Source organism: Sarcophilus harrisii, chromosome X, assembly GCF_902635505.1.
Source record: "Sarcophilus harrisii chromosome X, mSarHar1.11, whole genome shotgun sequence".
NCBI classification, from domain to species: domain Eukaryota; kingdom Metazoa; phylum Chordata; class Mammalia; order Dasyuromorphia; family Dasyuridae; genus Sarcophilus; species Sarcophilus harrisii.
This window is the reverse complement of record NC_045432.1, coordinates 3,320,205-3,392,293: the sequence shown is the minus strand read 5'-3', so window position 1 is coordinate 3,392,293 and position 72,089 is coordinate 3,320,205.

Sequence of the window (72,089 nt, the reverse complement as noted above, 5' to 3'; positions counted from 1 at the left end):
GGCTGCCCTGCTTCCCGCACTGCTCTCCCTCCTCATCTCTGCCTCCTGGTTTCCCCAACTTCCTTCAGATCCCAGTTAGAATCACACCTTCTACAAGAAGCTTGTCCAGAGCTTGACTAAGGCCCTTGTTCTCTTGTTTACTTCCAATTTATTCTGTATATGGTTTGTTTGTACTTCAGCTGTTTGTATATAGTCTCCCCTAGTAGAATGTGAGATCCTTGGGAAAAGGGACTGTCTTTGGCGGGTTTTTTTTTTCTTAAGTGCCTGGCACATAATAGGTCCTTTGTAAGTGTTTATTGAAAGAATAACTGAGACACCATAGTTTTCTTCCTCCTCAGATGGCATGAATTTTAGCCTCTTGACCAGGTAACCTGTTCATCCTATCTTGCTTTTCTCCAGCTCATTAATGTCTCCCCAGGAGACTGAAGGCTCCTGTCTTTTGCCTCTTTCTGCATCTCCAGCAATAAGCATAGTGCCTAGCATATAGATACTGCTTAGCATTTGCTTTTTGATTGACAATATTAAGTGTTTATATAGTTGTGATTTCCGCCCTCCCAGACACTATTTCTATAATCTGCAAAACAGTCACAGAGAGGTTGCCATGGAAACTCCGGCTTCTCAAATTCTCATCCCACTTGCATTTTTATGATGTTTTTGAGATTGTCTTTTGATATTTTCCAGAGAACAACTGGTGGGAGATATTGATTACTTAATAGCCCCCAAACCATCTTCCATTCACATATTTGTGAATATACACACTAATTGATAAAAACCAATAGGATAAGGAGAAAGCACTTAGGCAAAAATTTGATAGGACCTCAACATCTCACCACAAATATCAAAATAAATTACAAATGGATACATGAATTAGATGTAAAAGAGGAATCAATAACAAATTAAAGGAGCAAGGAGAAAATCTCTTTTCATATCTGTATGTAAGGGAAGAGGTTATGGCAGAATAAGCATCAGAGAAAATCACAGAAAATAAAGTGGATTAATTGTACTTCTATAAAGTTGAAGTGTTTTGGGGCAAACAGATCAAATACAATTAAAACCAGAAGTCAAACACTTAACTGAGGAAAAACATCATTGTAGCAAAGTTCTCTGAGGACTAGCACATATGCAACACATGGAAGGAACGGATTCCACTTTCCAAGATTAAGAAACATTCTCCAATACGTCGAAGGATATGAACAGGAATTTTTTAAAAAAGAAATCCAAGCTTTCAATATGACACAATGCAGCAAATCTTTCATAAGGAAAGAAGCGCACATTAAAACAATTCTCTCCTTTCAGCCACTGAATCATAGAAATGTGAAGGGTTAGGAACAATTCTCCACTTTGGTTATGAAACAAAGTACTTGGAAAGTTCCCTTCTTCAGGTGCTAGTTTTAACCACAAGACAATATCATTATATTATTATCATTATATATCATCAAATATGATTTATAAATATCAGTCAATAAATATGACACTAAACAACAAAGACAATAGAGACAATATGGAGAATGGGAGAAGAGTTCCTAACTTCAAATCTTACAAGAAAAGAATATTGAAAGCTGTCTTTACACTTCATTGAAAAAATAATTCTATTATTTTTCTACATAAGTTTATATTTTTGTAACTGGGATTTTGTTGCAATAAAATATGCTGGTATTCCTATAATTTCCATTCCTTTTGATCTTGAAAGCAAGGCATTACAATAAATATTGGGTAAACTACCTTTTTAAAAGAATTTTTTCTAAGCTGTCTCCTCTCTCCACAGCTCCAAGGCTGTCAAGGATGGGAGGGAGGGAGGGAGGCGGAAAGAAAGAATGGAAACCTGCATATGAGGAGGGGATCGAAGGTGCTTACACAAAGGCTTCTCCGTGCTGGTCTCCACCGTACCCTAGCCCACTCTACCACACCCCACTCTACTACGCTCCCTAGCCTCCCTGGCAGAGGCTTGGCCAGGCAGGGGAAGGGGGGGGGGCAGACACACCCAGGGGCATAGACCCCCCTCCCACACCCACGCACACTCACACACAGAGACTCACCCAGGGGCATAGACCCCCTCCCACACCCACGCACTCTCACACATAGATTTTCCTACCGATTTACACAAGGCGCTCCAAAGCAAAGGTGCAGATACAGCCAGCACCTTCCACCCCCCTTCCACACATCCTCCTGGGCAAGAAAGTAGCCAGTTGGGGGGGGGGGGCTTCACCAAAAGGCGGCCGTGTCCAGGGAAGAGCAGAAGAAAGGGAGGGGCCGAGGCAGGAATGGAGAATGGGGGCACTTACCTCGCTCATAGCCGCTTCGGCACCAGCAGGATCCTCAGTCTGGAAGATGGGGATAACGGAGAGGAGGGTCTCAAGGGGGGAGGGAAGGGAACTGACCGAGAGACCCGCAGACCTTCAACCGCTCCTGTCCCCGAACCTCCTCACACGGAGACAAAGGAGACAACCTTTAATAGAGGGTGGGAGGGGCAGCCGCTGTGACGTCACCGGAGGGCGGGGCTAGTCCGCTCCCAGAACCGAGGGAGAAGCGAGGAGGTAGAGGAGGGGGCTTTGGGACGTCAGGCCCAGAGCGGTGGGAGTGCCCCTCCCCCGATCGTTTCCCTTGGCCCCCGGTCCCCGGTCTGGCTGGGGGAGGGGCTCGCAGTGCATCTTCCACCTGGCAATGGGCCCTAGGTTCCCCGGGCCGGGCTGCCGGGGCTGGGGGTGAGGGGCGGCCGCTGAGCTCGGGCCGCTGCCGCTGGGGGGCGGCCCGCTTGCCGAACCTGCGCCGGGGGGACACGGACGGGAAGGGGGAGGTCGACGAGGGGCGGCCCGGGCTCCACAAAAGGGAAGAACCGAGAGCCGCTGCGGCGTCGGAGAACCGCCCGCCCTGGGATGGCTTCGGGGGAGCTCAGAGCAGAGGAGGGCGGGCGGGGCACCGGGGCGAGGGCGCCTCCGGCGTCCCCGTTCTCCCGGAAGAACGAGACAAAGAGCAGGACGAGCGGGAGGGCCTGCGGGCGTCCTGGCCGGAAAGGTGTCCGTTCCCCCGTTTCTGGGGGGACGCGATCGTCCGCGAGGCAGACTTGCAGAGCCTCGCCAAGAGGGAGCCACAACCCGCGTGGGGACTCGGGCTCCCGAGGGAACCCAAGTCCTTGGAAAACCGACTTCCCATCGGGCCCTTTCCCCCTGCCCTCAGCACCGGCTGCTCCGCCACCGGGGAACTGACAGAGTGGAGAGACAAGTGGCGTTGGGGTCGCGAGGCCCGCCCCGAGCCTCTGCCTTACCCATCGTGTGGCCGGAGGCAAGCCACTCAAACTCTCTTAACCTTAGTTATCTGCAAAACGGGGGTGATCATATGCTGGGTCTTTTAGGGAGCCTGCTTGTCTCCCCATTGATTCTTTTCTGTTGGTCGCAGAACCAAGATAGGAGAATGAAATCGGGGAGCCCGAGTTCTCCTCTAGACCCTCCAAGGACTTTTCAACAATGACTCTAAAAAGAAGATTCTGGGAAGGTGGAGGAATAGGTCGGAAAATTCTAAGCTCTCCAGAATTCCCAAGGAAAAATGGCATCTCAGGTGAAGGGACAGTGATAAAAAGAAGCAGAAGTTGGGGCAGAACACTGGCCCTCCTAGGAAAGAAAAATCCCCAAAGGCAGGTTCAGCCATTTGATGTGTAAACACCTGCAGACCAGCTCTCCCTAAACAGGGAGGGGGATACAGGGACAAAGGGGAAGGGAGAGGTGGCTCGTGCATATGGTTTCTCATATAAGATGCAAAAATACCTTTTGGGTTGAAGGGGAAGAGGGAGAGAGAAAGAGGGGTGAACCTTGCTCTCATTGACATTGGTTCAAAGAGGGAATAACATACACCCTCAATTGCCTATAGTAATCTACCTTATCATACGGGAAAATAGGAGGGGTAGGGGATAAGAGAAGGGTGGGAACATAGGGGGATGAGATAGAAGCAAAACCCTTTGGAGGATGAACAGGCTGAAAGGAAAGAGAGAATAGAATAAAGAGAATAGAATATAGAATAGAAAGAAGGAGTTAGCAATTATAAGTTTAAAATTTTGAAGCCAGATTTCTCTAATAAAAGTCCTTATTTCTGAAACTTATAGAGAACTCAGTCAAATTTATAAAAATAGGAGCTTTTTCCCAATTGATAAATAACCAAGAGATCTGAACAGTTTTCAGATGAAGTAATCAAAGCTATTTGTAGCCATAAGAAACAAAAATGTTCTAAGTCACTATTGATTGCAGACATGCAAATTGATGCAACTCTGAGGTTCTATCTCATACCTATCAGATTGGCTGATGGGACAGAAAAAGAAAATGTTGGATGAAAAGATGGTGGAGAAGGCACACACTACTTTCTAAGCTTCTGTCATTCTCCTCATAACCAACTATTTTATCCAGCCTCAGAAATAGCTCTTCACTGCTTAAATTCATGAAGATCAGAAGCATACAATTTACCAGCCGAAGTCAATCTAGAAGATCGCCAGGAAAAGGTTTGTCCTGAGGGGCCAGGAACAGACTAGTGCAGGCAGTGAGAGGCTAGCCTCCTGAGCAGACCAGGGGCAGGGGTGATCTCTGTGGCTAGAGAAGTTATAGAGACTACTCTGCTATAGACTAACTGCTCTGCCTTGATTACAAAGCAGTAAACTGGCAGAGAAATTAAAGCCTAAAACAGAGGGTACTCTAAAAAACGCCAGAACCTCACAAGATCTGGCTGTAGCTACTCCAACCGGGAAGTGACTCAGGCAGACTGAAACGAAGCCCTGCAGCTACATCCTGCAGTTCGGGGCTTTTGCGGGGGCAGTTACAAACCCACACGGCAGTGGGGCACAGCCTGGGCAGCCTCTAATCAGCACAGTGCCGGGCTCAGCCTGGGGCAATAGAACTTCCCCAACAGGTCTGTGCTTCCCAGGGCAGAGACATTTCTGGTCCCTGCAAATCCATTCATTGCTCAACCGCTAATACCCAAAGCCCCAGGGCTGGATTTGGCTTGGGATAGTGAAACCCTCACTGCTCAGCCTCTAGCCCCAGGGCAGTCATTATCCCACACAGCTGGGGTTCTTTGCAGGGGGTAGGGGGGGGGTTGTTACTTTCCCAGCTCTGCCCTCAGACCTGAGTTACTTCTGGGTAGAGAACTCTTTCCCAGACACTCCAGTACCTCCCTGCTTTTTGCAGCCGGCTGGCAGGACAGCTACCCATCCATACACCTTTCACTGCTCTGCAGAGGAAGCTGGTAACCTCCTGGCTCTGAAGGCAGACCCTACAGGCTTTAACAAAATGAATAAGAAAATCAAAAGGACAATTGATAGTTTCTACTCAGAAAGAGAACAGCTTTTCAACCCTGAAGAGACTAATAGCAGACAATCTCCAGACAATTGTTGGTCCCCAATACAAAAGGCTCTCCTAGAAGAGACTACTAAAAACCTTTAAAGAGAACTAGAAGAAAAATGAGGAAAGGAAAGAGAAGCTATGCAAGAGAGAACAGAAAAGACATTTATCTCACTAAAAGAAAAATTTGATAAAGTGGAAAAAGAAAACAACTTCCTGAAATGTGAATTGGAAAAGGTAAAAAACTCCCAAGAAGTGCAGGGAAACAGAATTTGTGAATTGGAGAAAGAAAATAACTCACTAAAAAAAAAAAAAATAGTGAAATGGAAAAAAAATTCCATAGAGCAAAACGATTGATTTAAAAATTCAATTGGACATATACAAAAAGTAAAAAAAGCTAATGAAGAAAATAACTCACTAAAAATCAGAATTGAACAAACAGAAATGACTCATTCATTGAGACATCAAGAATCAGTCAAGCAAAACCAAAAAAAATGAAAGATTGGAAAAAAATGTCAAATATTTACTTGGAAAAACAACAGACCTGGAAAACAGATCTAGGAGAGAAAACCTGAGGACCATCGCACTACCCGAAAATTATGATGAAAAAAAGAGCCTACATAGTATTTTACAGGAAATCATCAAAGAGAACTGCCCAGAAGTAATAGAACCAGAAGGTAAAATAGGCGTTGAAAGAATCCATTGAACACCTTCTGAAAAAGACCCTAAAATAAAGACTCCGAGCAATATTGTGGCCAAACTTTAGAATTTTCAGACTAAACAAAAAATTCTACAAGCAGCCAGGAAAAAACAGTTCAAATACCAAGGTGCCACAATAAGGGTCACACAAGATCTGGCTGCCTCAACATTAAAGGATCGAAGGGCCTGGAATTTGATATTCCAAAAGGCAAAAGAATGTGAAATGCAGCCAAGAATAAACTACCCAGCTAAGCTGAGCATTTTTTTCCATGGAAGAAGATGGACATTTAATGAAACAGAGGAATTCCATCTCTTTCTAAAGAAAAAACCAGACTTAAACAAAAAATTTGATCTCCAACAACAGGACTCAAGACAAGTAGAAAAAGGTAAAAGGAACACTTGAGAACTGTATTTCTGTTGTGGATATACATAAAAACCACATGTATAATTTGATTTTACTGACATAGCTTAAAAAAGGGAAGTAGAAATGGAAAGGGGATAATGTCAGAAAAAGGGAAAAGGGGAGATAAAAAGAGGGAAAGTACATGCGACGATGAAGCAAAGGAAACCTATCATATCTGAGGGAACTTAGAGAGGGGGAGGAACATTGTGCGAATCTTACTCTCATCAGAGTTGGCTCAATGAGGAAGTAATTGACACATTTGTTTTACAGGGAATCTTCTCTCACCTCATTAAAAAGTGGGAGAAGAAAAGGGAAAAGGAAAAAGAGTAATAAGGGAAGTGTACAAGAAAGGGGAAGGGATTCTGTAATGGGCTGAAGTTTGAGTTGATGCACTGAGGTTTCAAGTACATGAGGCTAAATAGTAATTGAGCTATACTCTATTAATATACATGATTGGATAAAGAATGGTCCCTGCCCACTCTCCATGCAAGTCCTGATGTGTTGTAGAGGAAATGACGATTTTGGTGGGTGGAGGCAAAGAGAGGAACAGGAAGAGAAGCTGGGAGATATTGGGCCTGGGTCCATTCTCCTAGCTGCTGGTCGTGTGGCTGCTGCTCCAGCTACCTTCTTGACTCAGCTGCACACATGCTATCGCCGATTCTCTTCCACCTCCGATCTTTCTTCACTGAGAATAAAGACTGACGATTTTCCCCTAACCTGAATTCTTGACTCCTGCTGATTTAAAAATACACGGTCTTCACAGGATTCAAAGGGAAGAGGGAAGGATACTAAAGAGGGAGAGTTAGGTGATGCAAGTGGAATCAATAAGTTTAATACTAAGGAAGGGGGGGAAGGAGGGCAAGAAAAAGGAAAGCATAATCTGGGGATATTAGGATGGCAGGAAATACAGAATTAGTAATTTTAACCATAAATGTGACTGGCATGAACTCCCCCATAAAGAGGAGGCAGATAGCAGACTGGATCAAAAGTCAGAACCCTACAATATGTTGTTTACAGGAAACACATTTAAAACAGGGAGATACATACAGAGTAAAGGTAAAAGGTTGGAGCAGCCTTTATTATGCTTCAGGTGAAGTCAAAAAAGCAGGGGTAGCCATCCTTATCTCAGATGAAATAAAAGCAAAAATTGATCTAATTAAAAGAGATAAGGAAGGAAACTTTATCTTGCTAAAAGGTACTATAGACAATGAAGCAATATCAGTATTAAACATATATGCACCAAGTGGTATGGCACTCAACTTCCTAAAGGAGAAGTTAAGAGATTTGCAAGAAGAAATAGACAACAAAACTGTAATAGTGGGAGATCTCAATCTTGCACTCTCAGATCTAGATAAATCAAAGCACAAAACAAATAAGAAAGAAAGTAAAGAAGTAAATAGAATATTAGAAAAATTAGGTATGTTGGATCTTTGGAGAAAATTGAATGGAGATAGAAAGGAATATACTTTCTTCTCAGCAGTTCATAGAACCTACACAAAAATTGACCATATATTAGGACATAAAGACCTCAAAATTAAATGCAGGAAGGCAGAACTAGTAAATGCTATCTTTTCAGATCACAATGTAATAAAAACTACATTCAACAAAAAGTTAGATGTAAATACATCAAAAAGTAATTGGAAACTAAATAATCACATCTTAAAGAATGATTGGGTGAAACAGCAAATTATAGACACAATTAATAATTTCACTCGGTGACAAGTGATGATATGACAACGGTGAGACATCATACCAAAATTTGTGGGATGCAGCCAAAGTGGTAATAAGGGGAAATTTTATATCCTTAGAGGTTTACTTGAACAAAATAGAGAAAGAAAAGATTAATGAATTGGGCTTGCAACTAAAAAAACTAAAAAAAGACCAAATTAAAAACCCCCAATCAAATACTAAATTGGAAATTCTAAAATTAAAAGGAGAAATTAATAATATTGAAAGTAAAAAAACTATTGAACTAATCAATAAAACTAAGAGTTGGTTTTATGAAAAAACCAATAAAATTGATAAACCTTTGGTAAATCTGATTAGAAAAAGGAGAGAAGAAAATCAAATTAGTAGTCTTAAAAAGGAAAAGGGAGAACTTTCCACCAATGAAGAGAAAATTAAAGAAATAATAAGGGGTTATTTTGGCCAACTTTACGCCAATAAATTTGATAACCTAAGTGAAATGGGTGACTACCTCCAAAAATATAAGCTTCCCAGAATATCAGAGGAGGAAGTAAATTTCAGAAAAAGAAATAGAACAAGCTATTAATCAACTCCCTAAGAAAAAATCCCTAGGACCAGATGGATTTACATGTGAATTCTACCAAACATTTAAAGAACAATTGGCCCCAATGTCATATAAATTATTTGATAAAATAGGGAATGAAGGAGTCCTACCAAATTCCTTCTATGAACAGACATGGTATTGGATACCTAAACCAGGTAGGTTGAAACAGCAAAAGAAAATTATAGACCAATCTCCTAATGAATATTGATGCTAAAAATCTTAAATAAAATATTAGCAAAAAGACTAGAAAATCATCCCCAGGATAATACACCTATGACCAAGTGGGATTTATACCAGGACTGCAGGCTGGTTCAATATTAGAAAAACTATTAGCAAATTGACTATATCAATAACCAAATTAACAAAACCATATGATCATCCTCAATAGATGCAGAAAAGCATTTGATAAAATCCAACAACCATTCCTATTAAAAACCCTTGAGAATATAGGAATAAATGGACTTTTCCTTAAAATAATCAGCAGCATCTATTTAAAACCATCAGTAACATCATGTAATGGGACAAACTGCAGCCATTCCCAAAAGATCAGGAGGAAGCAAGGTAGCCCACTATCACGTTACTATTTATATTGTATTAGAAATGCTAGCTTTGGCAATAAGAGCTGAGAAAGAGATTAAAGGAATAAGAATAGGCAATGAGGAAACCAAATTATCACTCTTTGCTGATGATATGATGGTATACTTAGGGAACCCCAGAGATTCTACTAAAAACTTATTAGAAATAATCTACAACTTTAGAAATGTTGCTGGTTATAACATAAACCCACATAAGTCATCAGCATTCTTATATATCACTAACAAAACCCAACAGTCAGAGTTACAAAGAGAAATTCCATTTAAAGTAACTACTGATAGTATAAAATGTTTAGGAATCTATCTGCCAAGGGAAAATCAGAACCTTTATGAGCAAAACTACAAAACACTTTCCACACAAATTAAGTCTGATCTAACCAATTGGAAAAATATTAAATGCTCTTGGATTGGGCAAGCAAATATAATAAAGATGACAATATTACCTAAACTAATCTATTTATTTAGTGCTATACCAATCAAACTTCCCAAAAACTATTTTGATGACCTAGAAAAAATAACAACAAAATTCGTATGGAAAAACAAAAGGTCAAGAATTTCAAGGGAATTAATGAAAAAAAAATCAAATGAAGGTGTCCTAGCTGTACTGGATCTAAAATTATATTATAAAGCAGCTGTTACTAAAACCATCTGGTATTGGCTAAGAAATAGACTAGTTTGATCAATGGAATAGGTTAGATTCAAAGGACAAAACAGCCAATAACTTTAATTATCTAGTGTTTGTCAAACCGAAAGACCCCAGTTTTTGGGATAAGAATGCATTATTTGACAAAAATTGCTGGGAAAATTGGAAATTAGTATGGCAGAAACTAGGCATTGACCCACACTTAACACCGTACACCAAATAAGGTCAAAATGGGTTCATGATCTAGGCATAAAGAATGAGATTATAAATAAATTGGAAAAGCATAGGATAGTTTACCTCTTAGAGCTGTGGAAGAGGAAGGAATTTATGACCAAAGAAGAACTAGAGATCATTATTGATCACAAAATAGAAAATTTTGATTATATCAAATTGAAAAGCTTTTGTACAAACAAAACTAATGCAGACGAGATTAGAAGGGAAACAATAAACTGGGAAAACATTTTTACAGTCAAAGGTTCTGATAAAGGACTCATTTCAAAATATATAGAAAATTGACTCTAATTTATAAGAAATCAAGTCATTTTGCAATTGATAAATGGTGAAAGGATATGAACAGAAAATTTTCAGATGATGAAATTGAAACAATTGCCACTCATATGAAAGAGTGTTCCAAATCACTATTGATCAGAGAAATGCAAATGAAGACAACTCTGAGATATCACTATACACCTGTTAGATTGGCTAGAATGACAGGGAAAGATAATGCGGAATGTTGGAGGGGATGTGGGAAAACAGGGACACTGATACATTTAGGGTTAGAGTCGGGGTTGGGTTAGGGTGTCTTTGTGAACACATCTAGCCATTCTAGAGAGCAATTTGGAACTATGTTCAAAAAGTTATCAAACTGTGCATACCCTTTGATCCAGCAGCGTTTTTACTGGGCTTATACTCCAAAGAGATACTAAAGAAGGGAAAGGCACTTGTATGTGCCAAAATGTTTTTGGCAGCCCTGTTTGTAGTAGCTAGAAGCTGGAAACTGAATGGATGCCCATCAATTGGAGAATGTTCTGTAAGAAATGACCAGCAGGATGAATACAGAGAGGCTTAGAGAGACTTACATGAACTGATGCTGAGTGAAATGAGCAGAGCCAGGAGATCATTATACACTTCAACAACGATACTGTATGAGGATGTATTCTGATGGAAGTGGATTTCTTTGATAAAGAGACCTAACTCAGTTTCAATTGATCAATGATGGACAGAAGCAGCTACACCCAAAGACAGAACACTAGGAAATGCATGTAAACTGCTTGCATTTTTGTTCTTCTTCCTGGGTTATTCATACCTTCTAAATCCAATTCTCCCTAAGCAACAAGAGAACTGTTTGGTTCTGCACACATATATTGTATCTAAGATCTACTGTAACCTATTTAACATGTATAGGACTGCTTTCCATCTGGGGGAGGGGGTAGAGGGAGGGAGGGGAAAAATTGGAACAGAAGGGAGTGCAAGGGATAATGTTGTAAAAAATTACCCTGGCATGGGTTCTGCCAATAAAAAGTTATTTAAAAAAATAAAATAAAATAAAAAATTTAAAATTGGAAAAAAAAGAAAGAAAATATTGGATGAAATGTGGAGAAAATGAGACATTAATGCACTTTTGTTACAAGTGTAAACTCATTCTACCATTCTTTAGAGCAATTTGTATTTTTTTCAAAATGCTGTAAAACCATTTATATTCCTTGACCTAAAATGTCATTACTGGATCTGCATCCAAAAAGATCTACAATAGGAAAAGGACCTATTTGTACAGAAATGTCTCTATCTGCTTTTTTCTCATGACAAAGAATTAGAAATTGAAGGGATGTCCAACAGTCGGGAAACTGACGAAGAAATTGTAGTATGTGATTATGATAGAATACTATTGTGCTATTAGAACTAATGAGCAGGATGCTGTCAGGAAAAACCTGGAAATACTTTCATGATCTAATACAAAGTGAAATGCATTAATTACAAAATAACAGCAATATTGTGAGATGATCAGCTGTAAATGACACGGTCATTCTCTGAAGTGCAATGATCCAAGACAACTCTGAAGGACTTATGATGGCAAAAGGTGTCCATGCAGAAAGAGGGAATTGATAGTGTATGAATCCACATTGAAGAATACTTTTTCATTGTATTCATCTTGAATTATTTTTGGAGGTTTCTGTGTTTTCTTTTACACCATAACTTATATGGAAATGTTTTATATGACTTCACATGTGCCTTCTCAAGGGGGTAAGGAGTGAGAAAGGTAGAAAATCTGGAATTCAAAGTTATAAAAACAAATGTTAAAAATTGTTTTACATGTAACTGGAGAAAAATAAAATATTAAATAATAATAAAGGAAAACCCTAGAGCTGCAAAGAATTTTGGAAGTGGTAACAGCATTCAAAAGAAGGCACCTCAAGTTCTTAAGTGGAACCTTGTCTAAATCCACTTCAGGGGCTAGAATCCTATCAGTGACACATTCCCAAGCATCATGAAGCCAACATAGAGTCCTAAAGACAGCGATCAGGTGGATGATAGACCCCAACAGAGGAAGAGGGGCTCATTTTGCTGACCTGGGTCCTTTCTCCTTTCTCAATGGAAGACATCAACCTGAAGAATATACTCTGGGGAGATAACACGGCTGTAGAGGGAAGAAGAATTGTGTTGACTTTTATGGGCCCACTCTATCAAAGAAGCATTTCTTAAGCACCAGGTGTTCATATGCCAGGAACTGTGATCAAGTACAACTACCTTGTACTTTACATTTTTAACCAGATAAATATAAAAGCTGTCCTGTATTTGTTGTGTTTAGCCTGATTGCTCACATGTAAGCTTAAAGACCCTTATCCTTTCTTTGTGAAGAATTAATTACCAGCCAATTTCTGATTTCTCCTGAGGAAACCTTGGTTTAGTGGCAAAAGCTGCACTGGGAGGCAGAACTGTATTCTGGAAAGGGCTTTGGCTTTTGTGGGGTCAGAGGACCTGGATTCTAACACTGCCTCTGATAATTAGCACTTTGTGTGACTCTGGGCAACAGCATAACTTTGTTTGGGCTCAGTTATTTCTCTCCTGGTTAGGAGATTAGTGAGATCACCAGAGTGCCTGGTGTTCCCTTCCCTGATGAATGTTTCATAGAAACAGCTCCCTGCTCTATGTCTCCTTTTGTGCATACTCTTCTACAGCTGGCACCTCTGTTTCTCTTCCTCTGGCTCTACCCTTCTCTATCTTTGTATTTCTAAATCTGTTCTCTGTCGATATATACAGTACACACAGTGCTTGTTTGTACATATGTAGGTATCTCTGGATATTGTGTAGTCAGTGCTCCAGTAAATTAGGTCTGTTCCCGGCTGGCAGTCCAGGACAAAGCTGGGAAGAAGTTCTTCCCTCCTCATAATGAATCTCTAATAAAGAGGTAGTTTGAATGCCTGCAATTCAGGATTCCAGGTATCCTTGGCAACGACCAGTCACCATGGCAACCAGTGACTGGAACTAGCTTCTGATTTCTAGCTAGACATTACAATTTGCCTTTTGAAGGAGTATATTGGACCAAAAGTGAAATGGCTGATTTGATTTGCATTTCCCTTGTAAGAGGTGTGAGACCTCATCTTATTCCCTGCTCTTTGAACCAGCCAAGGGCAAGCATTTTGGGGCTCAGTGGTTGGTCTATTCAATGCCCATTCATCTTTTTACATTTTATATTCCAGCTGTGACCTTACATATTTTTTTCTCTCTCAGTCCACCCAAATTTCACATTATATGATCTAAGGATATTCCTAGCCCTGACAGTCTATGATTTGTTACCTAAGTATAAGACTCCCTTGCAATCATGAGTTCATTTTTAAAGTGAACTTAGGGGCAATATAATGCCTTGTGTCAGTCTACATGGTTCCCCCTTTTATAGCTTTAAGGAATTTCTTTTAGATGAAACTTTATGGTTTAGTAAAATTCTTAACATTTAGTCAGAAGTTGGGCTCTCTACTTAAATTGACATTTTTTTTCTGTTTCTATTTCACCCTGGCCTATGTGGTTGAGGAAAAGTTCAAGTTAGTAGAAATATTAATGTACCTAAAAAGCAGGTTATTATAGTGTCTGTGACTAGACAGTTATTAAGAAGGGAAGTTGAAAAAGGAGAAGACTTCTTGGAACTTCCCTTCAGACTTGAGTTGATACACTGGTGGCAACAGTCTGGTTTTCTACTCTGAGATGTTCATGGAGCCAGTGTCCATTTGGGTATTATTTTCTGCCAGACCTCAGTCCTCCCTTCTCTTTCTCGTGGTGCTGGTTGACCCAGCTCTGCCAGTTTTTGACTCAGCTTGCTTTGATTCTGCCCATTGCTTTCTCCTTCCATATCCTTGGAATCTCTATTATTTTCTGGGATCAGTACCTACTTTCAAACAAGATTCTAAAGAGAGACCAAATCTCCTAAGGCAGTTCTTTTGATTGTTACAAGAAGAGATATACAGACCCTCTTCTCACTTGATGCTGATTGATTGATTCTGTTAATAACTTTTCTTGTCTAAGAAACATATTTTTCTTTGATTTTGAAGGGGTAGGATAATCAATGAAGCTCCATACATTAACATAAGGATTCTCTCAACTCTAACAGTCTATGATCTATAGACCCTCTCCCCAACCCAGCAGTCCTCAGACCAGCACTACAGAACAAAGGAATAAATGAAGCCTTCAATGAAATGAAAAATAGTTTCTACTTAAAAGCATCAGCCAGCACTATCTGTAATGGGATAATCTATAAGCTTTCCTGGTAAGCCAGGCAAGAAACAAAGATGCCAATTATCACCACTATTATTGTACTAGATATGTCAGTTCTAGCAATAAGAATAGAAAAAGAAATTGAAGGAAGTACAACAGGCAAGGAAGAAACAAAACTTCCACTCTGTAGAAAATTCATGTAGAGAATCCTAGAGCATAAATTAAAAACCAGTTGAAAAAATGAATAACTTTAGCAAAATTGCAGAATATATAAAAACCCACATAAGTCATTAAGATTTCTCTATATAACCAACAAAATCTTGCAGCAACAGCCAGAAAGAAAGGTTCCCTTTAATATAACTAGATAATACAAAACATGTGGCAGAATATCTGATGAAACAAGCTCAGGAAATTATTTTACAAAATAATTTGGACACAACTAAAGTCAGATTTTAGCAATTGGGAAAATATCAATTGCTCATGGATAAGCTGAGCTAATATGTCAAAAAGACATATATGTGTAATATAATTGAATTATTCAGTGCCATATCAATCTAACAACCAAAAGTTATTTTATTGAATTACGAAAAATTCACGATAAAATTCATCTGGAAAAAAAAAAAAAAAACAAAAGTTCAACAATGTCAAGGGAATTAATGAAAAAAAAATGAAAAAGAAAGTGGACAAACCATACCAGATATGAAACTATATTAAAAAAACAGTAAGCATCAAAACTATCTGGTACTATTTAAGAAATAGAGTAGTTGATGGGAGGAAAAATTAGATACAAAAAACAGAGTAATGCATTACTATTGCAATCTACTATTTGATCAATCTAAAAGTCCCAGCTTTAAGCACAAGAAGTAAATGTTGAACAAAAAACTCCAGGGAAATCTGGAAAACAATATGACAGAAACTAGGTATAAGCCAACATCTCACACTGTATACTGTAGTGTTCTGGTTGGTTTTCTGGAGGTCCTTTGAGGAGCCTTTGTTTCAGCAGAGTAATGACCCCGAGATTAGCCAGGGGTTAAAGTCCAAAAGTCTCTATTGTCTCTTTCACAGTCTGTTTCCTTGCTTGGGGCCCAGGCTAGCTTTCTGGAGGTTCTCCAGAATGTGTTTTGATTTCTGTGGGGGAGGCAGGAGGACCATCACGATGGTCTCTGTCTTGAAGTCTCCCTGAGTCTGGGAGTTTGTGCTCCAGCCTCCAGTCCTCTGTCTTCCCTGAGTCTGTCCCCAGAGTCTGATTCTGACCTTCTTAAATACTCTATTACAATTAAATCCTACATCATACTGAGTATAAACCAATCACTATATCACTAGGGAACCATTATTTGTTGTAAGATTAAATCAATTATACTGAACTAGAGAACTATTAGTCACCATGCTAAACTAGATAACTATTGTCTTATCAATTCCACTGAATTAACACCTTGTTGTAGAACTAAATCAATCATACAGAGTTTCAGACCTTTACAGTATACCAAGAGAAGGTCAAAATGGGCACATGATGTAGACATAAAGGTTGATACCATAAGCAAATTAGAAGAGCATGGAAGTTTACCTGTCAGATCTATGGAGAAGGGATGGAGTTAGGACTAGGACCAAAATGAGTGATTTTGATTACATTAAGTGAAAAACATTTTTGAACATATCCATGTTTGTACAATTTGTGCAGATCTGTAGCTCTGGAATAAATGCTTTCTAACCAGTGTTCTTGCTGCATCATTATTTGCCTTTGCAAGGAAAAGAAGGCTACTGACTGATAGGTGAAAACAAATAAGGGAGGGTTCCTCAATTAGTGTAATACCCTGGGTATAATAGCAGCTATACCTGCAAAGTAACATTATGGTATGGGGGTAGTTGTGCAATAAAGAGACATTAATGAGCTGGAGAGTACCTATATAGGATGAACAGAATGGTCAAGAGGTTAAAATTCATGCCTTCTGAAGATAAAGTAAACTATGTGCCTCAGTTATTCATTCATAAACATTTACAAGGGCTAAGTGTGAGGTATTTGAGATGAAATACAAAAGCCAAAGACAATCCCTTATTTCAAGGACCTCCCCTCACAGAGTGGAGACAGTATAGAAGCAGGTGAAGTACAAAAAAGTCATATACAAGAAAAACTGGGAATAACCAAGAGAACAAAGCCCTAGAACTAAAGATGCCATGAAAGGCTTCTTGTAGAAAGTGGGGTTTTAATCATAATCTGAAAGAAGCCAGGGAAACCAGGAAGCAGAAATAAGGAGGGAGAGCACTGTAGGGAGGAGGGTCAGCCTGTGAAAATGGCCAGAATTGGGAAATGGAGTGTCCTGTGAAAAGAGCAGCCAGGAGGAGGGTGTCACTGGATCACAGACCATGTGGAGGGGGAGTGGAGGGATAGGAAGAATGCACAGATAGAGCAGCATGTGATGGCCTTTGAATGCCAAACAGGGAATTTTATATTAGATCCTTGAGGTGATAGGGAGCAATAGGAATATGGTTAGGGGTGTGTATTGAGGGAGTAGTGATATGGTCAGACCTGTTGTTAGGAAGATCCCTTTGGCAGCAGCGTGGAGGATAGGTGGCCGTGGGCAGAGACCTGTGGCAGGAAGACCACCCAGCAGCTATTGGAATAGTCCAGGACTGAGGAGTCCTCAGTCCATATGAGGAGATGAGGGGTGTCTGCCCTGGAGTTTCTCCAGCATAATCCTCTGCAGTTTCTTCAAGGAGGGGCTCTCATCAAATGGATTAGACAGAGGTCAAGGTTTTGAGCTTTAATGTAAGAAACACCCAGCTTGGTGAGAGAAGGTGGCCACAGTGCAGCTTCTACTTGCAGGAGGGCCAGGACTGAGCATGGTCCCAGGTTCCTGAAGCCAAGTTGGTGGGCTGCCGAGCTCAGCTAGGGATCATTGGGAGTTAGTTTCTTTATGGAAAACCAGGGGGTGAAGGACAGGGAGGCAGAGGGGCCATCTTGGCTTCCCCATAAGAGAATAGTCTGGGCTGAAGAAAACTGGAAGCAACTGATGCTGGCAACCTTCCACCTCCAATGAAGAGGGAGAGTTGAGGCAGAAGCTTGGGCATCTTCCAACCTCCAGGATGCTGCTCTGTGTACAACGAGTATCAGCCAGTGGACTTAAAGCCCCTGAGGTTGTCCGCATCTAGACAGGAGCCCCTGGAGCCTGAAAAGAAGATAAATTGATCAGGTACCTTCAGGGATAGGTATGAATACCTGAGGGCTGTGGGAGATTCCCAGAGAGGGGAAATTTCTCCATTGATACCTTCACTATCTGCAGTCTGTGCTCTCAGAAACTTGCCTGGATTATGGGGACCTTAGCCCAAGCATGGTGTGAAAGAAAACTTAACCCTGGAGTACACAAAAATCAGACATTGAGGGAGACTCTCGATGAATCTTTGCAGCAGGAGTAGAGCTGGGACTCCCGTGTGGCTCCTCAAACTCCATATCCCAATATTGTTGCCATGGCTTCCACCTCGAACAAAGCCTCTCCTTCAAGTCTGGTATGTGCGTTCCCACCTGCTGCCTTCCTCTAGCTAAGCAGGTGTGTTTATATGAGGAAGCCTGTGTCTGGAGAAGCTCTGTTGACATATTGATATTTCATTTCTGTGCTGTGCTAGCTGAAAATAAATCTGCCTGATGTTATTAACTGTCCAATGACTACCTAGTACCGCATTTTATCCCAACATTCACCCTGAAAAAAAGAGATTGCTGGAGGTCAAGCCTCCTCTAACAGCTGGTCTGAGAGAGATACCCAGAGACTTCTATACAGACTGACACTGTCCAGAGGAAGCCTTCTCCTGAGTGTAGGGAGGCAGGGACAAGCCTTTTCTTGTAAGTCACAGGGAAGGAAAATCATAGGTATACATATGAAAGAGTTGAGAGAATTGGGAACACCATTCCTAGGCTCAAAACACTGAGGAAGAGTCAAGGTGACAAAACAAAATGTGAAATAGGTATTTCCTTGTTTATTCGATTTTGAGTTAAATTGCTTTGCAATATAAACTATTTGTTGATCATCTACTCAACGGTCACCATAATGTTAGGTTGTTCAAAGGAGGGGGGTAAGAATGAGAAAGAGTTAGAGGGTACAGCAGTCCCGGACAAAGTTCCAGAACTAGATGGGCAGGCTCTGTTCTTCTTCCTATTTCACTTCATTCCCTTTGAATCACACAGAGGAGTGTGCCAAATTAGGCAGTCTTTGGGCACAATAAGAGGCAATTGAGGGAGAAATGGGGGCAGCATGTTCTAGATAAGTAAATTCATGACGCCCACCTTGTCCATCATCTCCCCAAAGACCCAGATGGAGACAGTTTCATGCTCTGAATCCCAGAGCCTTTGAAAGAACCAGAATAAATTTATAAGAAATCAACCCATTCTCCAATTGATAAATGGTCAAAGGATATGAACAGACAATTTTCAGACGATGAAATTGAAACTATTTCCACTCATATGAAAGAGTGTTCCAAATCACTATTGATCAGAGACATGCAAATTAAGAAACCTGGGATACCACTAACACCTGCGATTTAGAAACAGGAAAGAAAATGGGAATTGGGAAAACAGGGACACTGATACATTGTTGGAATTTGGAAACATCCAGCCATTCTGGAGAGCAATTTGAACATGTCAAAAAGTTATCAAACTTGATACCCTTTGACCCAGCAGTGTTTCTACTGGGCTTATATCCAAAAGATACAAAGAAGGAAAGGGACCTTATGTGCCAAATGTTTGGGTTAGCCCTGTTTTAGGGTAGAAGTGAAACTGAATGGATGCCCATCAATTGAGAATGGTTATAAATTGTGGTATATGAACGTTATGGAATATTATTATTCTGTAAGAAAGACCAGCAATGAATACAGAGAGGATTTGAGACTTACGAACTGATGCTGAGGAAATGAGAGAACCAGGAGATCATTATATACGTCAACAACAATATTGTATGAGGATGTATTCTGATGGAAGGAATTTCTTTTGACAAAGAGAAGATCTAACTACCAAATCAATGATGGAAGAAGCAGTAACACCCAGGGAGAAGGAAATTGGAAATGAGTGAAACTGTTTGCATTTTTGTTTTTCTTCCTAGGTTATTTATACCTTCTGAATCCAATTTCCCGGCAAAAGAGAACTGTTCAGTTCTGCACATATATATTGTATCTAGGATATATTTGGGACCATTTAAATGTATAGGACGTTTGCTATCTGGGGGGGGTGGAGGAGGGAGGGGAAAAATCGGAACAGGTGAGTTAAGGGATGTTGTAAAAAAAATTACCCCTGGCTGGTTCTTTTGATAAAAGTTATTTAAAAAAAAAAAAAAAAGAAAGAAAGAACCAGAAGAACATGTTTCCAGCCCAGCCCCCACAGACATCACAAAGGAGAGAAACCATTGAAAAGACAGAGCCCACCTTCCTCATCACTACCAGCAGCAACAGCTGACCAACTGTCCCAATACACACAAAACACACAAGAGTACTTACAGGGACAGCATTCTCCAGATCATCAAGCCTGCTTCTAGTCCATCTCTCACAGCCATCACTTGGGGAAGCATCTCCTGCAGAGAAGGGGCCAGCCAGCTCCATTCACCTGCCAATCAAGTTAACATTCACAGGGTAGGCAGGCCAGACTAGCTAAAGAAGCAAAACATCCTGACGGAGGGACAGAAGGCAGCCTGGAATCAGAACTCACTGTTTGACAAAAACTGCTGAGAAAACTGGAAAATAGAGCAGCAGAAACTCAGCACTGACCAACTATTTACCAAGATACAGTCAAAAGAGGCATATAATTTTAACATAAAAGGTAATAACATAAGCAAAATAAGAACACAACTAATAGTTTAGCTGTCATATCTATGGGTAAGAGAAGAATTTATGACCAAACAGGAGATAGAGAACATTACAAAATAAAAAACTGGATAATTTTAATTATGCTGAATTTAAAAGGCTTTGCACAAATCAAGCCATTTCAACCAAGATTAGAACAAAGGCAGAAAGCTGGGAAACTCTTTTTACATCTGATAAGGGTCTCATTTCTAAAATACAGAGAGAACTGAATCACATTGATGTGAATACAGTTCATTTGCCAACTGGTAATACAGTTTCTGATACAAATAAGAAATTTTCAGATGAAGAAATTAAAACAATCTACAATCTAGTGAAAAAATGCTGTAAATCACAGTTGATTAGAAAAATGAAAACTAAACCAACTCTGAGGTATCATATCACCTATCAGATTGACAGTAGACAAGGAAAAGTGTTGTTGAGAATGTGGGAAAATTGGAACACTAATGCATTATTGGTGGAATTGTGAACTGACTTATCCTTTCTGGAAAGCAATTTGTAAGTAGGCCCAAAAGGCTATAAAACTGGCCATTCCTTTTGATCCAGCAATCCAAGAAATCATAAAAAATAGAAAATGAGAGGTACAAAACAATTTTTTTGTTTCCATAGAAAGATATGTGATTATGTTCTCCAACAGGAGAAATTAAACAAAACAGGATGTCAGAGACCTTATCCAGCCTTTGTGATTGAGGGTTACTCAAATAGAGCAAGGGTTAATGGTCAGCAGAGGAGCTAAGTAAAATAGGATACACCTAGTTCTATCTTACTTTGGGGTTAGGAGTCAGCTAAGCAGGGAAAAGGTTAAGCTTTGCCTGAAATGTTCATACTTAGTAAGCTCATGAATATTGACTTCTCCTCTGGGAAGAGTGAGGACTCCTTTTAATTGTCATGTGATGCTTCTGGTAGAAGGTGGACATAATAAAAGGCAAATATGTGATAGGTGAAGTGGGAAGTTGTGCACTCTATAGTACTCTGTCAATGGGAAAACAGAGGAGGGACTTGACAGCTGGAACAGGTATAAGAGGACTTGACTTTGTTTCTGTGTGTGTTTCTACTACAGTGACCCACTTCTGCAGCTTTGTAAAGACTTTTTACTTCACCCTTTCCAGGTCCAGTGGAGCTATTTCTCACCAAAAGGACCCATATAAACAAAAATATTTATAGCAACCCTCTTTGTGGTGGCAGAGAATTGGAATTTGTGGAGATGCCCACATGGGCAATAAAGAATTTGTGGTAATAAAGAATTGGAAATCTGGGAGCTGATCATCAAATGTAGAATGACTAAACAAGTGAGTATATGAATATGATGGAATACTAAATAGCATGCTATATGAAATGAGGAACAGGATGATTTCAGAAAAACTTGGGAAGACATACACAAACTGATGCAAGGTGAAATGAGCAAAGCCAGGAGAAACATGTACAAAACAGCAGTAATATTGAAATGATGATCACTTGTGAAAGACACAGGTACTCTGAACAAGATGATGATGTGAGATAGTTTCAAAAGTTCCATAGTAAAAATGCTTTCCAACTTCACAGAACTAACTGATGAACTCTGAATTCAATTTTTTAAAACTTTCTTTATTTTTCTGGTATTTTTATGTGTTTTCTTTTGCAAAATGATTAACATGAAAATATGTTTTATAAGACATCACATGTATAAGTGATATAATATAGCCTGCCTTCTCAAGGAGTTGGGGAGGACAGAGAGTAGGAAAATTTGGAACATGATGTATTAAATGTATTTAAATAATACACATATTGATGTATTAAAAAAGAATTTAATATTTTTGCTTTAAAATATTTCACATATATTTTAAATTTAAAAAAGATTTTAAAAATCATCTCAATAACCGGAAGAATATTGTTCATGGCTAAGCAATGCAATTATTAAAATGTCAAAACTACCAAAATTAGTTTATATTTTTAATATTAGAACTATCAAATTACCAAGAGGATTCTATACATAATGATAACAAAATTTTTCAAAAATTATATCTAGAATAACAAGAGGAATGGTTGTGGATATATCTGGTGCAGTGGATATATCATACCCAGGGCACAAATTATATTATGTTATATTATAATTACATTAAATTATTATTAAATATTATAAAACAGAAATCATCAAAAAAGTTGGTTCAAAAGTAGAGCAACAGAAAAATATAGATAAGAAAAGGGAAAAGCAGCAACAATAGAGCTCCATAACATAGTTTGTCATGCACTGGAACCTATAAGTTACCTAGAAAAAAATATATTTGATAGAAACTGGGAGAACTGGAAAGTACTTTGGCAGAAATTAGCCTTACACAAGAATAGTACAGTTTTAATGAATATATTACTTTAATATGAAAGATGATGTGACTAAAACTTTATGTGCCTCTCACAGATATGGATAAGTAATATATATTTAACCAAATTCTTGACCTTTATAGAGGCAATCAGAAAGTACAAAATTAATAACTTTGATTACGATAACTGAAAAGCTTCTGTACAAATTATATTCATGCATCTATGATAAGAAGAGAAGTGTTTGAATGGGAACAAACCAAATCCCTCTGATAAAGTTTTAACATACTAGATTTATAAACAACTGTGTATATATGAGTGTATAGGTATAAATTCCTCCACTAGGAAATGGTGAAAACATATGGAGATACACATCTCAAAATAATTGCAAATTATTTGCAACCACAAGAAAAAATGTTCCAGATCACTAATGATAAGAGAAATACAGTTCAAAACAATCCCAAGAATCCATTTACCCTCTGCAAATTCCCAAGGAAAGGACTACAAATGGAAAGTCATAGTGGGAGGGAATATGGAGAAATAGGTAAATGAATACTTTTTGGTAGAACTATAAAAGAACACATATATTTTGGAAAGCAATTTGGAATTATCCAAAGAAAATAATAAAAATATTCCTAGCCTCTAAAACAAAGACTCCATTACTAGACATATCTTAAGGAAGCTATTAATAAGAAAAAAAAATTCCCTATATATTCCAAAATGTTTACAACAGCACTTTTTGTGACAGGTGTGAATTACAAACAGAGTACATGCTTGCTTAATGGCAATGATTGCTTAACAAAGTATGGAACAGGAAGGTAATGGGATACTACTGCTGGGCTTTAAGAAATGATAGGAGTGGTGAGTCCAGGGAAGTCCAGAATGCTCTTTGTGAAGTGGTACAAAATGAAGTATGCAGAGCCAAGAGAACAGTATATATATATATATAGTAATTGCAACAATTTAAATGGAAAGGACAATGCACCAAAAAATTAAAAGTGCCTGTAACAAGATGTTAAAGAAAAAGAGGGACTCAAAAGGAAGCATGAGAATTTGCCTTTAGTCTACCTTGTCTGGGAGGTGAAAGGTCCAGAGGGGTTACACATTGCACACTGTCCCCCAAATGCATTGATCAGTTGTGTTCACTTTGCTTTTCTTCCCTAAAGCAACCCTACTCATCACATGGCATGGTTCCTGAGGATGGGGGTGGGATTCACAGGATTCTCTGGTCATGAAAGAAACAGAAAATATCAATAATAAATTTTAGAAAGAGGTTAAGTATCTTGAGGGAAATAATGGAAAGGGGAAGGAGGAAAGACAGGGGTTTGGAGTTAATGATTATCAGTAGCAGATCTCAAATCATGCTACAAATCAGAGATTATGAACAAAGCTGCTGTTATTGTTTAGCCCTGTTTGTCTTTTCTGGCACCATTTGGAGTGTTTTGGCAAAGATACTTGAGGATTTGCCATCCTTCTGAAGTTCATTTGATAGATGAAGAACTGAAAGAGGGGTCACACAGCTAGTAATTATCTGAGATGAAAGGAAGATGAGTCTTTCTGATGCCAGGTCCACTGGGACATGTAGGTGGCCAGGAAACAATAGGAACTTGTTAAAAATTGAGAGGGTGATCAATATATAAAGTGTGTAGTGTAAATATTAAAATAAATTTAAATACATAATTAAAGAATAAATTTAAAAATTAAATTTTCTCCTGAAGAATTTTTTATTTTAATTTAAAAAACTAAAAAAAATAAATTTATATAAATAACTAAAAAATTAAAATAGTGTTTAGTGAAACCCAAAACACAAGTTGGCGGGGGAGGTGGGGGTGGGGAGTAAAGGAAGGACACACTTTGATTAAAAAAAAAAGACATGACATAAGGGAAAAGAAGTTTTCATGATTTCATATATCTGACTGATATCATATTGCTTGCTTCTCAGTAGGTAAGAAGAGTCGAGTTAGGGTTAGAAGGTGAGAGAGAATTCTGGACACAAAATGTAAAACAAAAAGAATGTTAATAATAAATAAATAGTAGCTTTATTTTTAATTATTTGGGTTTTAAAAAATTGGAGAGGGAGTGGGTGGAAATGCCCAGACTAGAAACTCTCTAAGGATTTTGACCTTATTGGAGATTGATAACTGGTTTTTACCCTACTGAGAAATTGTGTGGCTTCCCTAAAAACTCTCCAGGGATTTTGACCTTGCTGGGGATTGTTATCTGGTTTTGTCCTCAGGAGACGTTGTGTGGCTTCCCTTGATTTGTCTTGCTAGAGACAGGCCTGTGTGTGCTAGGAGTCCAGAGGGCCAGAGCTGGGGAGCTCAGCAGCTTGTGTCTGGCTGTAGGAAAGAAGAAGGGACCAGGAATCTGGCCTGGGCTGAGTGCACCCAAAAGTGCTTGCAGTCAGGACTGGGCCCCATGCCCTTCCTCCTCTCTGCAGGGGTTCAGATGGTGGGTTCAGAGCAGGGTTTCCCTTCCTTTTCAGGACCCCTTTCCCTTGGCTTTCCAGGAAACCTTCTCATTTCTTACTCAATGTGAAGTGCAATAAATTCTCCTGCATATTCTCATTATAACTAAAATGAAGAGATTAACTTTCCTTCTCCAGGGTACACCAACACTTGTAACATCACTGATGGGATAATGGCACTATTTGCTAAATCTGTTTCCCCTTGACAAACTCCTCGCTGAGAATGAGATGATACCCAAGGGCCTCCTCCACTTTAAACCCATGAACTTTAATTTCTCCTTCCCTGCTCTCCCCTGCAGGGCTCTCTGGAGGTCACTGTATCATTGAACTGCCAGGCTGCTTGGGACCAGCTCCACTATCCCCCAACCTGAACTCTCTGCCTGGTTCCTCCCTGCCTGGCCCGAGTGACCACTGAGCCTTGGTTCTGGATGGAACCATGGTTGGAGTTCATCTCAGGGAGAGGAGGACCTTCCCTCCAGCACCTCCACTTCCCTTTCCAGTACACTTCCTGGTCAAGGTTTCCCATGTAGATAACTTCTCCACATCTGAATGTTATTTAATCTCATTTACCTCTCCTCCACCCCTGAAGTAACAGACAGCATGCCACAACACTGGGGTTGGAGACATGACCATTCAAGTGACCTCTCTGAGTTCCAGACACAGCACCCCCAACATTCCTTTCAGGATGAGGTCCTCAAATGGATCCCTGTGGACAGACTGGCCTGATCCCAAGAGATGCCATTTGTAGCCTAGGAAGAGAGGAGGGAGGATTGAGAGTACTCTCTGCTTGGTAGGAGGGAGGGAGATCCAGCTGAAATCCCTGTTGTCTCAGCATGGGGCAGCTGCCCCAAAGAGGGACAGGCTGTCTCAGGAAAAGAGGACTTACTTCTCCTGGAAGTAACGCATGGCTGGATGCCCATGTGTTCCAGTGCTGTGCAGGGAATTGTGGTTCAGACCTGGGTGGGAACAAGGCACCCGCAGTCCCTTGCAATCCCTCTGCGATTAAAAGACTCCATGACTGCAGGACTGCAGCCCCTCCAGCTGAAGCGCTTCCTTGCCCTCCCAGCCCTTCTCCCCTCGCCAGCTGTACCACCAGGCTGGGCTGCCACTCGCAGGGATTAACTTGCCCAGCCCTTCCTCCTCTCCAGATTCTAAGCCTTTCCCCAAGGCTGCTTCTTCTACTCCTCTCCATCACCACAGGCAAGCTCCTCTTTGAGGAGACTCCACCGCAGGCAAGCTCCTCTTCGAGGAGACTCTCCATTGGACTTGATGCTCCCTGCCTACCCCTGCTTCATACAGGAGTTCTGTGGGCTGGTTAGGCTCCTTCAGACAATCTTCCCTCAATGAAAATTTTAGCACATCTAAATCATGTCCATGCCACAGAAAGACTGGAGGTCTCTGCATTCAAGCTATATTTGCCCTGGGATATTTTGGTTACACTGAGGACTCAAGACCTAAGGAACTCTGCTCCTTTCCCATCTTCCCCCTTTAATACTTGTCTACTCCTAGACAGCATAGTACTCTGGTTTTTAGTTGAATTGAAGGGGATAAACTGAGTGAAAACCTCCCATAAAAATGTGATCTGAGGGGAAGGAGTCAGGATGGCAGCAAGTTGATAGGTCTTTATCTGAGTTATCCCTGATATTTCTCAGATCAACACAGAACAAGCCTCCAAACTGGTTTTGGAGTGACAGAATCCACAAATATTTGGAGTGTAACAAATTTCCAGCAGAAGATACTTTGGAAGAACTTCAGAAAAGATCTGTTTCAATCCAGCATGAGGGAAGGAGACTAATTCAGGGGCAGAGCAGTGACCCTGGACAATATGTATTCATTGGACTTAGGAATCTACCTGGAGGCTCTTAGCCAAAACACTGCAGCATTGGCTACTCTGTCCTGGTGCAGAAACTAGTGGATCAGCAGATTAGCTATGAGACAGCCAACACAAATACAACAGGCCTCTGAACCCCACAATAAATCGGGACTTGGTCACACCCACCCATCACTGACAGGAAGTTAGCAGCACCAGCCCAGGGTAGCAGAAAAACATTTTCTTGTAAAGGAAGCTTGGGGCAACTTTCCTTTTGCCCTAAGAGTAGACCTTAACCTTTAAAAAATGAGCAAAAAAGCAAAAAGAACTCTGACCATAGATACTTTTTATGGAGACAGAGAAGAACAGACCTCAGATCCTGAGGACACTAAAGGCAAATTGTTTACAGATGAAGCCCAAAAGAGTATTATGAGTTGGTCCCCATCTCACAAGGATTTTTTACAAGAATTCAAAAAAGGATCTTAAAGTATGAGAAAAAATGGGTAAAAAAAATGAGAACTTTGCAGGACAGTTTGGAAAAGGAAACACATAATTTATATAAAGAAAACTCCTGAAAAATAGTTTTAGTGAAATGGAAAAGCCATCTGTTTCCTTACAAAATAGGTCTGATGAAGTGGAAAAACCATATAACAACTTACAAAATAGATTTGAAAAAGAAATCAACGCATTGAAAGATAGAATTTTCAGGAAAAATACCCAATGAACAAAACAACTCATTTAAAAGTTTAATTGGTCAACTTAAAAAGGAGATAAAAAAGCTAACTGAAGAAAATAATTCACTAACAATTAGAATTGAACAAATGGAAGTGCCTTGTGGATCTCCTTAGTCATTCTCTTCTGCAGTCTGCATCTTTATTTCTATTTCTCTGCCTCTAGCTCTGTCTGCCTGTCTCTGCTTCTCTAGGTCTTCCTTTGTTTTACTCTCTGTCAATATCTAATATCCACAGTATCTGTGTGTACATTTGTAGGTTTTTTTTTCTGATATTGTGTAGTCCCTGGTGATTTAGATCTGCTCCCAGTTAGCAGTCCAGGACACAGCTGGAAAAAAGCCTTCTCCTGCCCCTTGACTAGGAATCATAATGAAGACCTGAAAAAGTATCATCAGGATTCCAGGTATTCTTGGCAAGGACCAATCACCATGATTACCATTGATTGGAACTAGCTAGTGTTTCCTTGCTAAATACTACCTTCTGCCTCCAGAGAGAGTCTTTTCCACCAAGTTAGGCTGGATGACTGGATGCAGATCGTCATTGGAAATGATGTGAGGTTCTAATCTTATTCCCTGCTCTTTGAACAAGGCAAGGGCAAGCATCCTGGGGTCTAGTGACTGGGCTGTTTGGCACAGGGATTCAATGTTGTTTGCCCCTTCACATTTATGCTGATTTAAATAATTAACCTCAACAATAATTTTCAGTGATTGAGCCAAACCATCAAACAGCAGACACTTATACCATGAGAGGTGTAAACTCAGTTAGAGTTGCATAAGTTCATTTATACCATGTGGGAGGGGAAATAATACTTTTTTAAAAATTTTTATTCATTTATTTCTAAAGAGACTCCGGGATTAAGTGGACTCCATTTGTCCCCTACAAAATCCAGGTTCTGCCCAAGGTAACCAGAAGACTTTGGTCCTAATAAGGTTTAAAGGATTAAACATCTTTGCAACTATAACAATAGATCTTTGTTTCCATTCCAAAGTGGAAAGATTTCTTACACAAACTATGACCTTAGGCACATATCCTTCTAGAAATGTTATTCAATGTTTGGAAGGCCCTCCCAGTGCTGTCTGTCTCTATGCTCGAAGACTTTTCCAGTTTGTCCATTCTATATGTAGTCCAAGGTCCTCCAGGAACAGTGACATTCTGGGTTCCAAGTTCCCTTTCAATTCTGGCATTCTCTGGTGCTAACATGACCTTTTCAACCACTGAAGTTTTGGATTTCAGGAGCACGTCTAGCTGGGACATTCCATATTCCCTTATCTTTGAGAGTTCTCAGATCTCAAATTCTATGATCTAAGGATGTTCCCATCCCTAGCGTTCTATGGTCTGTTTCTATGATTCTATGATCTTAAGGCCTTTGTTTCTCATACATTAATTTTATATTTACTTTTTTGTTGTTATGTTTTAATCTTCTGTGTCTAAAACCAAAATTTTATCTGGGTTGGGTGGAGTTGGAGAAACTTTTGTTGTCCATATTAAATGCTAATTCTTTGCCTACCACTAACACGCATAAAGAAAAAATTACAGTTTTGAACCATGATACACAACATGAATAGAGCAGGTCTGGTACATTCTTATCACAAAAACAATGATTGTATTTTGAGCTTTTGCTAAAAGTCACTGCCAAACAGCAAGATTATGGGTGATCAATTCTAATGGATGTGGCTCTTTTCAACAATGAGATAATACACCAGTTCCAATGGTGTTGTGATGAAAAGAGCCATTTGAACCCAGGGAAAGGGCTATGGAGACTGACTGTGGATCACAGCATAGTGTTGTCACTCCTCTTTTTTGTTGTTGTTTGGTTGAATTTTCTTTTCTTTTTTTTTCCCCTTTTTGATCTTTCTTGTACAGGGTGATAACTGTGGAAATATGTATAAATGAACTGCACATGTTTCACATATATTAGATTATTTGCCATCTGGTGGAGGGGGTAGGGAAAGGGAGGGGAAAATTTTGGAAAACAAGGCTTTGCAAGGGTGAATATTGACAATTATCTATGCATGTTTTGAAAATAAAAAGCTTTAACAAAAAAAAAAAGAAATTCACTGCAAAAAAAATTATTGCTAAGCTTGGTCTTCTTAAATGAATTTCTTAGAAATGACATTGAGACATAATAATAAACTCATTTAGTGAATGAAGTGTGTAGGAAAATTTTGCCTACATATATTTTGTTGTACATAATTGAACTAAGATTTTATTATTTAGGAATTATAGGCAGATTAAAAATTTATATCATAGATCATCTCTATAAACAAAACTTTTAAATAAAATAAATTTTTCATTGGGAGGCAAAAAAAAAATGTTTACAATCTTCAAAGATAGACTGTCTTTTAGCTCCTTGTAAAGAGGAGCTATATTTTCTTACTAAGAGCCTGAAGGAAACACATTTGAATGACCATTGTCTCCAAGGCACTGACTAAAACTGATGTAAAGACTTAGGTTAAAATATTGACTTTCCCATTACTAATCTCCATGACTCTGGTCATGTAATTTCATCTTCTCTGAGCCTCAGTTTCACATCCTTAAAACAAGGGTATGAGACTAGATGATTTCGAGGATTCCTTTTTCTTTTGAAATCCTAACCTATGCTCTATCACTAATGGACCTTTCCTGGTAATTTGCAGTCCAAATTATACTTCAAATGAGGATAAAGGAAATATTGATTTGTTTGAGAACTTTGTATTCTTCACGATTCTGAAACATGCACCAATGATGTAAATTACTTCTGAGTACTTAATTTTATTCTGGTCATGAGAGGACTAAGGGATTTTGTCATATAGATGGAATAATGTAAATTTATGAAGTGTTAATCATCAAAACTATCTTGTATTGTACAAGAAATAGAGTAATGGATCTGTGGAATGGAGTATGTACACAAACACAGTAGTAATTGACCATAAAATTCAAGCATTTGATAAAACCTGTGATGCTATCTTCTGGGTAATAATTCATTATTGGACAAAAAGTTATTTATTTTTTTTTATTTAATAGCCTTTAATTTACAGGATATATACATGGGTAACTTTACAGCATTAACAATTGCCAAACCTCTTGTTCCAATTTTTCACCTCTTACCCCCCCCACCCCCTCCCCTAAATGGCAGGATGACCAGTAGATGTTAAATAGACAAAAAGTTATTTTAAAAAGCCCAAACCTAGGGAGAGAACAGTACTTTACACTGTATATGAAGAGAAGGTCAAATGGGTCAATAATTTAGGCATAAAAGTTGATAACATAAGCAAATCAGGAGAACAGGGAAGTATTGTCTCCATAAAAAGTATCTATGCTAAGAGTTCTTTTTGCTTTTTTGCTCATTTTTTAAAGGTTGAGGTCTACTCAAAGTATTTACCTCTAAGATCTATGGAGTAAAGAAAAATGTAGGACAAATAGATTGAGAGAATTATGAAATGTAAAATGTGTCATTTGGATGATGCAAAATGTGTCATTTGGATGACATAAAATGAAAAGGTTTTTGCCTAATCCAAACCAATGCAACCATGATTAAAAGGAAAAAAAGATGGGAAACAATTTTATAGCAATTATCGCTGCTAAAGACCTAATTTCTCAAATATAGAAAGAACTGAGTAAATTTCATAAGAATAGAAGTCATTTCCCAAATGGATAAAGAACAAGAAAAGGATTGTAAAAGTGAAGAAATCAAAGCTATTTAAAGTCATGAAAAATACAACTAAATTGCTGTTAATGAAATTAAATGCAAGTGAAAACAACTGCGAGGTGCCACCTCACACCTCTTAGCTTGGCCATCAGTGTTACTTCTAGCTTTGTATTCCAAAGAAATTATATAAGAGGGAAAAGGGCCCATGTATGCAAAAATATTTATAGCAGCATTTTTTTTTCTGGTGGCAAAGAATAGGAAAATTAGTAGATGCCCATCTATTAGGAAATGGTTGAACAAATTGGGATATGTGAATGTGAAGAAATATAATTCTACTATAAATAATGAAGGGCAGCCATATTTCAGAAAAATCTGGAAAGATTTAAGAGAAGTAAGCAGAGCCAAAAGGATCTGGTAACAGCAACATTGTAGGATAATCAACTAGGAATGACAACTCTTCTGAGCAACAGAGTAATCTCAAATACTTACAAAGGAATCATGTGGAAAAATCCTATTCATATCCAGAGAAAGAATTGATGAGAGTCTGAAAAAAAGATTGAAGAATACATAGTTTTCACATTCTTTATTTTCTTCCAAGTTTCTTACTTTTGGTCTGCTTCATTTTCGACAAGTGTACTTGAAGAATATGTTGTACAGGATTACACATATACAAACTATACCAAATTGTTTATCTCTTCAGAGAGAGACAAAGGGAGGGGGCGGAGAAAATTTGGAACTCCACTTTTTTTTTTCAACAAAAGGCAATTTTAACAAAATTGTTAAAATCTATTTTAACACATAAGAATGTAATGGTCAAAGTAAGCATTCCTCATTGACATAAATAAAATTATTTTTACTTTCTTAAGCAAGGCACTCTAATCTTTCTTGGTATTCATTGCTTCATCTGAAAAAACATGGAAACTGGACAAACAGATGTCCACATACTGAAAATATTTTTAAAAACTCAAGTGGACATATACAAAAAGGAGTAAAAAAAGCTAATGAAGAAAATAACTCATTAAAAATCAGAACTGAACAAATAGAAATCAATGCTTCATTGAGACATCAAAAATCAGTCAAGGAAGACCAAAAAAAAAATGAAAAATTAGAGAAAAGCATCAAATATCTACTAGGAAAAATGACAGACCTGGAAAATAGATCTAGGAGAGATAATCTGAGGATTATTGTACTTTCCAAAAATTATGATTAAAAAAAGAGCCTAGATACTATTTTACACGAAATGATCAAAGAGAACTGTCCAGATGTAATAGAATCAGAAGGTAAAATAGACATTGAAAGAATTTATCAAACACCTTCTGAAAAAGACCCTAAAATAAAAACTCCAAGGAATATTGTGGCCAAATTTCAGAACTATCAGATTAAGGAAAAAATATTACAAGCATCCAAAAAAAAAAAAAAAACTATTCAAATACTAAGGTTCCACAATAAAGATCACCCAAGATCTGGCTGCCTCCACATTAAAGGATCGAAGGGCCTGGAATCTGATATTCTGAAAGGCAAAAGAACTTGGGATGCAGCCAAGAATAAACTACCCAGCTAAGCTGAGCATTTTCCTCCAGGGAAGAAGATGGTAATTTAATGAAACAAATGAATTCCATTTGTTTCTAAGGAAAAAACCAGAAATAAACAAAAAATTTAAAAAGGAAACTTGTGAAAGGAACTCTTGATAATTGTATTTCTGTTGTGGATATACAAAAAGATTACATGTATAATTTGATTTTACTGATAAAACATTAAAAAGGGAATTAGAAATGTAATGGGGTTAGTGTCAAAAAAGAGGGAAAGAGGGGATAAAAAGAGGGAAACTACATGCCATGAAGAGGCAAAGGAAACCTATCATATCTGAGGGAATTTAGAGAAGGGGAGGAACATTGTGTGAATCTTACTCTCATCAGAGTTGGCCCAAAGAGAAAATAATTGGCATACTTCTTTTACAGAAAATTTTCTCTCACCTCATTAAAAAGGGGGAGAGGAAAAGGGAAAAGGAAAAGAGTAATAAGGGAAGGGTACAAGAAAGGGGAAGAGATTCAAAGAGGGGAGACAAGGATCCTAAAGAGGGTGAGCAGTGTGATACAAATGGGGCCGATAACTTTAAAATTGGGGAAGAGGGTTGGGAGGGCAAGAAAAAGAAAAGCATAATCTGGGGATATTAAGATGGCAAGAAATACAGAATTAGTAATTTTAACGATAAATATGAATGGGATGAACTCTCCCATTAAGTGGAAGCAGATAGCAGACTGGATCAAAAGTCAGAACCATACAATATGTTGTTTACAAGAAACACATTTAAAGCAGGGAGATACATACAGAGTAAAGGTAAAAGGCTGGAGCAGAATCTATTATGCTTCAGGTGAAATCAAAAAAGTGAGGGGTAGCATCCTTATCCTGATCAAGGAAAAAGCAAAATTGATCTTGTAAAAGAGATAAGGAAATTATATCTTCAAAGGGTAGCATAGACAAAAAGGATATCAATACGGAAATATATGTACAAGTGGTATAGCATCTAACTTCCTAAAGGAGGTTAAGAGATATGAAAGAAAAGACAACAAAACATAATAGTGGGAGATCTAACCTTTGCACCCCCAGAATTAGATAAACAAACCACAAAAAAAAAGAAAGAAATGAAAGAAGTAAATAGAATATTAGAAAAATTAGGTATGAAGATCTTTGAGAAAACTGAATAGAAACAGAAAGGAATATACTTTTCCCAGCAGTTCATGGAACCTATACAAAAAATTTTCTAATTAGGACATAAAGACCAAAATTTAAATGCAGAAAAGAGAAATAGTAAATGCTTTCTTTTGATCATGATACAATAAAACTACATTCAACAAAAAGAAAAGACCAAAAAGTAATTGGAAACAAAAATCTATCTTAAAGAAGATTTGAAAAAAAAATAAACACAATAATTTACGAAGATAATGACAAATGAGACATCATCCAAAATTTGTGGATGCAGCCAAAGGGTAATGGGGAAATTTTATATCCTTAGAGGTTACTTGAATAAAACAGAGAAAGAAAAAGATTAATAATTGGCTTTTAACTAAAAAAACTAAAAAAAGACCAAATTAAAAACCCCCAATCAAATACTAAATTTGAAATTCTAAAATTAAAAGGAGAAATTAATTATATTGGAAGTAAAAAACTGTTGAACTAATAAATGAAAGTAAGCATTAGTTTTATGAAAAGACCAATAAAATAGATAAGCCTTTGGTAAATCTGAATAGAAAAAGGAGAGAGGAAAATTAAATTAATAGTCTTAAAAATGAAAAGGGAGAATTTTCCAATGAAGATGAAATTAGACAAATAATAAGGAGTTACTTTGTCCAATGTTATGCCAATAAATTTGATAACCTAAGTGAAATGGATGACTATCTCCAAAATAGAGGCTTACCAAATTAACAGAAGAGGAAGTAAATTACTTAAATAGTCCCATTTTAGAAAAAGAAATAGAACAAGCTATTAATCAACTCCTTAAGAAAAAATCCACAGGACCAGACAGATTTAAATGTGAATTCTACCAAACATTTAAAGAAAAATTAGCCCCAATGCTACATAAACTATTTGAAAAAATAGGGAATGAAGGAGTCCTACCAACCCCTTTATGACCAGACATGGTAATTGATACCTAAACCAGGTAGGTTGAAAACAGAGAAAGAAAATTACAGACCAATCTCCCTAATGAAATTGATTAAAATCTTAAATAAGATATTAAAAAAAGACAAAGAAAATCATTCCCAGGATAATGCACCAGATCAAGTAGGATTTATAAGGAAATGGGGTGGTCAATATTAGGAAAAAACATTAGAAAATTGACCCATTAAAACCAAATTAACAAAACCATATGATCATCCAATAGATGCAAAAGCATTTAATTAAAAATCCATCATCCATCCTATTAAAAACACTTAGGATAGGAATAAATGGAATTTCCTTAAAATAGTCAGCATCTATTTAAACCAAAGTAAGCATCATTGGCAATGGGGAAAAATTGCAACCATTCCCAATAAGATCAGGAGTGCAACAAGGTTGCCCACTATCACCATTACTATTCAATATTATTACAAATGCTAGCTTTGACATTAAGAGTTGAGAAAGTGATTAAATGAATTAGAGTAGGTAATGATGAAACCAAATTATCACTCTTTGCTGATGATATGATGGTATAATTAGAGGAACCCCAGAGATTCTACTAAAAAGTTATTAGAAATAATACTCACCTTTAGCCAAGTTGCAGGATACAAAATAAACCCACATAAGTCATCAGCCTTCTTATATATCACTAACAAAATCCAACAGCCAGAGTTATAAAGAGAAATTCCATTTAAAGTAACTACTGACAGTATAAAATATCTAGGAATCTATCTGTCAAGGGAAAATCAGAAACTTTATGAGCAAAACTACAAAACACTTTCCATACAAATTAAGTCTGATCTAACCAACTGGAAAAATATTAAATGCTCTTGGATAGGGTGAGCAAATATAATAAAGATGACAATACTACCTAAACTAATTATTTATTTAGCACTATACCAATCAGACTCCTCCCCAAAAATTAATTTAATGATGTAGAAAAAATAACAAAGTTCATATGGAAAAACAAAAGGTCAAGAATTTTAAGGGAATTAATGAAAAAAAAATCAAATGAAAGTGGCCTAGCTGTACCAGGTCTAAAATTATATTGTAAAGCAGCAGTTACCAAAACCATTTGGTATAGACTAAGAAACAGACTAGTTGATCAGTGGAATAGGTTAAGTTCAAAGGACAAAACAGTCAACAACCTTAATACTCTAGTGTTTGACAAACCCAAAGACCACAGCTTTTGAGATAAGAACTCACTGTTTGACAAAAATTGCTGGGAAAATTGGAAATTAGTATGGCAGAAACTAGGCATTGACCCACACTTAACACCATACACCAAGATAAGATCGAAATGGGTTCATGGCCTAGGCATAAAGAATGAGATTATAAATAAATTAGAGGAACACAGGATAGTTTACTTCTCAGACCTGTGGAAGAGGAAGGAATTTATGACCAAAGAAGAACTAGAGATCATTACTTATCACAAAATAGAAAATTTTGATTAATCAAATTGAAAAGGTTTTGTACAAATAAAACTAATGCAGACAAGTTTAGAAGGGAAGCAATAAACTGGGAAAACATTTTTACAGTTAAAGGTTCTGATAAAGGCCTCATTTCCAAAATATATAGAGAATTGACTCTAATTTATAAGAAATAAAGCCATTCTCCAATTAATAAATGGTCAAAGGATATGAACAGTCAATTCTCAGATGAAGAAATGGAAACTATTTTTAGCCATATGAAAAGATGTTCCAAGTCATTATTAATTAGAGAAATACAAATAAAGACAACTCTGAGATACCACTACACACCTGTCAGACTGGCTAGAATGACAGGGAAAGATAATGGGGAATGTTGGAGGGGATGTGGGAAAACAGGGACACTGATACATTGTTGGTGGAATTGTGAATACATCCCGCCATTCTGGAGAGCAATTTGGAACAAAAAGTTATCACACTGTGCATACTCTTTGATCCAGCAGTGTTATTGCTGGGCTTATACCCCAAAGAGATCTTAAAGAAAGGAAAGGGACCTGTATGTGCAAGAATGTTTGTGGCAGCCCTCTTTGTAGTGGTCAGAAACTGGAAACTGAGTAGATGCCCATCAATTGCAGAATGGCTGAATAAATTATTGTTTGAATCTTTACAAACTGTTAAGACATTGGAGTTGATAGAAACAATAATTATTCAATTTGGCATGGTTCAACATTATTGATTTGATCTTAGAAGGAGATATTTTGGGGCAGAACTTGAAACAAGGTACTAAGTACAAGTGATGGAAACAATGCTTGTGTTCACACCTTTAGAGAGCTCATAAGTATCTAAGTACTCAATGGAGTTCACACATTTGGAAGAATTCAGGGTTTAGAAAGAGATATCCAAATTCATATCTCCCCTAGGGCCAGAGAGCATTCTGGGAGATATCCCACAATCCCACTCTCAGAGAAGTAGCATAAATACAGCTCCAGTAAGCCACTCAAAAGAGTTACTTGGTAACATTCCCAGTAGTTGGAAAGGAGCACTCCGCAAGAAGACCTACAATCCTTATCTTTGAGGCAAGAGAGATTTATCGTATCTTCTACCTTGGTGCTGGCTGGAGTTGGAAGGACAAACCTTTGGATTTAGAGACATTCGGGCGGAGCTCTTGGAACCAAGCAGAGAGATAGGCCTCTGAGCTAACCAGACTATATTGAAGGACACAATAAAAGAACTGAAAACTTTTATCACCTGGCTGTGTTTTGGAAAAAGAACACCAACATTTTGGTGCCCAATGTGGGGCGCCAAAATTCAACCCAGAAATTAGAGTGAATACAACAAAGAAAATTTGTTAAAAGAGTTAAAGTAGAATTTCAGCTAAGATGGGACAGAGATTTAGAAAACAGCCTTCTGTTTCTGTACAAGGAAAATGTTTAGAGAGCATTGTTAAAGTTATGGAAAGCCAAGGTTTGATTATAATTATGGAGCAGATCACTGAACTTTTACAAACTGTTAAGAGCATACGTCCTTGTTTCTCTCTGGAGAAAGAATTGGATCTAGATGAATGGAACTTAGTAGGAGAGGATCTTTGTCAATTCTGTAATAAAAATGGCCCTAACTCAATTTCTAAAGATATATTTTAATACATATAATTTAATACAATTGGCTATAAGAAGTTATTTAAGTGTTAAAATGAAAAGAAGAAAGTGCCAACTAAACTAGGTGATAAGCAGGAAAATTCAGATAAGAATGGAATTAAGTACAATTCTGAGTGTGATACTTCACAGCAGGAATAATTAGGTCATTCCTCATCTCATGAAGAAGAGGAAGAGAGAGAGGCAGAAACAGTCAGCTTCTCCTGTGAAGCAGAATATGACAAGATTAGAAGAAGCATTAATTAAAGCAAAAAATAAAGGAGAAGATATATCTGATTTTATACATGCATATCCTGTGACTGAAAAGCTTGACCCTTTAGGTCAAAAAGAAAGACAATACACTCCTTTTAATTTGGAAAAACTTAAAGATTTGAAAAAGGGTTGCACTCTTTATGGGTCTATGTCATCTTATGTGAAGATGCTACTAGATAATTTGTCCCATGAAATCTTAACCCTGAATGATTGGAAATCCATAGTGAGAGCATGCTTAGAACCTGGACAAAATCTGTTGTGGCTTTCAGAGTATCATGAATTATGTAGGATTCAAGCCCAATGCAATAGGCAAACAGAAGCAATTGGACAAATCACCTTTGACCAGCTAGCTGGTGAAGGTCAGTATGCAGAGAATTCAGAACAGATTTATTATCCCATACCAGTGCATGATTTCTAAGGCTGCAATAAAAGCTTGGAATTCTCTCCCTGGACAGAAAGATGGAAATAAAGCTTTCACAAAAATAGAGCAAGGTCCCAATGAACCTTTTGCAGATTTTGTGGGACGTTTGCAAACAGCTGTCATAAGAACCATTGGAGATAATAATGCAACCACAGAAATAATAACCAGACATCTGGCTAAGGAAAATGCCAATGAGGTTTGCAAAAGAATTATATGTGGACTAGACAAAGATGCTCCTTTAGAGGAGATCATAAGACGCTGTGCCACAGTGGGCACAAATGCTTATTATACCCAAACTATGATGAACATGGGAAGACAGGGTCCCTCTTGGCAAGGGACTTCTAGAGAAACTCGTTGATGTTTTCAGTGTGGAAAAGTTGGATATTTGAAGGCCCAATGCAGATATGGAGATAGATTGAGAAGACAGGGTTAGAGAAAACCTAAAACCCCATGTCCAAAATGCAACCGAGGCTTTCACTGGGCCTCGGAATGTAGATAGACCCAGAGAAGTGAGAGACAGGGCCCAACTCCTAAGTATCAATCAAAAGACAGATGGAGCATGATGGCAGCTGAGGTTACATCCAGAGAGTCTTTAGAAATTCAGGACTCTGATGTCATCAACCAACAGAAAAGCAATCAGGATTACAGTTGGGGAGAATACAGGCCTTTTAATCAAACAGGGCAGTATTAACATAAGAGGAGACTGTTTCAAGTTCTTCAAAACAAAGGAGAAGATTCAAGAAACATCTGACACGAAGGAGCATTGGCCGACAATGAGACTGTTAAAATAACTTTAAAAACTTCAGGAATCATTGGATTTCTAACACAAGAAGAGACTGTTTCAAGTTCTTCACAACAAAGGAGAATATTCAAGAAGCATCTGACATTGAAGGAGCATGACTGATAATGAGACTGTTAAAATAACTTTAAAATCTTCATGAATCATTGGGCAATGGGTTCCTTTTGGACTATTTCTAGGACTTATGGACATGTACAAATTCTTCATGTTGATTCATGTTATTTGTTAACATTACTACTAGCCTGTGTTATATTGCTATGTGCTTATGTAATTATGTGTAATGCCTCCCATATTGATGGATTTATGTACACCTTGTTTCATACCTGTTTCAAGTGAGCTCCTATAGAAACCCGCTAATTTGATTTGATTTTCTATTTCCTTTGGTGTTTTCATCTCCCTTCATGAGAAGTCAGGGAGGTCATGACCATCTCTGTTCTAAATCAAAAGAAAAGGGGAGATGTTGGAATCTTTACAAAGTGTTAAGCCATTGGAGTTGATAGAGACAATAATTATCCAATTTGGCATGGTTCAATATGATTGATTTGATCTTAGAAGGAGATATTTTGGGCCAGAATTTGAAACAAGGAACTAAGTACAACTGATAGAAACAATGTTTGTGTTCACACCTTTAGAGAGCTCATAAGTATCTAAGTACTCAATGGAGTTCACACGTTTGAGAGATTTCAGGGCTTAGTATGGCTTAGTATGAGATATCCGAATTCACACCTCCCTTAGGGCCAGAGAGCACTCTGGGAGATAACCCAGAATCCCTCTCCCTCCAGAAGGCTGAGGAAACCTTTGAGAGATCAGATATATACAGGAAGCTCTTAGAGCTTGAGAGAGTTTCTTGAGAGAGTTTTTACTTGGGAGCATTGCCAGGAGTCAGAGAGGAGCACTCTGCAAGAAAGCCTACAAGCCCTATCTTCGAGGAAAGAGAGATTCATTGTATCTTCTACCTTGGTGCTGGCTAGAGTCGGAAGGACAAACCTTTGGATTTGGAGACATTCGGGCGGAGGTTCTTAGAATCAAGCGGAGAGATAGGCCTCTGGGCTAACTGGGCTATATTGAGAAAACAATAAAAAATCTGAACTCTTTTATCACCTGGCTGTGTTTTGGAAAAAGAACACCAACAAATTGTGGTATATGAATATAATGGAATAGTATGAAATGACCAACAGGATGATTTCAGAAAGGCCTAGAGAGACTTACATGAACTGATGCTGAGTGAAATGAGCAGGAGCAGGAGATCATTATATACTTCAACAATAATACTATACGATGATCAATTCTGATGGACGTGGCTCTCTTCAACAATGAGATGAACCAAATCAGTTTAATAGAGCAGTAATAAATTGAACCAGTTACACCCAATGAAAGAACTGTGGGAAATGACTATGAACCACTACATAGAATTTCCAATCCCTCTATTTTTGTCCACCTGCATTTTTGATTTCCTTCACAACACTATTTCAAAGCCTGATTCTTTTTGTACAGCAAAATAACTGTATGGACATGAATACATATATTGTATTTAACATATACTTTAACATATTTAACATGTATTGGTCAACCTGCCATCTGGGGGAGGGGGTGGGAGGCAAGGGGGGAAAATTGGAACGAAAGATTTTGCAATTGTCAGTGCTGAAAAATTACCCATGCATATATCTTGTAAATAAAAAGCTATAATAATTTTTAAAAAGAAGGGAAAGGGACCCACATGTGCAAAAATGTTTGTGGCAGCCCTTTTTGTAGTGGCTAGAAATTGGAAATTGAATAGATGCTCCATTAGTAGAGAATGGCTGAATAAATTGTTGTATATGAATGTTATAGAATATTATTGTTCTGTATGAAATGATCAGCAGGATGAATACAGAGAGGCTTAGTGAGACCTACATGAACTGATGCTAAGTGAAATGAGCAGAACCAGGAGATCATTATACATGACAACAACAAGATTATTTGATGATGAATTCTGATGAATGTTGCTCTCTTCAACAATGAGATTATTCAAACCAGTTCCAATTGTTCAATATTGAAGAGAATCAGCTACAACCAGAGAGAGAAATATAGCAAATGATTGTGGACCACAACATAGCATATCTGCTCTGTCTGTTATTGTTTGCTTGTATTTTTGTTTTCCTTCTCAATTTTTTTAAGCTTTCTTTCTAGATCCGGTTTTTCTTGTGCAGCAAGATAATTGTATAGATATGTATACATATGATGGATTTAACATATACTTTACCATATTTAACATGTATTGGACTACCTGCCATCTAGTGGAGGGGGTGGGGGGAAAGAGGGGGAAAAGTTGGAATAGAAGGTTTTGCAAGGGTCAGTGTTGAAAAATTACCCATGCATTTGTTTTTCCAATAAAAGACTATTTTAAAAAAAGAATTATTCCCAATAGAGAGAATCACTGAGTATGAGTGTTATCTTGTTTACATGTATTGATGCTGAGTGAAATGAGCAGGACCAGGAGATCATTATATACAACAACAATACTATATCATGATCGATTCTGATGGATGTGGCTCTCTTTAACAATTAGATGAACCAAATCAGTTCCAATAGAGCAGTAATGAATTGAACCAGCTACACCCAGCAAAAGAACTTTGGGAGATGACTATGAACCATTACATAGAATTCCCATTCCCTCTATTTTTGTGTATCTGCATTTTTGATTTCCTTCACAGATTAATTGTACACTATTTCAAAGTCCAACTCTTTTTATACAGCAAATTAACTGTTTGGAGATGCATACATATATTTTATTTAACTTATATTTTAACATATTTAACATGTATTGGTCAACCTGCCATCTGGGGGGAGGAGTGGGGGAGAAGGAGAGAAAAAGTTGGAACAAAAGGATTTGCAACTGTCAATGCTGAAAAATTACCTATGCATATATCTTGTAAATAAAAAGCTATAATTAAAAAAAAAAAAAAAACAAGGAGCCTTTGTATTGCTGATTAACTCTGAGGTTGTCAGGGAGAAACTTGTCCTTGCCATAAATCCTTGCATTTTTCTAGTTTCATTTTGGTTTATCTGCCTCACATAGGATTGGTCAAAATTATGGTGCTTAAACCTTCCAGGTATCTAGAGAAAGGTAATTCAATGATCTGAATATTCAGAAGAGAGAGTTTGGAATGTGGTGCCACAACTCCCTTTTATTGTCCTGCCTCAGTTTCCCTAAATTTTTCTGCCTCAGTTTTTCTAAATTATCTTGCTTCAGTTTCCCTAAATTGTCCTGCCTCAGTTCCTTGAATTGTTCTGCCTCAATTTTCCTGGTTGCAACCCTCCTTTTCTGCTCATTAGAACTGAGATCATTAGGGCTGTGGAGATCTGATATCCCAAAAGATAAGGCTCCAGATGTCCTATCTCAGTTACCTATTTGGCATTGTCTATATCTCTATATTGTCTATATATAAGTTTCAGACTTCCTGGCTCTAGTTGGACACTTCCTAAATCCTCCCAATTTGTAAGAATTTATGGTCCTACCCCCAACCTGTTAGAACAAGATTGATGGTCCCTGCCTGGAGATACCTGATCACCAGAGTTTGTACTCCACCCTCCCCACCCCACCCCACCTCCACTGCCTTTGTGTATCTACCCAAGCTTAAAGCCATACGTGTGTTATTGAGAGCTCACATTCTCTGCTGGATGCTTTGAGACATCAGCCATGGGGGCAACATGTCCCCAGCACAAACTCTTCCTCTTAAATAAAATATTAAAACTCTATAATCTCTATCTTGTCTCAGTTTCTCCAGCATTATGAAAGAAAGAAAGAAAGAAAGAAAGAAAGAAAGAAAGAAAGAAAGAAAGAAAGAAAGAAAGAAAATAAGAAAGAGAGAGAGAGAAAAGAGAAAGAAAAAGAAAGAGAGAAAAAGAAAGAAAATGAATGAAAGAAAGAAATCTTGAGTGCTTCATCCACCCTTTGAGTTATTTGAGTAATGAAGGCTGGGCTTAATGCTCTGCAAAGAGCCAGGCTGGGATTAGAAGCTGGCCTGAGGCTGTTTGAAACGACCCAGAAGGGAAAAGGATGTGTCCCCTTTCTTCCCAGGTGGGGAAGTAAAGGTGCCATGGTCAGGGCTAAATAGGCAGCAGCACAGGCTGCGGAATTTGCAAACCTGTTTGCCTTGCATATTTAATAGAAATTTTTGCTGTCAAAAGTCCCCTTTCTTTTCATATAACCCCATGTGTTGGAATCTTTACAAAGTGTTAAGCCATTGGAGTTGATTTGATCTTAGAAAGAGATATTTTAGGCCAGAACTTGAAAAAAGGTACTAGGTGGAACTGATAGAAACAATGCTTGTGTTCACACCTTTAGAGAGCTCATAAGTATCTAAGTACTCAATGGAGTTCACACATTTGGGAGAATGCAGGGCTTAGTAGGGCTTAGTCCGAATTCACACCTCCCTTAGGGCCAGAGAGCACTCTGGGAGATAACCCAGAATCCCTCGCTCCAGAAAGCAGAGTTAACCTTTGGGAGATCACATATATAGGGAGCTCTTGGAGCTCGGGTTAGTTCTTCTTGTGGGACTGACTTGAGTTAGTTACTTGAGGAGTTACTAGAAACTGGGAGCTCAAGAGAGTTTTACTTGGAGTCGGAGAGGACACTGGAAGAAAGCCTACAAGCCCTATCTTCAAGGCAAGAGAGATTCGTATCTTCTACCTTGGTGCTGGCTGGAAGCTGAAGAAAGCAAAGGCAGAAGGCAAGGATAAAGCTGCAAGGTCTCTTGGAACCAGGCAGAGAGATAGGTCTCTGGTCTAACCGGGCTAATTTGGAAGATAAATAAACGTTTGCATTTTTATCAGCTGGCTGTGATTTTGGAGTAATTATTTATTTCAACTGAGACTAAGGCTGCCTCCAGAAAACCTCCACACCCATGAGTGTGCAAAACATGAAAAGCATATTTGAAGTCAATATAGATGTTCACTCATTCCTTTCCTTAATTCTAAAACTCCATGAGGGCAAAAAATGCTTTGAACCTGGTGGTTGATTAGCTGGGCCTGAGACTAGGACCCTAGGGCTTGGCCCCACCTTTCATTAGGTAGGGCTAAAGCAGGAGCAAGAGATTAGTTTAGTTTTCAGGATCAGTCCTGCATGGAGGGAAGGGCTGGCAGTTAAAGGGTTTGTATGCCTTCCTTCAGAGAAGCCTCTTGTGTGGGGCTGCCAATCAAGATACCATCAAACCCATACTAATTGGGTGGGGGGTTACATTCCTCTGGAATTGCCCCTTCAAGGGCAGAAATTCTGAGTCTTTATGCAATGGTATACAAAAGAAAGCATCTTTAAGATCTAGAGTGAAAAACCATTGTGTCCCCGGGATCTGAGTCAGAAAAGTTGCAGGGAGACTCACAGGGAACACAAATCTTGTGCTTAAGAAATTTCTCAATCAGGGGCTATAATCTCTTTCTAGCCTCTGGTGTGATTAGTCATTAGCATTGATTAGGGAACACAATATGCATTTAGGAGATTCCTGTAGGCACACTAAAGCTGGGGGCCATGAGTAGTTCACCCAGGGATTCCTTGGTCTCAGACAGAGGAAGCTATTTTCTCCCACATTTCAGAGGAAATATGACAGGGCTTTGAAAGCAGCACAAAATAGTTCAACTGGAGGTCTGAGAAGGAAAAATTGGGTCCTCAACTTCACCATTAAATCACACCCCAACAAGGGAGCAGGACAGGAGGGAATAATCATAAATAGGTGTTTAAATAACTGACTACCAAACTGGCAGGGCATAAGGGAAGTCTCAAAACAGTTCTTAAATTTCCCATTAATCTCCATTACCTTCTGGGAGGGACAGGTGAGACCAGTGTGCTAGAGCAAGACAGAAAATGAAGTTCCTCTATTTTATCTGCCACCTGTGTGTAGTTCAGAAATGGTGAGGGGACAACATTTTTTTTTATTTAATAGCCTTTTATTTACAGGTTATATGTATGGGTAACTTTACAGCATTAAAAATTGCCAAACCTCTTGTTCCAATTTTTCACCTCTTACCCCCCCACCCACTCCCCCAGATGGCAGGATGACCAGTAGATGTTAAATATATTAAAATATAAATTAGATACCCACTAAGTATACATGACCAAACCGTTATTTTTCTGTACAAAAAGAATCAGACTCTGAAATATTGTACAATTAGCTTGTGAAGGAAATAAAAAATGCAGGTGGACATAAATATAGGGATTGGGAATTCAATGTAATGGTTTTTAGTCATCTCCCACAGTTCTTTCTCTGGGCGTAGCTGGTTCAGTTCATTACTGCTCCATTGGAAATGATTTGGATGATCTCATTGCTGAGGATGGCCAGGTCCATCAGAACTGGTCATCATATAGTATTGTTATTGAAGTATATAATGATCTCCTGGCCCTGCTCATTTCACTCAGCATCAATTTGTGTAAGTCTCTCCAGGCCTTTCTGAAATCATCCTGTTGGTCATTTCTTACAGAATAATAATATTCCATAATATTCATATACCACAATTTATTCAGCCATTCTCCAACTGATGGGCATCCATTCAGTTTCCAGTTTATAGCCACTAAAAAGAGGGCTGCCACAAACATTCATGCACATACAGGTCCCTTTCCCTTCTTTATGATCTCTTTGGGATATAAGCCCAGTAGTAGCACTGCTGGATCAAAGGGTATGCACGGTTTGATAACTTGTTGAGCATACTTCCAAACTACTCTCCAGAATGGTTGAATTCGTTCACAACTCCACCAACAATGCATCAATGTCCCAGTTTTCCCCCATCCCCTCCAACAATCATCATTATTTTTTCCTGTCATCTTAGCCAATCTGACAGGTGTGTAGTGGTATCTTAGAGTTGTCTTAATTTGCATTTCTCTAATTAATAATGACTTGGAGCATCTTTCCATATGGCTAGAAATAGTTTTAATTTCTTCATCTGAGAATTGTCTGTTCATATCCTTTGACCATTTTTCAATTGGAGAATGGCTAGATTTTTTATAAATTAGAGTTAATTCTCTATATATTTTGGAAATGAGGCCTTTATCAGAACCTTTGACTGTAAAAATATTTTCCCAGTTTATTGCTTCCCTTCTAATCTTGTCTGCATTATTTTTGTTTGTACAAAAACTTTTCAGTTTGGTGTAATCGAAATTTTCTATTTTGTGATCAGTAATGATCTCTAGTTCTTTTTGGTCATAAATTCCTTCCCCTTCCACAGGTCTGAGAGGTAAACTATCCTGTGTTCCTCTAATTTATTAATAATTTCATTCTTTATGCCTAGGACATGAACACATTTTGACCTTATCTTGGTGTACAGTGTTAAGTGTGGGTCAATGCCTAGTTTCTGCCATATTAGTTTCCAATTTTCCCAGCAATTTTTGTCAAAACAGTAAGTTCTTATCACAAAAGCTGGGGTCTTTGGGTTTGTCAAAGACTAGCTTGCTATATTTGTTGACTATTTTATCCCTTGAACCTAACCTATTCCACTGATCAACTAATCTATTCCTTAGCCAATACCAAATGGTTTTGGTAACTTCTGCTCTATATTATAAATTTAGATCTGCTACAGCTAAGCCACCTTCATTTGATTTTTTTTTTCATTAATTCCCTTGAAATTCTTGACCTTTTGTTTTTCCATATGAATTTTGTTGTTATTTTTTCTAGGTCAATAAAATAGTTTTTTGGGAGTCTGATTGGTATAGCGCTAAATAAATAGATTAGTTTAGGTGATATTGTCATTTTTATTATATTTGCTCGCCCTATCCAAGAGCATTTAATATTTTTCCAATTGGTTAGTTCAGACTTAATTTGTGTGAAAAGTGGTCTGTAATTTTGCTCATAAAGTTTCTGATTTTCCCTTGGCAGATAGATTCCTAAATATTTTATATTATCAGTAGTTACTTTAAATGGAATTTCTCTTTGTAACTCTGACTGTTGGATTTTGTTAGTGATATATAAAAATGATGATGACTTATGTGGGTTTATTTTATAACCAGCAACTTTGCTAAAGTTGAGGATTATTTCTAATAACTTTTTAGTAGAATCTATGGGGTTCTCTAAGTATACCATCATGTCATCGGCAAAGAGTGATAATTTGGTTTCCTCATTGCCTATTCTTATTCCTTTAATCTCTTTCTCAGCTCTTATTGCTATAGCTAGCGTTTCTAATACAATATTAAATAGTAATGGTGATAGTGAGCAACCTTGTTTCACTCCAGATCTTATTGGGAATGGTTGCAGTTTGTCTCCATTACATATGATGCTTACTGATGGTTTTAAATAGATGCTGCTGATTATTTTAAGGAAAAGTCCATTTATTTCTATACTCTCAAGTGATTGTAATAGGAATGGATGTTGGATTTTGTCAAATGCTTTTTCTGCATCTATTGAGATGATCATATGGTTTTTGTTAATTTGGTTATTAATATGGCCAATTATATTGATAGTTTTCCTAATATTGAACCAGCCCTGCATTCCTGGTATAAATCCTACTTGATCATAGTGTATTATCCTGGGGATGATTTTCTGTAGTCTTTTTGCTAATATCTTATTTAAGATTTTAGCATCAATATTCATTAGAGAGATTGGTCTATAATTTTCTTTCTCTGTTTTCAACCTACCTGGTTTAGGTATCAGTACCATGTCTGTGTCATAGAAGGAATTTGGTAGGACTCCTTCATTCCCTATTTTATCAAATAATTTATATAGCATTGGGGCCAATTGTTCTTTAAATGTTTGGTAGAATTCACATGTAAATCCATCTGGTCCTGGAGATTTTTTCTTAGGGAGTTGTTTAATTGCCTGTTTATTTCTTTTTCTGAAATGGGACTATTTAAGCAATTTACTTCCTCCTCTGTTAGTCTGGGAAGTCTATATTTTTGGAGGTAGTCATCCAATTCACTTAGGTTATCAAATTTATTGGCATAAAGTTGAGCAAAATAACTCCTTATTATTTCTCTAATTTCCTTTTCATTGGTGGAAAGTTCTCCCTTTTCATTTTTAATAATACTAAATTCATTTTCCTCCCTTCTTTTTCTAATCAGATTTACCAAAGGCTTATCTATTTTATTGGCTTTTTCATAGAACCAACTATTAGTTTTATTAATTAGTTCAATAGTTTTTTTTTTTATTTCAATATTTTTAATTTCTCCTTTTTGTTATGATCGTGTATTTTAAGATCAGCACGAGACAGGAATTCAGGTTAGGGGACAATCGTCAGTCTTTATTCTCAGTGAAGAAGGATCGGAGGTGGAAGAGAATCGGCGATAGCAATGTGTGCAGCTGAGTCAAGAAGCTAGCTCGACCAGCAGCCACACAACCAGCAACTCGGAGTCTCCAACTCAGCCCAATCTCTCCCAGCTTGTCTTCTTCCCTCTCTGCCTCCACCCACCAAAATCGTCATTTCCTATACAACACATCAGGACTTGCAAGGAGAGTGGGCAGGGACCATTCTTAATCCAATCATGTATATTAATAGAGTATAGCCCAATTACTATCTAGCCTCATGTACTTGGGACCTCAGTGCATCAGCTCAAACCTCAGCCCTTTACATTTCCCCCTTTCTTTTATTTTAGAACACCGGTGGTCATGCCATCCCTGACTCCTCAGGGAAGTCAGAGCCCCCAAGGGGAGGTGATCACAGCCTCCCCTAACTCTCAGGAAGGAGGTGAAAGCACCGAAAGGAGGTGATCACAGCCTCCCTGACTTCTCAGGAAAGGCAGTGAAAGCACTAAAAGGAGATGATCACGCCCCCTGACATCTCAGGAAGGGAGATGAAAAGCACCAAGAGGAAATGGAGGTTGCTAGCGGGTTTCTGGGCTGAAGGGTCTTATTATGCACAAACCCATCAGCATGGGAGGTATTACACAAGCACTATAGCAATAACGCAGAGGCTATTAGGATGACCCTCCCCAGTCAGTGCAGGCTCGATGTGGTGTAACAAACATGAATGTGTACACACAAGTAGCAGAATACGAAACAATATAAATCAACATGGTGTTGGAAAAGATCACCAGAAGTCCTAGAAGGTGGGTATGTAAACAACAGTCACACATACACCTTCTTCAGCAGCCAAGAGATAGTCCAAAACCAACCTATTGTCCATTGCTTCATATGTCAGGGAATCCAATGATCCCCTGAGTTTTGAAGTCCTGAAAAGTCTTTTATGTGTTAGAGAATCCAATGATTCCAGCAGATTTTGAAGTCCTGTAACAGTCTTATCATTTCTCAGAGAATCCAATGATTCCTGAGGGTTTTCAAGATCCTATGTCTCAGAGAATCCAATGATTCCTGAGGGTTTCAAGTCCTATGTCTCAAGAATCCAATGATTCCTGAGAGTTTTCAATCCTATGGCTCAGAGAATATGATTCCTGAGGGTTTTCAAAGTCCTATGGCTCAGAGAATCCAATGATTCCTGAGGGTTTTCGATCCTATAGGCTCAAAAGTCCAATGATTCCTGAGGGTTTTGAAGTCCGACAATCTTTGATGTCCATGAGTCAAACGCCATAACTGCCACGCTCTTTCAATGGTGAGCACAATCAGCAACAGCGCCACCCGATATTTCTTGGGTCTTCTCCTTTGTTTCAAGGTCTGCTCGTCTCTCTGCGATGGACAAGGCAGAATATGGCTCGTTGGCACCCATCTGATTCCTTCTCCACCTGTAGAGATACAAGCAAACCCTCTCCCCAAAGCAGTTAACCTATCTGGTCCTTTCCATTCCACCACTTTCTGGGTCTCTCACATCACCTGGCGATTATCTAAAGATAGTGGAGCTGCTCGCACTGAACACTGACCTTCCGGTGGGTTATAAAACCTGTCAGCCGGAGCCAGTGCATCTTTGTCAAAAATCAAGAAGTTAATAGTATAAAGAGCTAGATTTAGAAGTTCTCTAGGGTTACCTGTGGCTCCCTCTTTCTTTTGTTGAAGTAGTGTCTTAATATCTCTGTTTCTCCTCTCCACTATTGCCTGTCCTTGAGGATTAAAAGGTATGCCTGTGGTGTGTAAAATCTTATACTGTGCACAAAAGTGTGCAAAATGTTTCGAAGTATAAGCAGGACCATTATCTGTTTTTATTGCTTGCGGCACACCCATAATGGCAAATGCTTGTATGAGGAATTCAGCGACCACTCGGGCTGTCTCTTTTGCTGCTGGCATTGCAAAAGTGAATCCTGAAAAGGTGTCTGCCACAACATGGATGAAAGACAGACGACCAAAAGATTTATAATGGGTCACATCCATTTGCCAGATTTCATTGGGTCTCAAACCACGAGGGTTCTTCCCTGGAGGCAGTGTAGGAGCGTGGAAAGGAAGGCAAGCCATACAGGCTTTTACTATGCTCCTAGCTTCCTCTTTTGTTATTCCAAATTGTAAACGTAAAGCTCAGAGCAGCCTGATGATATTTAGAATGAGATGCCTGAGCTTCTTGGAACAAAGGGGTATTGACCAACATAGTTAGAAGGCTATCTGCCTTTGAATTGCCATCAAATATGGGACCTGGAAGTCCACTATGAGAATGGACATGTAATATATAGATCTTACCTGGATGCTTTCTCACTTGCTCTTGAAGTTTCTTAAAGAGCTGATATATATTAGAGGCTGCAAATTTTATTTGGGCTGTGGCAATTCTTTGTACCACACCTACTGAATAGGCCGAATCAGATATTATATTTATGTCTCCTGGATAATAAGTAAGAGCTAGAATGATCGCGTACAATTCATTCTGCTGAGTGGACTGAAAAGGAGTTCTGACTACTCTCTTTATACTTAGATCATGAGAGTACACAGCACAAATATTATGTTTGGATGCATCCGTGAAAATAGTTGGTCCTTTAAGAGGAACTTTAGAAACTTTTTCTTCAAGAGTCCATCGCCAATTATGTAATAGTCTAGTTATCTTTAATGGAGACCCATGTAAAAAATTTGGAGCCATGGCTAATAAATTTTCCACTCTGGGATGGTCTCACAACACACATTAATTTTGTATTGGTATAAAAGGTGTATATCTTATCAGGTCTTGTCCCAGATAATTGTACTGCTCGCTTAGTGGCCTTTAATAAAATTCTAGCCACAAGCACTGAGTAGGAGTGTAAGGCTTTGATCTGGTTGTGCTGGGAGGTTCACCCACTCTCATCACACTGTGTCCTTGATGAAGGACTGCTGTAGGTGCCTCTTGTGTGCTAAAACTGAGTATCTCCAAGGGTTTTGAGTGACTCTTTCAACCACATTGGATAAAGCCAGTTCAACTTCTCTCAAAGCCTCTTGAGCTTCTTTTGTAAGCTGGCGTGGTGAATTTAAAGCACTGTCTCCCCTTAAAATGTCATATAACGGTTGTAACTGATAGGTAGTCAAGCCTCAACACTGGTCGCATCCATTGGATATCTCCTATCAATTTCTGAAAATCATTCAATGTGTTTAGCTTTTCTGTTCTTAAGGAGAGTTTTGAACGGTAAGCACCTTAGGGTATACTTCATATCCTAAATATTGAAAAGGAGCATGTCTTTGAATTTTTCTGGTGCTATGTATAATTTGTAATTCCTAGTGTTTCTATGGTCTTTTGTAGACATGTCCTCTAACATTTGTTCCTCAGGTGCACATCCCAAAATGTCATCCATGTAATGTAATAGCATAACTTTTGGGAATGCTTTTCTTACTGGAGCAAGAGCAGCAGCAACATACATTTGACACATAGTAGGCTGTTTTTCATTCCCTGTGGCAAAACTGTCCATTCATATCTTTATAAGGCTCAGCTAAGTTAACGCTGGGCACTGAAAAGGCAAATCTTTTCATATCCTCCTTATCCAGAGGGATAGAATAGAAACAATCCTTAATATCTATGACCCAAAGAGGCCATTCTCTAGGCAACTGAGTAGGGAGATGAAGTCCAGGCTGAAGAGTTCCCATAGTTTCCATATGTTCATTCACTTTTCTTAAATCCGTTAACATCCTCCATTTTCCAGATTTCTTTTTCACAACAAACACTGGGGAATTCCAAGGACTTAGAGAAGGTTTTAAGTGTCCTTGGTCAAGCTGCTCCTGTACTATATCTAATAAGACCTGAATTTTATCGTTACTTAAGGGCCACTGCTCTATCCACACTGGTGTATCAGTTTTCCATTGGATAGGAACAGGTGAAAGTGTTGGCAGGCCTTCAACAGCAGCCCTGCTTAAAAAACCGAAGTACTCATTTTTAACCCTAATTGTTGTAAAACGTCTCTTCCCCACAGATTGATGGGGATTTTTTCAACTATAAAAGGAGTAAAAACTCCTGTTTTGCCTTCAAAGTCCATCTCATGGGGAAGCACTAACTTCAGCTGCTATTGATCCTCCTACGCCAGACATGTAAGTGTCTGCTTTAATCTTTGGCCAGTGACTGGGCCAGCTGGCACCTCTAATGACCGTCTGATCTGCACCGTGTCACCAATCCTTCCAATGGAAGGCCATTTATATAGATTGTGAGCATAGGTCGGTCGGTTGTCAGCTGCTGTCAGTAAACTGCCTGGATTTTGTGATCTGGAATCAGAATCTGGGTGACTATCACCAGGCTGCTTATTAGGATTCTGTATGAGTAAACCTGATGCTACTATTTCTCCTGGGTGATAAGTCACACATTGTCTGCCTGTATTGGTGACTGGGATATTATCTACACTTCCCCAGTTTCCACATCAGTATGTGGATGGACACTGTTTTGTACGTACTCTCAGGGAGGTAAAATGGTCAAGCCTACTGTGCCTGGAGGCAAGGATCCATAGGCTGGAGAGGAACAGATTTCACCTCTCCAGGGGTAATCCCATTTTCTCCAGCTGCATACAACTCTATTCTCCCTAATTGTAATCCCTTTCTTCCATCAGGTTGCTTCCTGGCTGATTGATTGTGTAATCCCTTTCTGCCATCATATGGCTTCCTGGCTGATTGGTCATATTGGGTTTGGCCGTCTAGGCACTCTCTGGGTGCACCATTGGCTGCCATCATGCCCCAAGTGTTTTTTGCCTGGGGCCCTGGGGCTGGGCCCCTCATCCCGTTTCCCTGAACCTGTCTACATTCTGAGGCCCAATGGAAGCCTCTGTTGCATTTTGGACATGGGATACTGGGTCTTGTTCTCCCACCCTGCTTTCTCACTCTGCCTCTATACCAACATTGAGCTTTCAGATGCCCTACTTTACCACACCTGAAAGCATTGACGTCTCTCTAGAAGTCCCTTGCTGGAAGGGACCCTGTCTACCATGTTGGGATCTTGGGAAGTCTGCATCATAGTCTGGCTATAAAAGGCATTTGTGCACTGTGGCATGAGCGTCTTATGAACTCCTCTAAAGGAGCATCCTTGGGCAGTCCTAGTATAATCCTTCTGCACACCTCATTAGCATTTTCCTTAGCAAGTTGCCTTATTAAAACATCTGTTGTTGGATTTTCCCCATTAGTTCTTGTGATAGCAGTCTGCAAACGTCCCACAAAGTCAGCAAAGGGCTCATCTGGCCCTTGCATTATTTTTGTGAAGGCCTCACCTTTATCATTTTTATTGTGAATCGAATCCCACGCTTTGATAGCATTAGCAGCAATTTGCTCATATGTGCTACTGAATAATTAACCTGTGCTGTGACGTCTGCATATGGACCTATACCTTGTAGTAGGTCATAGGTGATCCAGCATAGAACAGATTCTGACTATTTTGTTGGGCTTGTATCCTACAGAGCTCACTATATTCAGAAAGCCACATGTAATTTTGTCCAGGTTCTAGGCATACCCTTGCTATAGATTTCCAGTCATCAGGAGTCAAGACTTCGAAAGCCAAATTCTGTAACAGCATCTTAACATAAGCTGATGTAGCCCCATAATTAGTGCAGGCCTTTTTAAGATCTTTAATGATTTCTAAGTTAAAAGGGGTGTATCTTCGACTTTGTTGACCTGAGGCATTAGACTGGGAAATTACAGGAAACATAAGTGGTTGTAGCTCCCGGATGTCCACACCTTTTCTTTTGGCCTTCATTAAGCCCTCTTGAAGCCTGCTCAAGGTTGGTCCCCTCACTGCCCCCCACTGCCCCTCCTCCCTCCATCCCCGAGGGGTGGAGTTGGTGGAGAGAGTCAATCACTTGCTCCTGGGTTGGGGCTGAGAGCCGCCTCCTGAAGGGAAAGGTCACCACACCCTTGCTCACTTAAGTCTCCATGCCCTGTGGGATATGGTCATTAATCTCTTCATTGTCTTCCTCCTTAATATCATGGCTAATTTGAGGAGGTGGAAGGAACCAAGGGTTTTCTTTCTTCTAGGGATTCTTAGTGCTAACTGAAATACATTATATAAATAAAATGCCTCCATGGGAATTGAATGAGGACCATATTCTCTGAAATGTATGAACATCTCTTGTCCAACCCGGGACCAGTTATCTTGAGAGATCTGCTCCTCCTCTACGATCCAAGGGGAGATGCAGTTTAATATACCCACAAATCTCGCTATCTGTTCCCAAGTTATAAGTAACCATGTATTTCTGTCAGCTTAATCATGCTTTCATAGCACCACTCTTGGGTGGGGTTGGGGGCGGGGATGGAGAGTCTTTAGCTAGCCTTTGTCCCATTTTAGCCAAAAAAAAAAAAAGATTACTGGTTTAGTTTTTAAGAAAATAAGTTCCTTATTTGTCTATTAACAATACTCACCCAAGTTCCTGGTCACCAGAGACTTCTTCAGTCCTTGGTTCCCACCGTTGGGCGCCAAATGCTATGATCCTGTATTTTAAGATCAGCACGAGACAGGAATTCAGGTTAGGGGAAAATCGTCAGTCTTTATTCTCAGTGAAGAAGGATCGGAGGTGGAAGAGAATCGGCGATAGCAATGTGTGCAGCTGAGTCAAGAAGCTAGCTCGACCAGCAGCCACACAACCAGCAGCTTGGAGTCTCCAACTCAGCTCAATCTCTCCCAGCTTGTCTTCTTCCCTCTCTGCCTCCACCCACCAAAATCGTCATTTCCTATACAACACATCAGGACTTGCAAGGAGAGTGGGCAGGGACCATTCTTAATCCAATCATGTATATTAATAGAGTATAGCCCAATTACTATCTAGCCTCATGTACTTGGGACCTCAGTGCATCAGCTCAAACCTCAGCCCATTACACCTTTTAATTTTAGAATTTCAAATTTAGTATTTAATTGGAGGTTTTTAATTTGGTTGTTTTTTAATTTTTTTTGTTGCAAGCCCAATTCATTAATCTTTTCTTTCTCTGTTTTATTCACGTAAGCCTCTAAGGATATAAAATTCCCTCTTATTACTGCTTTGGCTGCATCTCAAAAATTTTGGTATGATGTCTCATCATTGTCATTATCTTGAGTGAAATTATTAATTGTATATATAATTTGCTGCTTCACCCAATCATTCTTTAAGATGAGATTGTTTAGTTTCCAATTACTTTTTGGTCTATTTCCCCCTAACTTTTTGTTGAATGTAGTTTTTATGTCATCATGATCTGAAAAGAAAGCATTTACTATTTCTGCTTTGTTGCATTTAATTTTGAGGTCTTTATGTCCTAATATAAGGTCAATTTTTGAATAGGTTCCATGAACTGCTGAGAAGAAAGTATATTCCTTTCTGTCTCCATTCAATTTTCTCCACAGATCTAACATACCTAATTTTTCTAATATTCTATTTACTTCTTTAATTTCTTTCTTATTTGTTTTGTGGTTTGATTTATCTAATTCTGAGAGTGCAAGGTTGAGATCTCCCACTATTACAGTTTTGTTGTCTATTTCTTCTTACAACTCTCTTAACTTCTCCTTTAGGAAGTTGAGTGCCATACCACTTGGTGCATATATGTTTAATATTGATATTGCTTCGTTGTTTATGCTACCCTTTAGCAGGATGTAGTTTCCTTCCTTGTCTCTTTTAATTAGATCAATTTTTGCTTTTGCTTGATCTGAGATAAGGATGGCTACCCCTGCTTTTTTGACTTCACCTGAAGCATAATAGATTCTGCTCCAGCCTTTTACCTTTACTCTATATGTATCTCCCTGCTTTAAATGTGTTTCTTGTAACCAACTTGTTGTAGGGTTCTGACTTTTGATCCAGTCTGCTATCTGCCTCCTCTTTATGGGGGAGTTAATCCCATTCACATTTATGGTTAGAATTGCTAATTCTGTATTTCCTGCCATCCTAATAACCCCAGATTATGCTTTACTTTTTCTTGCCTCCCCCAACCCTCTTTCCCCTTTTTGAACTTATGTACCCCCACTTGTATCACGTTGCTTACCCTCTTTAGAATCCCTCTCTCCCTGCTTTGAATCTTTTCCCTTTCCTTCCCTTATTACTCTTTTTCTTTTCCCTTTTCCTCTCCCCCTTTTTTAATGAGGCGAGAGAGAATTTTCTCTAAAACAAATGTCAATTATTTTCTCTTTGAGCCAACTCTGATGAGAGTAAAGATTCACACAATGTTCCTCCCCTCTCTAAATTCCCTCAGATATGATAAATTTCTTAGCCTCTTTGTGGGATGTGGTTTCCCTCTTTTTATCCTCCTTCCCACCTTATTCGCCATCATCCCTTTTCCATATCTACTTCCCTTTTTTATGTTATATCAGTACAATCAAATTATACATGTATTCTTTTTGTATATCCACAACAGAAATACAAGTCTCAAGAGCTCTTTTTACCTTTTCTCCATCTCTTGAGTCCTATGGTTGGAGATCAAATTTTTTGTTTTGTTCTGGTTTTTTCTTTAGAAACAAATGGAATTCATTTGTTTCATTAAATGTCCATCTTCTTCCCTGGAAGAAAATGCTCAGCTTAGCTGGGTAGTTTATTCTTGGCTGCATCCCAAGTTCTTTTGCCTTTCAGAACATCAGATACCAGGCCCTTCGATCCTTTAATGTGGAGGCAGCCAGATCTTGGGTGATCCTTATTGTGGCGCCTCGGTATTTAAATTGTTTTGTTTTTTTTTGGCTGTTGTAAATTTTTCCTTAATCTGATAGTTCTGAAATTTGGCCACAATATTCCTTGGGGTTTTATTTTAGGGTCTCTTTCAGAAGGTGTTCGATGAATTCTTTCAATGCCTATTTTACCTTCTGATTCTATTACCTCTGGGCAGTTCTCTTTGATGATTTCTTGTAAAATAGTATCTAGGCTCTTTTTTTCATCATAATTTTTGGAAAGTCCAATAATCCTCAGATTATCTCTCCTAGATCTATTTTCCAAGTCTGTCATTTTTACAAGTAGATAATTCATGGTTTTTTCCAGTTTGTCATTTTTTTGGTTTTGCTTGACTGATTCTTGCTGTCTCAATGAATCATTAGTTTCTATTTGTTCAGTTCTAATTTTTAAAGAATCATTTTCTTCATTAGTTTTTTTTTTCATTTATTCCTGTATATGTCCAATTGAGTTTTTAAATGAATTGTTTTGATCTATGGAATTTTTTTCCATTTCACTAATTTTTTTTTTGTAGTGAATTATTTTCTTTTTCCAATTCACAGATCCTACTTTCTTGTGAGTTCTTTGTCTTTTCCAATTCACAAATCCTACTTTCTAGTGAATTCTTTATTTTTTTCCAATTCACAAATCTTACTTTCCTGAGATTTTTTTTACTTTTTCCAATTCCCAAATTTTGTTTCCCTGCACTTCCTGGGAATTTTTTATCTTTTCCAATTCATATTTCAGGAAGTTGTTGCTCTCTTGTAAGGCTTCTCTTTCCTTTCCCCATTTATCTTCTAACTGTCTTTTGAGATTTTTAATGGTCTCTTCTATGAGAGCATCATGTAGAAGAGGACAGTCTGGTGCCTGTTTGCTATTAGTCTCTTCAGGTTTGCTGACCTGCTCTTTTTCTGAATAGAAGCTGTCGATCATTCTTTTCATCTTGTTATTCATGTTTTAAAGCCTTTAGTGTATGCAAGGGGGTTACCAGCTTCCTCTGCAGAACAGGAGAGATGTAAACTGATTTCCGGCTCCAAGGTATGGGAGTGCTCTGAGTGAGAGTTTTCCCTTCCCCCAACAGGAGGTGGATTCAGCTCTGGCCGAGCTATCGAAGTGCCCAGTTGGGTTATGTGGGTTAGCGATTGCCCTAGGCTAGGGACTAAGGAGTGAAAGTGTCACTGCCCCAGGCCGGAGCCTCTTGTGGGGCTGTGGGTATTAGCAGCTAACCACAGACCGCCGATTCTACCGGACTCTGCCCGGAACTCTGCCCCAATGTCTCTGCCTGATGCAAATCGGCCCTACAAAAGCTCATCAATCAGATGTAGGTATTTTCACATGAAGTCTTCTAGACAAGACATGGTCTGTTTTTGCAAGATCCACCCACTGCCTGATCCCTGACCTCTGTCTGATCTGTTTGCAAGGACCCACCCTGAGGAAGCTACTGGTGATTATTCTGGAGAGGTGTCAGGACAGACACCCCTCCTCTCCTTAAGCCTGGACTTTTCCAATAGCTGTTGGGTGGTCTTCCTGCCACAAGTCCCTGCCCACTGCAGTCCATCCTCCGCTGCTGCCAAAGGGATCTTCCTAACACACAAGTCTAACCTTATCACTCCCCATCCCCAAGATAATCCTGTGGCTCCCCATCATCTCAAGGATCAAATATAATATCCTTGCCTCCCTCCTTCTTTCTGCTCATTGCACAGGGCACTCCATCTCCCAACTCTGGACATTTTCATGTCCCTCTTCCCTCCAATGCTCTTCCTCCTCTTCTCTGCCTGCTGGTTTCCTTAACTTCCTTCAGATCCCAGTTAGAATCCCACCTGCTACAAGAAGCCCTTCAAGGGTCGCTGTCCCATACAGTTTTCTGGGAAGTGGTTTGGGACTTGTCCTCTCTCACTGGCAACTGTCTCACATCACACCCAAAGACAGGCGCCTGTCAATGGAGCAGTCCTAAAAGTCTTTGGAGCTGATGGGGGAGATCCCACTGTGGGGAAGTAGAAGCCAGAAGAGATGGACTCATGAGAGGAGAAATCAAAAGAAGCTCCAACAGAGTAAGAAAGGGAAATCCCAGCCAGCTGATGAGAGGAACAGTCATGTAAGATATAAACACATAACCCTCAGGTAAAAGTTGATCAGGGCTCTGAGATCGTTCAAAGGGGCAGCACCTAGTAAGCCCTTCCAGGTGACTACAGAAGAGGTGAACCCTTCATAATTGGTCTAAGCATAGAAAGGGTTTTTAATAATTAATGATGAAAAGGAAAAGGAAACACTCCATGGGGTTGGGGCATGCCTTTGGCTGGCAGACTAAATCCTGAAAAGGATTTAGCAACATAAAAGAGTTAGTCATAAGGAGAAGTGGGTCAGAAAGCATAGTGAAGTTAGGGGAGACACCTCATGACATAGGGGAAGGGAAAAGGGAAAGGTCTCTTGGCTTGGCAAGGTGAAGGCTTAGTCTACTCTTCCCTCACTGAGTGTGGCTGCTGCTTAGAATTGAGAAAACAAGCCTAATCAACAGTGCTCACCTCCCAACTTCTATCACCCCCTTTGCTAGTTAAATGACATTACTTTAACATTGATTGTTTCTTTTGTTTAAAGGTATGTGGAATAGAGAGATAAAGTGAATAACTTACAGGAATGTGTGAATTCTTTTTCTGTATTTTATTTTCATTATTTCTATGTTTCCCCTATGACCTGTATAATATGTGCAGGCCTATATCTACTTGAGCCTTGGCCAGTTATAAATATATTTGCTTAACCAGAGATGATGACATATACCCTTGTTCAATGTTATCAATATTTAGATTATTAGTTTAAATGATGTCAGCTCAGTAATCTGAAGTTTGAAGGTTTGACTGATGATTCCTCTCAGAACCAGGGAAACAAAGCATTCTGTGCTAATCTGCCTTTGGCACCAATGTTTAACATGCAATTAGGGGAGAGGGCACCTATTTCTCAATGCTCCCCAACCTATGATGTAATCCTTTATAACAGAACCTATAAAAGCTGTATATCTTTACTAATTCCTTAGTCCTTCTACCACAAGCTTTCTCTCTTTCCTTCCTCACAGTAGAATTGCTCATACTCATGAGAATTTATTAATAAATAACCTTTCTGCTTTCTACTGAGTGATTGCTGAGTAGTCATTTTGGGTAAGGGTCTTCTACATCCCTTACAAAGGAATAGTTTACATTTACATGGTGTTAATAACTGAATGTTTGTTTTTATTTTTAAAGTCTGCTTTTGTTTTAAGGCAAAATCATTTGTGATGCTATAATGAAGGTTCAACTGCTTAGCAATTCAAGGAACTTCTAAGAAGTTTGTTAGATATCTGGCCAACTGTAAATTCTCTGAAAGTGATTATTTCAAAACCAATTCAGCAAATGACCTGATATTTATGAAGTATATCATGGTCTCACTGCCTGATGAATATGATCTAAAGCTTTCTTGTTCTACAGGCACATGGGATAGTTTTCTATTTAAAACCTGATTAGTGAAAATTGCTATTGAGATGAAATATCTTGGGATTCTGAATTTGGGAATGCATATTTGATGAATTATTAAGTTAGTAATCGACCATTTGAAAGCTGAATTGGCTACAGTGAAATTACAGTAAATTTCTATAATCACAGTAAGTGATCAGGAGAAGCCATAAGCATAGGCCAAATATGCAATATTTTCCTGTTTTCGATCTGAAAATATATAGTCATTATATCTTATAATTAGGTAAATGAGTATTTGACCTGGTCATCTCTCTCTTGCTAGATGTATGTGTCTGTATGAAATAAGGACTTTTATGGACCTTGTGTACATGTAAAAACAATTGATACTGGGATCTGTTATTTTATTGATTATTGAAACTAAAATTAAAATATCTTTGATTTGGAGAAGAGAATTTTAGTTTATTCATGTTTTCTTGGAGGGATATAACTTATGGAATGTTTTGTTACATCAGTGGGAAAATTTATAGCAATCTGAGTGCTTTTTAAACATCTTCAAACAAGCTTCTAGAAGTTCTTAGGCCTACAAAAGACTACAAAGGCCCTTGTGAAATATATTTTCATTGGTCTCAGGCTAGAAGTGCAAGTGACTCCTGAAGGTGCCATTGAATCCTCTTCTCCTGAAAACTGTTCATGAAATATATCATTTTGTGAATACCTTTGTTATTCTGATGCGATTCCCCCTTTCTGAAAATTGCTTTTGGGATCTAATGTAGTCTCTAAAAAAGGGATGATGCCTAACTATTTACAGAATCTTCAGAGAAGATATCAGCACACCGCCTAAGAATGAGGGTTCTACTTTTTGTACTTGCTGTCTCTCTAGTTCTCTTATGTTTGTTTTCCTCTATGCTTGAGCAATTCACCTCCAAATGACTAGCACTAGACAGCTGTACTGATCAGCTTCAAGGATCTGACTCAATTCACTGGATCTTCAATCAGCTTAAGTCTCTCCAAATAGGACCCTGTTTATTCTCAGCAGGAAGTAGTTTCATAAGATGATAATGAAGAGGGGACCCCGAAATTCTGAAAATCCTTAAGGGAGAAAATCTCCTTCAGCTCTGCCTGAGTGAGGGACCCTGCCCTGAGGGACAAACAGTTTCATCCTGGGTGGGGTCGGCTCAGTCCTGAAACTCATTGAATTCAATTCAAATTCCAGCTCAAATTGAAACCCAGGGAGGAGCCAGCTTGGGATTCCACCCATGAATTCCCTTCAGCTAAAGCTCCCATTATAAAAGAGCCAACTAAAATCTTCTCTTTGTAGAGGTTCCAAACATGCCAACTATGCTATGCTATGGTATGCCAAAGGCGTCTGTCCACTGCAATACTCTTTCTACTGCCATCCTCTCTTTACCCTCACCTATTTCCTAACCAGACTTTATGCCTGTCAGGATTTCTAACCTTACTTCCAATCCCCATAATTAACCTCTTTTATCAATCTGTGTTTTCGGGTGTGTAAATTCTTTTTACAGAGAACCCTGACCCTATCATTTAACTCCCTGACCACCAGAAATCCTTTAAATAAAGAAACTTCATAGCCCTGGGTGAGGGGGATAAACGTCCTCAGCTGCTGCATCTGGGCCTTGAGCCGTAGTTTCAGGACCCCTGCTCTAGAGTCAGGCAAGGAGCTATTGAATGGAGAACACTAAAGATTTTTTCCTAGAAGTCAAGGATTTCAGTCTTTCTGATTTCCCATTTGGTGACTGTTCACAAGGTTTTTTTCAGTAAGCCACCACCCCACCCTTTCTATAACAAGGTGGGACAGCTCTTGATGCTGTCTGGAGCTTCTAATGTTCAGTAGAGGCTTTCCATAAGGACGCTTATGCAGAAAACTGCAAATTAGACAAAAAATAAAGTTTTTGTCATATCTTTCTCTCTCTTAGGGATGCCTATAGAGAACAGAAAAGCTATAGAATTGGGGGGCTTGGGACCTGTTCCCCTATCCCTAAAGAGTCACCTTTAGCCTATCTCTTAATGCAGAGAAACACTCAGCTAGGAAAAAAATACTTCAACCTCAAAACTTGAACTTTGATTAGATTAGCTGAAAGGGCCAATCTCCCTCTATCCACCTACTCTCTGGAGCCTGGAAAGGAGCCTTTTTTGCATCTTAAAGGTGTTTTCTTAAAAGTGCTTTTTTTTTTTCTTTCAAATCCTGGGACTGATAGACACTTCTGCCCTCAGGCAAACTCAGCTGGCCAGCAGAATTGTCTCTTTCAAAGCTGAAAAAAACTCCCAGCATAATAAGAGACCTGGGACCCTCCCCACCACACACACACACTTTTTCAGGGGTCCAAGGCCAACATACTAAGGCCAAAACTATAGGAGCCCATTCTGAGCCCTCGATGTTTCTCCCACTCTGTTACAAACAGCTGTGGTTTTTTGTTGTTTTTTTTTTTTTTTTAAACTCTCTCACTTGAACTAAAACCTGAGACTCTCAGCTCTTTTCTTCTCGGGGCAACTTCTGCCTCCTGAAAAGACACTCAGAGTGCAGGTGCCTTGTTAAATTAGCAAATCCCTTCCAGACAGGCCGGCAACCCCAAAAGTTCGTGCTGTAGGTGCCACAGGAACTGTCCGAGGAGGCCCCAGTCTTTGTCCTGAGTTTGAGCAGGAGGAGCACTGGAGGAACTGCCTTTCCAACACCACAGCAAACACCACAGGAGTTGAACTGCTCCCTCCCTCCCCCCAGTGTCCTGCTCTCTGGTAGGAATTTGGGGTCTGGCCCTGTTTCCCCTTTTATCCAGCCTGATACACCTCAGGGGCCAGTAAGCTAGTAGGCAGTGCTGGTACTTTGCACTCCCTCTGGCCCTTTCCACTCCTCCCCCATCAAGAGTGGGGATAGTAGGGGGAAGGCTCAGGATCTTTGCTTAACCATCTTGGTGATTTTATGATGAGATTGAGGAACCAACTCTCTATTAAAAAAAAAAAAAAAAGCAGCACAGACAGTTAAAAGATTTCTAAAAGCTTAAACTGCATTCTTATCTTGATCTGCAGCCCTGACAAGTGTGGGCATGCTCATCCCTAGACCCTGCCTCACACACAAAAAAAATCAGTGGCTGTTTTTAATCAAGTCTCGTAATCAAAGAGGTCTACATATTAACCCCAGGGATTCAGAGCATAAAAAGAAAAAAAAAAAAAGCCTATGGACATCAGTGGCTTATTAAACCTAATAGATATCAAGGCCTCCTGCATAGCCTGACTCTCTGAATCCACACCCTTAAGCCCTGCTACCATGACCCAACCCCAGGAGAAACCAGATTTCCTGGAAATCGGAGGAAAAGGGCTAAACTTTTTGCTCCTAGCATTTTCTCTTGTACTTTTCTTTGGCATTTGATATTGTTAAATGGGCCATCAGCATTCTTACAGGCAGCCCACAGGAGAGACCTGATGCATTTCCTGCTAAAGTCCCCATTCCCGAATGTCGTCATCTCAACCCTGGAGGACATTCCTCTTTTAATCTGCTCCTGATATCTGTTTTCTCTAGGCTTCAAACTTTGGATTCTCAACTGCCCTCCAGTTGGGAGAACATGGGACGACTGACTGGGGATGACTGACCGGAACAAACACCCCTTAGATGCCTTGCTACCATCCCCAAACCCCACACCTCACGGCTCACCTCCTGGCATGGACCCCCAAAATGTCTACGACCCTTGCCAGCTCAAAGCAGTTAAAAATAAATTGTTGACCCTTTATCAGATGAGTGTGCCCCAAGAACACCTTGGGTGGTATTGTAGAGGCAGTACATTCATACCTGCTTTGCCTGGGAACTGAGTGGGTACCTGTGCACTGATCCAATTGGCCATTTCTTTACTAGCTCCTGCTTTGCCCATCTTCCTGCTTACCTAGGCTTTTTGTCTAATGCAAGGTTCCCCAATCAATTAAACAAGCTTGTGGTTTTTGTCTTTATAAAACCCTCGCCTCGAGCTGTTTCGGGTTGCTTGATTTGGGTCTTGCTATGCCCCTTACAGCTGCTGGAAAATAAACTCTACCTGAAATTTTACCAACTCTCACTTGCTATTTTTCTCAATATAGCATTTTGGAGGCCTCAACAAGCTAGCAATGTTACATGTCGCTGCTGAGACTTCAGGACCCTGACTTTGGATACAGGAAAGATGGTCCCTGCCTAGACTTTGAGGGGAGCCAGCCCTGGGATGTTTCAGGGACCCCAGACTCATGATCAGTCAAGTACCATCCCAACTCCACTCCAGTCCTGCATTTGGTCCCTGTGGAGCCTGGTCTGAAGCTTCTGGAAGAAGGAACTGTCAGTTCTCTTTCTCTGTCTCTGAGAGGGAAAGATTATTGAATGCAGCCCTGAAATCTTCCCTTACGGCACTCTTAAAATGTCACAAGATTGCCCCTGGTCTGTATTTATCAGTGTGTTTAAAAGATTGTCAGTTTAGGGAATTTTGTTGTACTCTAATTGTCTCAGACCCAGGTACCAGATGAAGTCCTTGATTGGGTTTCTGAGGGATTCCTTCAAGGAAGCTTTCTTGACTTCTCCTGTAAGAAAGTCACTATCTTTAAAACCCTTGTGATTTCCCTATTTGAAAGATTACTACTTTTTTGGAACCATATTGGCAGCCCTGAGGGAAAACAGTTTGTTGAGGTTTTTTTGTCTCCAAACAAAAAAATGGTTTTATTGATAATCTACAAGTTTGTTATATAAAAATGTTTTTTTTTTAATGTTTACCTCACATCAGAATGATTTTTTTTAACTATGAAAAGAGGGTCAAAGACGTAAAGTAAAATCTCTTATGTATGTGAAGTTTATCAAACTTTGTTTTAATTGGTTTTATTGAGTCATCTTTAAGCTGTACCCATTTTTTAAAGGGACTCTGAGAATAATAGTTTTTGTCTTTGTCCCTTTGAATATGTTTCTCCTATAGGTAATATGCAAGGAGCATTTTAAAAGCAAAATGATTCATGTAATGTTGAACTTAAAACCATCTGCTTAGATATGAAAGATAAGCTGTGAACTTTTTAGTTTTAACCTCTTACTGTTATCAGTGTAAGATCATAGTCAGTACTTATATAGGATATGTGATCCTTGAGAGATAAATTCACCTCAAACTTTGATTAATGAGATTTGCTATTTGAGATAAAATCTGTTTGGACTGTAGCTGATATTTGGAGTTTTAAATTCAGATATGATTGCCTGATGGCTCATTAAGTCAATAACTCACCATTTGGGAAAAATGCCATAAGTTACTCAGAGGGATGCCTTTCTGAGCTGTTATAGGTGGATGTTGTATTTGGGGGGACAAACTTGACCTCTGTTTAAAGTGGGATCCTTCTGACTCAGCTGTCCCAGTTCTGTTTCTTTGTTTCCCACCTGATTATTCTTGAGTCTGGCTATAAGGTGGAATTGTTATAATTGGTTATCAAACTTAGCTAAGGATGCTTTATCCTATCAACTCTATGCTCCCATGCCTGAAGGACCAGTTTTGTTAGTATAACTATGCTCCTGTTTTTTCCTCCTATGGCAAATTTCTATAATCAGAGCAAATGGTCAATAGAAGCCATGAGAACAATTCAATTATGTAATACCTTGCTATTTTCAATCTGAATATATGTAATCATTATACTCTAATTAATTATGTGAATGAACTTGGCCTGCTCATCTATCTGTTACTAGATGTTTATGTCTATAGGAAATAAGGCCCTTAATAGTTTCCAAAATAATGTTAAGAACAATAAACAATTAAGGTCTCATAGGCACCTAATTGTTATTTTATTGTTTAAAATTTGTCTGTATTGTGTGTCCTGTGACACGAATGTGTTTCCTTACGTGAAAAGCTGCTGACCAATCTATACTGGCCTCTCTACATCTTATAGTAGTCCTTGTGGACCACTCTTTCTATCTCAGACTGTTCTAACCTCTAGTTGTTAGATTGGTTTTTGCTCTAGATTTTGGTCAGTTATAGCTGTATTTACCAGCTTTGGGAACCGGATCAACCCTTTGGATGCAACAATCCATTCCAGTTTGCCACCCCCCCCAAATGGGATCCAGTAGGATGACCCAGATCTATACCCATTCTCAGCAGAGAGCACTTTCAGAAGATGAGACCACTGCCCTTGCCCCCATAGGACTATGGGTCCTGTTGATTTGGGGAGGAACTGGAACTGGTTGTGATTGAACACCAAATTCTGAGTGTTTCCCCTGTCACAATGTATGTGGGACTTTGGATGAAAAACATTGGGTTAAGATTTGGCTAAATGTTACTAAAAATGATGCACCACTAACAATTCAGTTTCATGTTTGTCAAACTATAGAATGTATCTGCATTATTTGGTTGGACACAATGTTCCCTTTGGAATGTGTATAGTTCAATACAAAAGGAGAATGCTCAAAAAGTATTGATGAAGGAAGATGGTCAGCTTGGCAAAGCTTGTTTTTAATTATGTGAAGGATCACTGGATAAGTACCAGAGTAGAAAACCTCTACTGTATTAGTGTGTCAGGTATAGGAACTTTAATTCACTTGTATGTGGGATGGCTACTAGACAGTTGGAGTCCTGTCTACTGCCCTTCAGATGATTCCTTCACTAAAACAAAAGGGGGGATAAGGGACCAGGAAGATAGGTACATTTTCCAGATGGAAGGATACTCATCCTGGAAATACTTGGGAGGGAGTGGGTAATACACCTTCACCAGACAATTCAGCTAGGAATTAAATTGAGGGGACAGCAGCTAGGGGAAAGGTGGGAGGTAAACTTCACAGAAATTTAACCTCTGGTAGCAGGTTACAGGTATCTACTGGTTTTTGTTGACATATTTTCCAGATGGATAGAAGCTTTCTATCTGCTTATGAGCCCCTTATCCAGACTAGCCCTACCTGGCCCTGTCTGGCCACCTCCCCTTAGTCCCTGTTCCCACTCATTTGTCCCCATGCCATAAATACCTCCAGGTTGGACCTTGGGTCTGACTATTGGCTTTGAATGGATGCCCAGTCCCCTATTATGCAGGACTAGCCCTCCTTCAAGAGGTCCCCAGCTTTGTACTCCTGACTCCTGTTCCTGGGATCAGCCCAATTTGACCCTGGGGAATATCTAGGGTTCTGGTTCCTGCCTAGTGCCATCCCCTTTACCTGACTCCAGTCTGCAAGTCCATGAGGACTGTGGCTACCTCTTCACCTGGATCCCTGTGTTTCCTTGCCCCTGAGGGAGCTTGGTCGGCCTGCCTCGATGGCCTCACTAGGTATGTGTCAGCCCAACTCCTCTTGGCCCAGGAGAAATCTTTATATATTTTGGTTTCTGTCCTCCCCAGGATCTTGCTTCTACCTGGGCCTCAGGGATAGGAATACTTCTACCGTCATTGGTCAAGCCCCCACAAGAGGGCCAAAACTGTCCTAATGCCCCTCTTGGTGGGGTTGGGCCTGGTGGGCTCCACAGCAGTCAGCACTACTGCCCTGATTCCCAATGAGTCAAGCTACCGGAAGTTTAGTGCTCAGGTTGTCATGGACATAGTGTTGTGCCACAGTTCCCTTTTAATGTCCTGACCCAGTTTCCCTAATTGTCCTATCTTATATCTTAGACCTTAAGCTATAACCATTCCCTCTTAATGTTTGATGGGATAAAGATCTTCATCCATTTTAGACTTTAATGCCAGAGAAACTGAGGCAGAATAGAGATTAGAGAACAATTTGATTATTAATTTATTGGAGAGTAAATCAATTGACTGGATAGGACTCTCTTCTCAAAGTATCCAGCCCTGAGTATTGTGACAGCAAGATTTTTTTATAGGATAGCAAGGCAAGAATGGAGAGGTTACTGATATTCTAATGATGCCTAAAATAGATAGACCTTTATCTTGTCAAACATTAAAAGGGAGTGTTTATAGCCTAAAGATACAAGACCTTTATCTCATCAAATATTTAAGAGGGAATGATTATAGCCTGGGGTTTGGGGGCAGAGCAACTGAGGTAGACCTTTATCTCATCAAACATTAATAGGTTTTACAGCCCAGCAACCTCAAGGAGACTATGGCATAACAAGACATCATTAGAACATCAGGAGCTTCTCCAGTACCTCCCTCCATTATGTCATCCTAGGTGCCTCCCCCCATAAGGTCATCCCCATCCAGGTACCTCCCCCATTATGTCATTGTTCTTGTAACCCTATAAAAGAATCTTGTATCTGACATTCACGGCTGGATTCTTGGAGATGATTGTCTCATTCAGCCCAGGGACCAAACCATGGATCCATTTGATCCCAGTAAATCTCTCCCTTTTAAATAAATTATTAAATTGTTCTCTAATCTCTATCCTGCCTCAGTTTCTCCAGCCTCACAATAGGGCACCTGGAACATTTAATCTTCCAGCTTGAGAGACAAGTGGATTCCCTGGCTGAAATCATCCTTTAAATCCGGAGAGGGTGAGGTCTCCTTCCTGAGGCAAGTGGGTCAATGTGCAACTTGCTGCTTTTCAGGGGTGATTTAAGAGAGTCTCTCCTTTATCAGAAAGCATTTGGAAGCCAGACAAAAGAAAATAGGGAAACTGGTACCAAAGCCTATTAAGACATCCCCTTGTCTTACTACTCTAGTTTCTGCCCTGGCAGGCCCTTTGTTGCTCCTGACCCTGGGCTTAAAAGTTGGCCCATGCTTGGTCTCCCATCTGCTCTGACTTGTTCAGTCTCGCTAAGGTTTATTCCTCATTAGGGACCCTCATTACACCCCCATTAGGGACACCCCATCTTGTGAACACCTAGAATCAGGAATCTGATTCTGCTATAACAAGAATGAAGTACTCTGAATCTTGTCACTCCCTGTGCTTCTGGGAAAAGGAGCACTTGAAACTTCTGGGACCCCTTGAATCTTCTCATGGTCAAATTCCTATAATCTGCCAGTAATACCTACAAAATGGGGCCTCTTTATCTCAAGTTTATGAAAATGTTGTGTAAAAGCTGTATCCTAAAATAATTAGTGTCTTGTAACCCATCAGCTCGTTAGCCTTGAGGTTACCCTGACACTTCAGCATTTCTTATCTCATTACCCAAAACTTGTGGTCACTATGTCATTCCTTTGTCTCCAGCTACCTTTAAGAAATTTAACCTTCACTCCACTTCTTTCTTTTGTTATTCCCCTGATGCTTTAGAATCGCCTCCCCTTAGAGGTTTTAGCCTTTATAAACCCTCACCTCCTACTGCTCTGGTCTGCTTCGTTTGGGTATTATCCCCAGCAACCACCTGCTTTCAAAAAACTCTCCACTTTAAATTACATTGGTCTCTACTCCCATCTATATATTGGCATAACAAAGGAAAGATGCTCCCAGCATATTTCTTACCCAGAAACCAAAGTGCTGCTAAAACCCACTAGTGATAAGATTTAATCCAATTTAGTAAGGCCTAACAATTAGGTCTTCCAGTAACCAGTTCAGGAATTGAAAACTATTTCACATCTTTTGGAAATAAAGTTACTTAACAGTAGAACAATAAGAAAAACATATTAAGAAGACATAATTCTCCTGAAGGCTTAGAGAATTTCAATTTTTACATAACACTTTCTCTCTTTACCTGAACTTTGTACCTGAAAGTCATAATGCTATCTTCAGGCTGAAAGAATCTTAAAAAGAATTCATGAGAGCTTGACTTATAAAATGAGCCATTTCCTTTCTTATTATGTTCAGCTAGAAACTTCAAAACAGGAAAATTAACATGATTTTAAAATGTTCTTACAGTATATATAATTTTATATGTCATTAATCCAATTTTGAGAATTTATTACTAATATATAACCAAAATTGCTATTTCCAAAGGGGTATGGGAGAAGAGAAAGAAAAAGAAAAGAAAATACTTTTTTTTAACCAAAAATAAAATCACATATATGTTCAATTAAACTTGAAGGACACTCATCCCATTGCCATGAGTATGGTGTGGGTGGGTGTGTTAGGGTTCAAGGGGAACCACAAAAAGGTTGAGGTTCCAAACTGGTGTCACAAGGTATCTAAAAAAAAATCTGCTAGGTCAGACCCATCTTCATTCAAGTTAAGGGCCAAAGTTTATTATAATTGTCACACCAATTAAAATGGGCTAAATTAAAAAAAAAAAAAAAGTTAGCAAAGAACCAGGGGCAATAAGAGAAATTTGTAGAAAAAGCTAAGAAACCAGGTGCTTCATGTAACTGTATGTTTATGGCTTAGAGGTAGAGTTGGGGAGTGGCCTGGTACTGCCTTTGTGCGCAAGTACAATACTTAAAATTCTCTGGACTGAGCTCATGGAGTGAGGTGAGTAGAGGGAATGCTTAATTTTGTTGGGCAGCCTGCGCCATTTTTAAGCACCTCATTATTGTTCCTCACTAATCTCAGAAACTGTCATCACTAACCAACAAGCTGTTATTGGACAGCCAGCAATATTTAAAACCATAGCATCCTGGTCAGATAGAATAAACTGGGGCAAGATAATGTAGGGGAAGAAATAGATCATTTCCAACTACATCACTCCCAAGGCCCGGTGGCCTTAGGGTTATTGTTAACTTCCCTAGAAGCTGCACCCCAGTGTGTGTGTGTGTGTGTATGTGTGTATGTGTCTTGGGGCAATCTTGTTCTTAACTATCTTCAGGTTTAAAAGAAAAGACATACACACACATGTATATTTTCCAGAAACATCATGTTTCCTTGTCCTTTTGTCTTCCAAATAGAAACATTTAGAAGCCAATTGCATACATACACATGTGTGCCTTTAGATGTATCTCTGGATATATCCTAGATCTTAGAGAAAACAGTCTGATCTTGCTGTTTCCTAAAGTGAAGACTACTACTGCATTAAAAGTTAAAACATTCATAAAATTTGAAACTTAGAAATTTAACATTTTTTTCTGTCACATCTTTGTTCTATCTACCTTAGTGAATATGTTGCTTTATATAAATATAGATATGTATATTGTTCTATATAGGTACCTGGTACAACACAGAAATGTATAATCATATACAAGGGAATAGAGTGCAAGCAGAATAATTTATTTACCTAATTGCTTAGATTAGGAAATTGAAGCAAATAGTGATGACAAATTCAGAAAAGCAAAATGTAAAAGATTTAAGATCATTCACATTTTCATTGCATTGTAGTAACTCAAAGATTTTTGAGCATTGTAAAAAGATTCATCATTAAAAAAAAAAAAAAAAAAAAAAAAACATT